Below are 72,089 nucleotides of genomic sequence, written 5' to 3'. Positions count from 1 at the left end.
ACCTGTAACATAACTTCCCAATTTCTATACTCAATGCCCTTACTCACAAAGGGCAGTGCACCAAAAGCTTTCTTCATTGTCCTGTCCACTTGTGACTCCACTTTCAGGGAACCATGCACCTGAACTCTAAGGTTCTTCTGTTTAATACACTCCTTAAGGCCCTACCATTCACCATAAAACTCCTGACTTGTTTTGACGTTCTGAGATGCAAGACCTTACATTTATCTCTATTAACTCCATTTGCCATTTCTTGGTCTACTTCCCCAGTTGATCAAGGTTTCTGATTGGAGTAAATGAAGACTGCAGATACTGGAGATCAGACTCGAAAAGTGTGGCGCTGGAAAAGCACAGCAGGTCAGGCAACATCCTACTCACCTGCCTTTCAAATCCTGCCTGACTTGCTATGCTTTTCCAGCACCACGCATTTCTACTGCAATTGGTGATAACCTTCCTCACTGTCCACGATACTGTATATTTTAGTGTTATCTGCAAACTTACTAATCATGCCTTCTACATTTTCATCCAAATCATTTATATAAATAACAAACAGCAATGGGCCTAGCACCGACCGCTGAGACACTCCACTACTCACAGGCCTTCAGTCTGACAAGCATTCTTGTCGTTTGGATAATTTGCCTCAAACTCTGTCCGAGATCCCCAACATTGCAGGCGTCAGTTAGATTAATCTCACGTTAAGATTAAAATCTGCTGAAGCTACTGACTACATATAAAGGTATGGACCCTGATACCGTCCTGATACAGTGTAGAATTGCTGTGCTGTGGAAGTAGTCACAGTGTTCCTTTCTTATACAGCGACAGCATTTTCTACCATTTTCCACGAAATGAAAACATTCCAATCCGTTCAATTAGCTCTCTGTCAGTGTGCTCTTCATCACCAGCAAAGTGATAGAAGGACCCTCGACTGTGACATCACGTGGCACTTATGCAGCAATAACTGTCAATCCATTCTTAATTCTGGATTCCATTACAGCTATTGATCACATTACAGTCTTGGTCCAAGCATGTTCAAAAAAGGTGAACTCAACAGAGGAGGCGAAGAAACTATACTTGTCTGCTTTCAAAGGAGTGTTAAGAAAGTTGCAGTTAATGGGAATCAGCAGAAACCCTTTGAACTGATGGAAACCACACTTGTGAGAATTTGAGACCAATCATCTAATCCCGCAGTCATCACTTCAGGATTTCCTCACTTGAATGTTCCAATTTTACCAATAGATACTCTTCGTGGACTCTCCAAATGATCAAAGCACATAGTTTATTTGGTTACCATACAAAGTCATAGGCAGGGTGCGGTAGGCATCCAAAAGTCTCTTCACAACACATAGGAAATAATTAGTCTTCTGTGTTTCAATTTATGTTTGCAACAAAGCTCGTATGTTTGAAATCATGCAGTAACTAATAAAAATTCAAAGCTGTGCGCTATTTACAGTATGCACAGAAACAACTTCGAAAGAGTTTATCTGCAGCAGGTGGGAGGTGTTAAGAGCAGAACGCAGAGCTGTAAAATTGAGAACAATTTCATGCAGCAAAGACATTGGAGCGGTGGTGGCAGAAAGGGTAGCCCAATTAGAAGACAGAGTTCATAGCCTGGAGTTGTTCAACTCTTTGTTCATTCCTGAATTCTGTTAATTACCTCAGCAGAAAATAGGCTCTATTCCTCCAAATTTCGTTTGCACCTACGGGAACACTGCTGCAGGTCGAGGCCGAAAATTTTGGCATGGCAGTAAGATGGTGCACTGCGATTGCAAACAATTGGCAAGTAGGGGTAATTCTTGTAGAATGACTGAAGATGTGAAAAACAGTCACCCAGTCTACCTTTGGTTTTCCACTGTGAAGGACACCACATTCTGAGCAGCTTATACAGTGACTACATTGCAAGAGGGAAAAGCCCGGGATCAATAGACCAGTGGGCCTGACATTGGTGGTGGGCAAGTTTACAGAATAGAATCCCTACAGTGTGGAAACAGGCCCTTTGGTAAGTCCACACCAACTGTCCAAAGAGTAACCCACCCAAACCCATTCTTCTATATTTCCCTGACTAATGCACCTAACCTACACATCCCTGAACACTATGGGCAATTTAGCCTGGAAAATTCACCCAAGCTGCATATCTTTAGATTGTGGGAGGAAACCAGAGCACCCGGAGGAAACCCATGCAGACACAACAGAATGTGCAAACTCCACGCATACAGTCGGCCGAGGCTGGAATCAAACCCAGGTCCTTAGCACTGTGAGGCAGCAGAGCCAACTACTGAGCCACCATGCCACCCAATCCAAATTGGTGGAGGAAATCCTGAGGGACAGTATGTACATATATTTGGAACGGCAAGGACTGTTTAGCGATAGTTAGTATGGTCTTGTGCATGGGAAATCATGTCTCACGAATTTGATTGAGAATTTTTGAAGAAATAACAAAGAGGATTGATGAGGGCAGAGTGATAGATATGATCTATACGGACTTCAGTAAGGCGTTTGACATGGGAGACTGGGAAGCAAAGTTAAATCTCATGGAATGCAGGGAGAACTAGCTATTTGAATACAGCACTAGCTCAAAGGTAGAAGACAGAGGGTGGTAGTGGAGGGTTGTTTTTCAGACTGAAGGTCTGTGACCATGGTGTGCCACAAGGATCTGTGCTGGTTCCACTGCTTTTCATCATTTATATAAATGATTTGGATGAGGTATTGCTGGTAAGTTTGCAGATGACACTAAAATTGGAGGTGCAGTCGAGGGCCAAAGAAGGTTACTTCAGATTACAATGGGATGTTGATCAGATGGGCCAATGGGCTGAGAAGTGGTAGATGGAGTGTAATTTAGCTACGTGTGAGGTGCTGCATTTTGGGAAAGCAAATCAGAGAAGACTTACACACTTAATGGTAAGGTCCTGGGGAGTGTTCCTGAACAAAGAGGCCTTGGAGAGCAGGTTCATCGCTTCTTGAAAGTAGAGTCACAGGTAGATAGGATAATGAAGAAGGCGTTTCATATGCTTTCTTTTCTTGGACAGAGCATTGAGTATAGGATTAGGGAGGTCATGTTGCACCTGTACAGGACATTGGTTAGGCCACTTTTGGCATATTGCATGGAATTCTGTTATCCTTACTTTGGAAGGATGTTGCGAAACTTGAAAGGGTTCGAAAAAGATTTACAAGAATGTTTCTGGGGTTGGAAGTGTGAGTTATAGGGAGAGGCTGAATAGACTGGGTTATTTTCCCTGTAGCGTCAGATGCTGAGGGGTGACCTTACAGAGGATTATAAAATCACGAGGGGCATGGATAGGATAAATAGACAAGGTCTTTTCCCTGGGTTTGGAGAGTTCAGAACTAGAGGATATAGATTAAAGGTGAGAGGACAAAGATATAAAAGGGACCTAAGGGATAACTTTTTCACACAGAGGGTAGTGCGCATATGGACTGAACTGTCATAGAAAGTGCTGGAGACTGGTAAAATTACCACATTTAAAAGGCATCTGGATGGGTATATGAATAGGAACGGTTTAGAGGGATATGGACCAACTGCTGGCCAATGTGACCAGATTAGGTAAGGATATCTGGTCAGCATGGATGAGTTGAACAGTAGGTCTGTTTCCATGCTATATATCTCTATGACTCTATTACTCGAAGTAAATCTATTATTCACCTGCAACACGTGTTTAGAATAATGCAGAGTTGGCTCAGTCTGATTTGAACATATCCTCTGAGTGGGTAAATGCATCGCAGATGAAGTATAATGTGGATAATATGAGATCATCACTTTGGGAGAAAACACAGCAAGACTGATTATTATCTAAATGGCAGTTGAGTGGGAAAGGGGGAGATGTGACAAGATCTAGGTGTCCTTGTACACCAGTTGTTAAAAGTAAGCATGCAGGTACAGCGGTTGCTAAAGAAGGCAAATGATACGTTGGCTTTCATAGCAAGTTGATTCGATTACATGAGTAGGGATGTCGAGCTGCAGTTGCAGAAGGGGCCTTTATGAGATCACACCTTGAGTATTTTATGCAGTTTTGGTCTCCTGTCTGAGGAATGAAGTTCTGGCAATGGACAGACTGCAAAGAAAGTTCACTTTGCTGATTTCTGAGATGATAGGACTGGCGAAGAGACACCAGATGAATTACAACTGCATTCACTCAGTTTAGAAAACAGAGAGCGATCTTTTATAAACTTTTCAAAAAATATCTGACTGAACAGCATAAACATGAGGACAATGTTCTGGACGACTGTAATGGTCAGAACCATTGGGTCACCGGTGTATACTATTTAGGACTGTGGTGAGGGGAAATGTCTTCACGCTGAGAGTGGTGAACCTGTTGAATTCTCTGCCACAGAAAGCTATTGAGACCATGTCTTTGAATGCGTAAAGGAAGGAGATCTTGGGGTAAAGAGATAAAAGGATATGGGAAAAAGAAGGAACAGCATGCTGAATTGTATGATCGGCCATGATCATATGGAATGGTGGAGGAAGCTCGAAGAGCTGAATGATCTGCTCTGGCTTTTATTTTCTATTTTGCACGTTATTACAATGTCCTGCGTATGACTATTGCACAGTAATTAAATTGCATTAGTCAAATAAAAAGATTGGCTAAAACGTATATTACGTCTTTACGTCTTAGTCTTATCCATGAATGAATGTACGTGTATATTGAGGGTTAAAGGAGTATAGTTTATGTCCCATCAGCCTAGAAAATAGTAGTCGGGATTCCTTCCTTTCCCTCTCGTTTGTTAAAGTTATTTTTGCTACTTTATTTGTGTTAGAGTAAAAAACGAGTTACTTTCTGTTTATGATGAAACGTGATATGTATTACCGTTGTACAGAATAGCAGGTAGCCAGATAGTTTGCTATTCCTAGTTGTTTTAATTAGATTTATACCTTGTAATGGTTCTTCGAACATTAGTGATATAATTATTGCTGCACTCATTCCAGTTAAGTGAGAATTGCTGCATCTGAGCGGGACACTTTCAACACACCACCACTTCTACACACAGAAGGGCTTGAGCAGCAGATGAATGAAACATCGCCCCCTGTAATTTCCGCTCCAGGTCAGACAACATCCTAACTTTCATATCACTGTTCCCTCACTATTATAACCCCAGACCTTCCTTCTTTTGTGGCCTTGTTAGTGTAGTGGTCATGTCACAGGATGAGTTACCCAAAGTATCCTTATCCTCTGGGAGCTGGTTGAATTCTAGTTTGTAAAGTCTTGAATCAGAAGTTAATCTTAGTGATGTTGACCATGGCTAAATTGTTCAATTTTGTTAACAAGCATCTGGAAGGTTTTTCTTTTGCTCTCTTTACCCAGTTTGGTCCACACGTGATTCCACACACAACATGTTTTCTACACCACTTAGGTCTGAACATGGAATGCTGGCCTTGCCACACTCAACAAGGTGTCAAGAATAAAAAAGGAAATGGCCTTTTCTTCACGTTTTCTGTGACAAATCCAAGAGCTCCCTTCTGTGACAATGTAAACTTCACAACTTTAATGACTTCATGCATTGAGACAATCAGCAAAACTTTCTGGAATAAATTGTTTCTCAAGATGAAAGGGATAACGAGAAGCTGTTAAAAAGGAAATTAAAGCAACATGCAAATTAACCATCCTGGGAATAAGCAACATAAACAAGCTGTTTTCTGGGAGACAGAAGGTAGTGCTGCTTGATAACTTTCAGCCTCGTGACAAATAAGCAATTAAAACTGCCTACGGAATGACTGCTCTGAATGAAATGGGTTAATTGGAGCAAAAGCTGTGTTTTAAACAGACAATTAGCTTCAAATGTAACAAGGAGCAGAGGAGTTACTTCTGATCAGAAGGCTAACTATAGATTGGAGGTCTCTAGAAACGTAACCAATTTGGGGAGGAAAGAATTTAAAGAATATCAATAATGTCACACCATAACTTGACAGTGAGAAAATTGAATAAGAATCTAACACCAAAACAATTCAGTAGTGGAACTTTGAAGCACAATACTGTTCAAGGATCAAACCTTGGACACATCCAGTGACAGATACTGTTGCTGGAATCGTAGCTGAGTTCCAAGATTAGTTGGGTATCAGACAAATTGAGTTGTGAGTTCGACTTAATTATTTGAAGGGTCTTATTTTAAAGTTTAAAATATCTTTTCAGTACTTAATTTTCTGTGAAATTTCTTAATAAGTAGCTAAATCAAAGGTAACTTGCCCACAACAGTTCCAAACTTTTTGGTGTCCTTACTTGAGATGAAATAGGTCAATTGAGATTTCTTGCCACATTCTAAGTGTAATTAGAGATGGGCAGCAAGTGTCGATCTGGTAAGAGAAGTTCATGTGCAAGAATGATAACGTGCATATTATTTTATTGAAAGCAACAACAACTTTCAGAAGACTGAATGCTAAGGAGCATTCGTGTCACTCAATTTCCAGGCAAAGACCATCTCCAACATGAGACAAGCTAATCACCACTCCTTATCATTCAATTCTATTAACATTACTGGAAACCCTATTCTCAACATCCTTCGGGTTACCATTGCCCAGAAACTCAACTGGACTTGCCACACAAATACAAGAGTGGCCACAACAGTAAATCAGGGGCAAGTAATACTTCGCTGGGTAAGTCATCGCCTGACTCCTCATAGGCTGCCCCCTTCTTCGAGGCACAACTCAGGAGTGTAATGGAATGAGTGCAGACACTCATTGGATGTGTGTAGCTCCAACAACACTTGAGAATACTGCATTGACACTGTCAGGGACATAGAAGCCTCCTAATTGGTGCCACATCCACAAGTATGCATTTCCTCCATCACCCACGCTCAGTAGCAACAGTGTGTACAATGTACAAGATTCACTGCAGAAATTGCGCAACGATTCTTAGATAGCACCTTGCAATCCCACGACTACTTCCATCTAGACGGATAACTGAAGCAGATACATAGGAACACCAACAATTGCAAGTTTCCCTCCAAACACTGACTATCCTGATTCTAAATGTATCCCCATTCCTTCATTGTTGGTGGGTAACAAACATTGAATTCCCTCTATTAGGGCATTGTGGGTCAAATACAAGCTATTTTTCGTATATTATGGCTAACTTGCATGGTTCTAACAAAATAAAAACAAAGACCAACGCATTGTATATGTTTGCAGGATGTGATGAAAAATAAGAAGGCATAAGTGATTTGCCTGCATTCAAATGTAATTATGAAGCACAGGAACTGTATTTGATTCTCGGGTAATGCCTTGTTTTGGGGATTCTATAGAAAGGTGAACACCTGTTTAAAATGTTTCAGCATCAGCAAGAAAACAAACAAGTGTGGCCTTTACTAACTGTGTTGCAGAGGTGTAAAACCATTAACCTAACCAAAGCCTGACTGCAATATGTCTCTTGCACGTGATTGACCCTGTACGTTTTGGAAGTTCATTGAGAGGCTTCTATTTAAGGCCTTTTCCACCAATTACGTGGTTGCAGGATGTAACTGTAAGTGAGTTGTTTTTCTATGTTGCTTCAGTGACAGAACACACCGGGCACCAGAATGTGGTTTTGTATTAGTTTCCATCAAAGAATGCTTAATCGTTCTGATACTCAACGTTGACACACCTAACGTGTACAACTTACTTGGTCACGTACGTGGGAGAACATCTTTTGCATTGCAATCGTCCTTCTACTTTTTGATTTCATAAATGAGCAGCAAGGAGTGATCTTTTGGAATTATCTTCATCTTGAAGATCCCGTGATCAAGAGGTTTCACTCTGCAATGTACGATAACAAGAACGTTTTACACTCAAATTCAGACCACAAATTGTTTCATTTACGCGCACCTCAAATAAAGTGTGTTCATTTGCGGACTGCAGTGTACATGCCAAGCATCTTTTTCATGATCAAAATGATGTTATAAATCATCCAACGAAATGCATTTATGCAGCTGATTTTCCTTGCAATCTGCACGGGTAAGTTAACTTATTCTCCCGAGTTTCTACTGTACAAAGCAATAAATAGCGCTTGAACCTTCATCTGAAACTGCTAACAATTTGAGAATCATGCAGTCAGTTATGTTGATGTTGATACGATTTCTTACACTTGAATATACAGGTTTACAACAGAGTTCGGCCAATCGGCCTCTTTTTCCTGTTGAACCATTCAATAAGATGGAATTGTGGCCTCAACTGCAGTTCACTGCCTATGTCTGATACCCCTTGATTCTCCTCTGAATAAAGAATCTATCTTCAACTTAAAAATAAGCAGTTATCCTATCCTTGTTGCACTATGTGGAGGGGAGTTCTAAAGACCAATGACCGTCTGAGAACAAAACAACGTATCTTCACTTCTATCTTGTAGTCCGGGACTCATTATCATAAAAGTTGACATTCTATATCATGTCATACATTGTTCAGTTATACCCTTGTTGATGTCCGTCTGAGCTTTACCACTGTTAGGATTGCACTGTTTTTAAGGTACATTGAGCTCCTTAACATTATTACCACTGAACATTTTTAAACGGAACTTGGGTAGAATTATGTCTTGATAGAAGCAAAGTTCTGTGAATGATGTAAATCAAAAGTAAAACAGAAACGCTAGAAACTTTTTGCCATGTCAGACAGCATCAGCAGTGTTAGAAAACAAAATAATGATATTTGGTCATGGACCTTTCTTCAGAACATCCCTGAACAGATACCCTTGTCCTGGAACATTTGCTCGACGTCGACATCCACAGATTCTATATGACATATGGAGCGTGTAGTTATAATTTCATAAGATATGGAGTACAGTTAAACTTAAATGCGAACCGTTGAGCTGCCCAATATCCCTATCCAAATGTAGTGCTAGAATCATTTTAAGCCATTGAAGGACGATGCCGATGTAGAGAATTGCCAGAATAAATTGCTGCTTGATATCTGCAGGTTTGATTGCATTTGTCTAGAAATTGGAAATCTCTTACATACAAGGAACATTTTCCACTCCTTTTTTTAAATCTTGTAGCGCGTTTGAGCTGTTGGGTCCGATAGCTACATGTGAATATCATACAAAGTGTGCACCCTGATTTTCCAATCCTTGTCATTAAAATTTATGGCTCCCGCAGCATAGAACATAGAACATAGAAGAATACAGCGCAGTACAGGCCCTTCGGCCCTCGATGTTGCGCCGATCAAAGCGCACCTAACCTACACTAACCCACTATCCTCCATATACCTATCCAATGCCCGCTTAAATACCCATAAAGAATGAGAGTCCACCACTGCTACTGGCAGGGCATTCCATGAACTTACGACTCGCTGAGTGAAGAACCTACCCCTAACATCAATCCTATATCTACCCCCCCTTAATTTAAAGCTATGCCCCCTTGTGCTTCACTGATAAACCTGTCTTTGTTTCAAGGCCCACCTCTGTGAATGGCCACATGCAATCTCCTGCTTCAAAAAAATGACCTTTACATTCACTGCATCGATCAACTGCAGCCCACAATTTTATTATTTTTCTTAAGAATTAAAATCTTGTTTATTATATTTGGATTGTACGTTAGAGGTTGAGTTCAAACAGCGGAGTCTACATTCAAGCATATTTTTGCATGATTTGTTTCACCAATTCATTTATACTCTTAAGAAAATACCTCCATCTTGTGGGTGAGTGGAGACATTTTCTTGCACTTTCTGCGAATGAAAATATATCGCCCATCATAAAAGTGATCTAATTACATGTTGTCGAAACAGAAATATGTCACAACTTACTCCATCATATAGTAACATGGCAAACCCACCACAGTCTTGTTTACTTGTTAATTTGTTCGTGGTTCAAGACGTAATCCAGAAATTATTGACTTCTTGGTTCTGATTTTTAATTTACCCCCCAGCTGCTCATATTCCCTCAGACAACCTCTTTGCTCTTTCTACCTTTATCATTAGACCACGACAACTGGATCTTGTACCTCCAACTCCGGATTCCTCTGCAGCCCAGATGAGACCTCCTGAATCCAGGAACCAGGCCGTGCACACAACTTTAAAGATTCTCGATTCTGGCCACAGAGAATATGATTGTTCTGCAGGCCATGCTATCCCGATTACAATTACACTTCCCTTTTCTCCACTACCGCCCAGCACCTCACACCACCTCAATCCCCACTCCCAGAATGGCTCTCTGTACCACGGTGCAACAGCCAGTTTGTTCATTTTTCCTGCAGCCCAACTCTTATGCACATAGGGATAAGAGGTGGATCTTACGTGTTAGACAAGCTCAGGGGCTGGGGCTCTTTCAGTACCACCTCCTGGATACCTTTACCTTCCTGCCTGGTAGTTACACCCTCCTAACATAACCACTGAATGAATTTGAGGTAGTTAATCGAAGCAGTGTGTCCACCTCCTGAGGCACAGAGTTCAGATAATTCCCCCCTCCCTGATGTCTCGCAGCATTTGAAGCTCATACACCAGCTCACCAACTCTGAGCCAGATTTCCTCAAGCATCCAACACTTGTTACCAATGGCATCTCTGTGAACCATAATGGGCTCCACTAGCTTCCATATAATGTATTGGTCTGGACGGAGTACAATATAGGTTTACAAGAATGATACCTTGACTTCAGGGGTGAAGCTGTGAAGAGAGTTTATGCAAATTAAGCCTGTTTTCTCCAGAATGTAGAAGTTTAAGGGGCAATCTTGTCTTCAAGATATTAGTTGGAAAAGGCAGGGCAGCTAAAAGTAAATTGTTTCCACAGTTGGGGATTCCCAAGCTAAAAGACTTAGCCTGACAATTTGGGCCAGACCATTCAGGAGAGATGCTAGGAAGCACTTCTGCGCGCAAACAGTGGTATATTTTTGCAATTGTCCTTCACAAATAGCGTTGATGCTGGCTCAATTCTTCATTTGAAATAGACAGTTTTTAAATCATAAATATTAAGGGATGTTGGCCAAAACAAGAAAGGTGATCATCAGCCATAATCCCATTGAATTGTGGAACAGGCTGGAAGAGCTGCAATGTCTAAACCTGTTGCTATGTTCTTAAATATAATACAATATAAGGTCAGAAGTTGTTATGTTCACTGACGATTGCACGATGTTCAGCATCATTTGCGACTTTTCAGATTCTGATATTCATGTATATGCCTTAAACCTGGACATTATCCAGACGTGGGTGGACATGTGACAAGCATCACTTGCAACACACAAATTTCACACAATAATTATCTCCAACAATAGAGAACCCAACTCTTATCTATTGACATTCAGTGATATTAACATCATCCAAACCCTGATTGCCAACGTTCTGGGAATGCAATTGACTAGAAGTTCTCTGCTCAAGCCATATAAACGTTTTTTCTGCATTATCAGGTCAATGGCCAGGAATCCTGTAGCATATAACTCACCTCCTGACTCACCAAAGCCTGTCAACAATATACAAATGTCAATTATTATATCCGTTGCTCCCGATGTGATCTCCTTCACATTGGGGAGACTGGGCACCTTCTCGCAGAATATTTTAGGGAACATCTCCGGGACACCCGCACAAATCAACCCCACTGCCTGCGGCCCAACATTTCAACTACCCCTCCCACTCTGCTGAGGACATGCAGGTCCTGGGCCTCTTCCACTGCCACCCTCTCACCACCCGATGCCTGGAGTCAGAATGCCTCATCTTCCGCCTCAGAACTCTTCAACCCCAGGCCATCAATGTGCACTTCACCAGTTTCCTCATTTCCCCTTCCCCCACTTACCCCAGTTCCAACCTTCCAGCTCAGCACCATCCTCATGACTGTCCTACCTGCCAATCATCCTTCCCACCTATCTGCTCCACCCATCTCTCTGACCTATCACCTTTATCCCCACCTCCATCCACCTATTGTACTCTTGGCTACCTTCTTCCCAGCCCCACCCCCTCCCATTTATCTCTCCACCCCGGAGTCTCCCTGCTTTAATTCCTGATGAAGGACTTTTGCCCTAAATGTCAATTTTCCTGCTCCTCGGATGCTGTGCTTTTCCAGCACCAGTCTAATCTAAACTCTGATTTCCAGCATCTGCAGTCCTCACTTTTGCCTAGACAATCTACAAAGCACGAGTCAGTATTTGTGTACAACATTTGCTGATTCCCTGGTTGAGTGCAGCTCCACTAACAGTCAAGAGGCTAGATATCATCCAGGATAAGACAAACTATTTGATTGATTCCATACTCACAAATATACTTAGTAGCAGTAGTAAAAATCTCCAATACATGCTGCACAAATTTAACACATCCAGATAGCAGCTTCCAAATTGAAGTCCACTAAAATAGTGCAAGCTCCCCTCCAAACTGGTTGCCATCCTAACTTGGAAATACATCGCCATTCCTCCAGTGACATTTGGTAAAAATTCTGGAACTCCATCTTCAACAGTATTATGAATCTTTCACTAATGGGATGCAGCAGTTCAGGAAGGCCGCTCACTACAAATATCTCAAGAGCAACTAAGAGCAGACAATTAAAACTTTGGCCTTGCCAGCAACATCCACTTCATTTTAATGAAAAGAAAAATAAAATGCCATGATAAGTATTGTTGAATAATCGTTGCTTTTCATATTCAAGATTAATTCTGTCTCTCATAACGTTACAACTATTTCCTTGCCAGAAAGTGTGGACTCAGTGCCTTACTGTTTCCTGGTTCATCTGTACCACCCTTCTTAAATAACAGTACAATAGCTGTTTGTCTGTCCTCTGGCATCTCTCCTACATCTAGAGTGGTTGTAGATATTAACGTCAGTGTATGTGTAATGTCCTTCCTTGCAACCCCATACGATGTCATCCTGAATAGTTTTGAACGACCACCACCACCATCACTGTTATCAGCCAAACACAGATAAATTCCGATACAGTCACTGCTCTGTAAAGAAGAAAAAATCTCTGGTAACTTCGCCCAAAATTGTAAGCATTATTTCTACATTGTGCAACCGTAGAATAACTTTTTGCAATCTGCCCTACTGTATAATTGATATTACAGTTGTCCAACAGGGAACACTAGGATGCCTAAACAGAGATTATGATGCTTTCAAGTTTTGTGGAGACCGTCAAGTGAACCATAGAACAGCAGAAGTCTACTTCACCCAACACTTGATTGCAATTTCCATTGAGGTCAAAGGAACTGAAAAGTGGTCGAAGCGATGTACATTTCAAAATTCCACAGAATACTATCTCTCAAAGTTAAGATGAGTGCAAAGACATCAGGTGGTGTTGAGTACACCTCCACAAGAAATACCACCTTCTCAAATGTGTAAGATTCAGAGGAGTATTCGACAATGATGCACTTCTGCCTCATCGTGTTATCTGTGCTCATGGTATCCCAAAAGCACCTGGCACTGGAAGAAGAACACTACACTTGTGTGAGAGCTTCTGCAGCATCATGACCAGCAATGGATTGGCTGAATACTTTGCTGAGTATCTTCAGTCTTCTGTAAACATAACCTCGGTTTCCAATTCATTTAACCTCTTTCCCACCCCGCTTGAAATTCAATATCTGTTAAATCTCGCCTTCTTGTGAGTTAACCCAGATTTCTGGAGCAACTTCATATTTTGCGAAGACCACGAAGGCTGATTCTTTACTCCCAACCTAGAAACGCCTCCTCAGTTTCCTCATTAGTCGCGTTATCGACTCGGGTCAGCGTCTGGAGGAAGTAATGAAGGGTCACAGTTTTGTTGATAAAGCACAGTTCTGGCAGAGATGGAAAAAACACAGTTCAATTGGTTTCATGAACTGTGAATAGTTATTTTTAGTACAGAAACGGGGGTAATTTATTTGACCTATTTCAATATGAATTCTACCTTTGTGGTGCCACTGTTAGTTGCAAGTGTTATAAAGGAAGCCAAGACGGACATCACGCCGATCTTGCTGGGCGTCCTGGCGTTCATAACTCTGTTCATTATATTCCTGACAATTCAGGTGTTGCGGGGAAAGTCAGGTTTTGATTTTCGTTACACTGAAGGATTCCTTATCATGCAGTGCCCTATTCCGTGTATGTTATCGATGCAGGGATTATTTCCCTCCTAGTTGGCAAAACATATTTGGTAACATGCCATAAATTGCCCCGTTTTCAATGGGAGCCATGATATGAAGGTCCGAGAAATGTTTAACTATTGAGAGGGGCAGTAATGTGGATCCATTTCCGAACACGACTGGGCTGATTTTCTCTCTCTTTGTCAGTTGCACTCAGCTGATAGCCTCAAAATGCTAAGGCTCCAGTTTAAGTCGGCCTTCAGGGCTTGAACGCAAAAATCAAAGACAACAGTTAAGGGCAATACTGAGGGGGTGGGGGGGGGGGATCTAAAATATTGCTTTGCTTTCAGATGCACTGCAGAGAACCGCCATGCTGTATTTGCCTGTTTGAGTATAAGTGAACCGTCGCCTGGCAGATTTTAAAAGAACAGGCGACGCATCATATTTCTCTCACCAACAATTATCCCCAATAACAATCACAAAAAAGCCAGAATGTGGTTGGTAATCATCTCTTTGCAGTTTGTGAAATTTATTTTGAGAATATTTTAATTCATTATGTAGATTGTCCGACCAGAGGGGAGGCCATATTGGATTTGGTACTGGGTAACGAACCAGGACAAGTGATGGGCTTGTTAGTGGGTGAGCATTTTAGTGATGGTGACCACAAGTCTGTGACTTTCGCTTTGGTTATGGAGAGAGATAGGTGCATGCAACAGGGTAGGTTTTACAATTGGGGGAAGGGTAAATACGATGCTGCAAGACAGGATCTGAGGATCATAAGTTGGGAGCGTAGGCTGTCAGGGAAGGATGTCATTGAAATGTGGAACTTTTTCAAGGCACAGATACGACATGTCCATGATATGTATATACCTGTGAGGCAGGAAAGAGATGGTCGTCTGAGGGAACATTGGTTGATGAAGGAGGTTGAATATCTAGTAAAGAGGATGAAGGAGGCTTACATAAGGTTGAGGAAACAAGGTTCAGACAGAGCGTTGGAGGGATACAGGATAGCCAGGAGGGAGCTGAAGAAAGGGATTAGGAGAGCTAAGAGAGGGCATGAAAAATCTTTGGCGGGTAGGATCAAGGATAACCCCAAGCCCTTTTATGCGTATGTGAGAAACATGAGAATGACAAGAACGAGGGTAGGTCCGATCAAGGACAGTAGTGGGAGACTGTGTATTGAGTTGGAAGAGATAGGAGAGGTCTTGAGTGAGTACTTTTCTTCAGTATTTACAAATGACAGGGACCGTATTGTTGAAGAGGAGAGTATGAAACGGACTGGTAAGCTTGAGGAGATACTTGTTAGGAAGGAAGATGTGTTGGGCATTTTGAAAAACTTGAGGATAGACAACTCCCCTAGGCCTGACGGGATATATCCTAGGATTATGTGGGAAGCAAGAGAGGAAATTGTAGAGCCGTTGGCAATGATCTTTTCGTCTTCACTGTCAACGGGGGTGGTACCAGGGGACTGGAGAGTGGCGAATGTTGTGCCCCGTTCAAAAAAGGGAATAGGGATAACCCCGGGAATTACAGGCCAGTTAGTCTTACTTCTGTGGTAGGCAAAGTAATGGAAAGGGTACTGAGGGATAGGATTTATGAGTATCTGGAAAGACACTGCTTGACTAGGGACAGCCAGCACGGGTTTGTGAGGGGTATGTCTTGCCTTACAAGTCTTATTGAATTCTTTGAGGAGGTGACCAAGCATGTGGATGAGGGTAGAGCAGTGGATGTAGTGTACATGGATTTTAGTAAGGCATTTGATAAGGTTCCCCATGGTAGGCTTATGCGGAAAGTCAGAAGGCATGGGATAGTGGGAAATTTGGCCAGTTGGATAGAGAACTGGCTAACCGATCGAAGTCAGAGAGTGGTGGTAGATGGTAAATATTCAACTTGGAGCCCAATTACAAGTGGAGTTCTGCATGGATCAGTTCTGGGTCCTGTGCTGTTTGTAATTTTTATTAATGACTTGGAAGAGGGAGTCGAAGGGTGGGTCAGTAAATTTGCAGATGATACGAAGATTGGTGGAGTTGTGGATAGTGAGGAGGGCTGTTGTTGGCTGCAAAGGGACTTAGATATGATGCAGAGCTGGGCTGAGGAGTGGCAGATGGAGATCAACCCTGTCAAGTGTCAGGTTGTCCATTTTGGAAGGACAAATAAGAATGCGGAATACAGGGTTGACAGTAGGGTTCTTAGTAAGGTGGAGGAGCAGAGGGATCTTGGGGTCTATGTTCATAGCTCTTTGAAAGTTGCCACTCAGGTGGATAGAGCTTGTAAGAAGGCCTATGATGTATTAGCGTTCATTATCAGAGGGGTTGAATTGAAGAGTCGTGAAGTGATGTTGCAGCTGTACATGACCTTGGTAAGGCCACATTTGGAGTACTGTGTGCAGTTCTGGTCGCCTCACTTTAGGAAAGATGTGAAAGCTTTGGAGAGGGTGCAGAGGAGATTTACCAGGATGTAGCCTGGAATGGAGAATAGGTCGTACGAGGATAGGTTGAGAGTGCTAGGCCTTATCTCATTGGAATGGCGAAGGATGAGGGGTGATTTGATAGAGGCTTATAAGATGATCAGGGGAATAGATAGAGTAGACAGTCAGAGACTTTTTCCCCGGGTACAACAGAGTGTTACAAGAGGACATAAATTTAAGGGGAAGGGTGGAAGGTATAGGGGGGATGTCAGGGGTAGGTTCTTTACCCAGAGAGTGGTGGGGGCATGGAATGCGCTGCCTGTGGGAGTGGCAGAGTCAGAATCATTGGTGACCTTTAAGCGGCAATTGGATAGGTACATGGCTTAAGCTAGGACAAATGTTCGGCACAACAACGTGGGCCGAAGGGCCTGTTCTGTGCTGTATTGTTCTGTGTTCTATGTATAAAGTTTACTTTATTACAAGATAGCTTTAATGTGTACACTGTAAAGAGTTGCATTTTCGTGAAAAACGCTAATTCTCGATTTTTGCTTTTTATTTGTGGCTGCAATTCGTCCACAAGGTCAATTGTCGGAACTATTTTACCATCCTGTTTGATGACAAAAGCCTTTAGGTATGTCATCAGATAACAGAAACATGGGACACCTTAAATAATACTGATTCTCTGTATTATTAGGCTGAGCATTAGGCTGGAATTTAAAATCACCCACTCAATCGTATCACATTTAGGCCACGATATCCCCTAGATAAGTCTGCCCCCGTGCTCTATGTCTACATTTCCACCTGCAATCAGATACCTACGGCAAGTCACGAAGTAAGACGTCAATATTTTGGACAATTAAGGAAAATATTTTGTTGATATTTTCAAATGATAATGATGCTACTTCGGTGCAGACCATTGAATTACAACACTTTACTGATTACTTCTGTTAACAAGATGAATGTGGTATCATAGTCAGTGGAAGAATCAAAGTTTATGTATTGATGTTATCTGGTATTTCTTGTTCAGTAGAATTTGAAAGGGGTAGACAGCATTTGACTTTGATGGTCTTTTAAATGGGAGCCGAAATGGGTTTCCTTTTCATGCTTATCTAACTCATCTCATTGCTTTCTTGAGTTATGGCGAACTGGTTTTTATTTCCAATGTATAATAATTGTGTTATTATTTATTCCCACAGATTCCAATAACATATAAGCGATGGCAGAAGTAAGAACTATTAGATATTTTACATATTGAGTGATGTATTATTATGTCATTAATGTACGGTTCCAGTGATTAACCAAAAACATAATTAATCATTGCATTTCCTGATATAACATTGGTCCAGAGAGAATAAATTTGATTTTTCTCAAATTTACCTTAATAGTGGGTATTGAATGCCCCAAAGGCTTCTATAGGAGGAGATGTTTCCTCCATCTCCTAACATAAAAAATATACAATTTGCCTGATATCCATCACAATCATTAGAAGTGTGATATTTTGTTAACACGAGATTGCCGTCTTATCCCATACAAACGCCTTGTTTGGGATTTCGCTCCTTCCTTTTTGATTTACACCTCACAGAAGAGTAGATTACTGATGGAGTATCAGAATTAATTGAACAGCGACTGGGTTAGAAGTCTTGTGGGCATCAGGGGAAGTTTAGCAATTCATGATTTTGTCGCCAGTCAGAGGGCCCGTCTGAATTAATCGGTACTGAGGAAGCACCGACTTCCTTACAGTGTCAATGCGTGGAAGACAATTTAGAGCTCAAAATAAATATTCCAAACTTTCGTTTGAGATAATTGCTTGCGAATTAACCTGGGGATCACTAGGCCTCGGGCTAGGGGAAAGGTTAGAAAGAGAGAAGTTCATAGCAAACTTAGCCAATGGGGGAATTAAAGGTATGCTTTAGGTATCACTCTGCATTGGAAATCAGCTTTCCAACCAATGGTGCTGACTGACACTCAAGTGTGAGCACTCGTTTCAATTGTGGGAATATATGACTTGGTCGATTTAATCCTTTTAGGAACTTCCACGTTGCCATGTTGCTGGAATGGAGTTACTGCATTATGCTCAATTGAACATAAAGCAAGGGAGAAGGAAGGACCGAGTAAATGGAAGTTTAGATCACATAGAATACGCATCAATCAATTTACTGGGTGTGGACAGGCTACCCAGGCCTCGGAGACCTGAATATGAACACGCCAATCCCACGGGCCAAGTGTGAAAAGCCTCTGAGTGAGAAACTGTTTATGGGCAGAAGGATTAAACAATCGGAGCTGAACTCCAAAAATTGGAATTCAGTTCCAGGCGGAGCGTTGATCGGCTCAGAATATCATGTAATCCTGCAAAAGCCCACGTTCTCCCTGGCCTCCAGCACTGGCGTGATATATATATTTTGCTAATCCCTCTGAGGCTATTTTATAAAATATTGATGATTTAACAATCCCTGACATTTTAACAATTGTCCAATTGTACAGTAACACTGTAGATTGAACTGATTTGATAAACAAAAGGCTTTTGTGGTTGCAAAGTTGCATGACTTTTCCAAAAGGCCTGGACTATGTGAATGGTTAATGATACAAATGGGTAATTCAGTTATGCGTAGGCTACTCAGGGAGGCCTTTCAGCTGCATTTTTAATCCTACTGGCCTGCCGAGAAACTAACGTGGTGGGTTCACATTTGTTCTGTACCTGCCAGTTAATTCACTCCTTCAAGACATTGCAGATTGATCTTCGGTGTGAGGAGCTAAAATCAGCACGTGTGCTGTGGGCAGTCCTGTAACCATTTAATTGTTGATACAATGTAGTCTAATTTAGAACCTGCAACTCTTTTCTAATCCTTTTCTTGCCATGCTATCATGAACTCATACTATGACTAGAGCTTTCCATAGCGTTTTCATTATATACATAGTAAACATAAAATAAGGTGAAGAATAGACCACTTGTCTCTGCAAATCTGCCGTTCATTATAAAATGGCTCATTATCCAACAGAATTGCCTGTTCTTTCTTTTCCTCATATCATTTGAATATTTTAGCCCAAGTGTTCTATCTAACTGTTTCTTGAAAATCATACAATATTTTGCCTGACCTGTGCTTTCCGCAGCAGACAATTCCACTACCTCAAAACTCTCTGGGTGAAAAGGTTTATCCTCATCTCAGTCCAAACTGATTCTGGGCTTGCTGCTATTGGGAATGCCCTTACTGCATCAATCCTGTCTAGTCTTGTGAGAATTTTGTAGCTGTGTATGAGATCCACTTCAATTCTTCTCATCTCCATCAAAAGTAATCCTTACCAATTTAACCTCACCTCACACATCAGTGTCGTCATCCCAGCAATTATTCTGGAAAACCGCTGCAGTCCCTCTACGGCAAGAACAACTTTCCTCAAATGAACAGATAATATTACAGGTGCGATGTTACGAAAATCCTATATAATTGAAATAAAACGTCCCTGAACTTGTACTCCAATCCTTTCACTCTGAAGGTCAGCATATCTTTTGCCTTTTCTACCACAGTTCTGTTGCTCCTGATTAAATTGAATTCTCAAAATGCTCCACATCAAATCGCTAATTTTAAAAACAAAATCTTTAGTAATATCCTTGACATATCCATTTGGCCTTGACACGTTTATTTATTCATATCCATGCAAACTGATAGTCTCCACCCCAAGCCACGCAAGAGGTATTTGTTGACGATGCTCAGGATTACCTCACCACCAATTTTCGTAAAAGTTCGTCGGTTTCAAAATTGTTTGACTTTGGGTACTGAATTTGAGCTATAAAGAAACGCTGAATAGGCTTGGGCTTTTTTCAGTGGAGGGTCCGGGTCTGAGGGGGTGACCTTATAGAGGTTTATAAAATGATGAGGACCATGGATAGGGTTAATTGCTAAGGTTTCCCTGCCGCCCCTCCAGCTCCCCCCTCCCTCCTCTAAGGCATTGGAGTCCAAAACTAGACGGATAGGTTTAAGGTGAAACGGTGAAGATTTAAAAGGGACCTGCTGCAATTTTATCTTGCAGAGGGTGATGAATGCATGGAACGAGCTGTCAGATGAAGTTGTGTAGAAGGGTAAATTGCAACATTTAAAAGGCTGGTTACATGAATAGGAAGTGATTAGAGGGATATGGGCCAAATCATAGCAAATGGGACTAGATCAGATTAAGATTTCTGGTCAGCAAGGATGATTTGGAGCAACGGATCTCTTCCCATGCAGTACAACTCTATGACTTCTATGAATTAATGAACAGCCATCTCCGATATTCAATAAACTAATAACTCATCTTTGATCTCAAATGTACTTTCCCACTTTATCCCCATGTCGCTGGGGATGAGACTTGGCATCTGTCAAATCTAGGCCTGCATGTAGTCAATAGCTGAGCACCCTCAGTTTTATGTGCGTAATATTTCCTATGAAATACAACAGTTTGAATGACTAAGTTTACCCTTAACTGAATCGTGTTACAATGATTCCATGCAACATTGTCTTTGCTCCTTCCTCCTTAATCCAAACATCCAACTTGCAAAACACTTGATGAATGAAGGACACACCTATAGGTAGCCCTAGGTTCCCAATGATCCCATGCTGTCTACCAGGCATCGTTAGCATCAGGCCCTAGGATCTTACAATGTCTCCCAGTAATTTGCATTTCAAAGTTAATGGCTTTATTCTTTTTCAGACATTTCCTAGATTCCCACAAGGATTGCTCAAATTTTGTTATTCATTTTATTCATTGCCACCTCTAACAAACACTGTTACAAGTTTTATATTTCATACTATCCTAATACACGAGTTACCAAAAGGTGTCAATTCGTACTAATTGTTCAAATATTCATGACATTCGTTCTAAAATAAGGTTAATTACATATAATTACACCTACTATTAGAATTGTTTAGTTAACGAGTTGTGAGCAGTTCCTTTCTCCTGTGTTAAAACATAGAACATAAAACATAGAACGGTACAGCACAAAAACGGGCCCTTTGCTCAACAATGTCACATGACGTCAAATTAAGCTAATCCCTTCTGCCTGCCCTTGCTTCATAACTCTCCATTCCTTGCTTATCTAAAAGGGTCGAAAACACCCCTGTGGCAACCACATCCACCACCACCCCGGCATTATGTTCCACACTCTTAGTAATCTTTGTGTAAAAAAACTGGCCCTCCACATCTCCTTTGAACTTTCTGCCTCTCACATTATATGCATGCCTCTTATTTTAGACATTTCAAATCTGGGAAAAAAGATTCTGACCATCAACGCTATCAATGAATTGCATAATTTTATAGACGTATATCAGGGAATCCTTTAGCCTTTGCTGCTCCAGAGAAAACAACCCAAGTTTTTCTAGCATCTCCTTATAATTCATTTACTCTAATTCACGCAACATCCTGGAAAACCTCTTCTGTACCCTCCATAAACCTCTACACCCTTTTTGTAATGTGGCGACCAGAATTACAAACTTACTTAAGGGCCTTTCAATATCGGTTATACAGTGTATTAGTCATTATTGGACATAAAAAAGATTAAATTTACTAGTTGTTATAACATTTGCAATATTAGTTGCATTAAGTTATATGGTTCAACCAAATGTTAGAATTTTTTAGCCATCGGGTTATGAGCAGCTTCTCTCCCACCTGACCTTGGAAGATTAGTTAAACACTGCCCCTCTATCTTGCAGCTGGACTGTAACTCATTCTAGTCACATGCTGTCTTCTGAGATTAAATTACCGACCCTACTCTAAGGCAACACCTATTTTATTAATGAGGCTAAAACTCAATCACTGTCACAACTCAATGAATTTATCTGATCTAGGTTTTATCTCTGTCTTGTGGAAATAACTTTACTTTTTAGATGCTTGTTATAAACTTCAGGCTGTCTGCTCCCAGACATCTTTTTCAGACTCTGTCTTACAGGCATCGACAGCTGTTGTTTTTTGTTGAATTCCTTTATATTAATTTGTAAGATTCTTTGTTCAAAATAAATCCTGTTACCTTGGGTTACCTCTTTCTCAATGCTTCCAATATGCTAACAATGACCACACTTTAATGGTGGATAAGGCAAGCTAATTCTGTTATTTCGGTCACATTCATGCCAACAAGCGACCATATTGTGCAATTGCTGACCAGGAGATACCCCAATATTCGCTGATATCCATCTTCTCTGTTCTCCAACTATTCTATTGAGATCTCTAGAAATCTTATATGTTTCAATGAGCAGACCTAATATATGTGTACATGAATTCCCTTTCACGTCAGGAATGAACCCACTCGACGTATTCAATGTAAATATTCGAAGATTGAATTGAATGGAATGGAATTGAATTGAATTGAATTTATTGTCACGTGCGCCAAGGCACAATGAAAAGCGTTATCTTGCGAGTAATACCGGCAGATCACATAGTTAAATAGCATAAATAAGTAAATAGTAGGCAAACAGTGGCGAAACCAAAAAGAAAACACACGTATAGGCGAATGCTAAGCGTTTGTGAATCGATTCAGCATTCTAATAACAGTAGCGTAGAAACTGTTTTGAAACCAGCCAATGGGTGTGTTCAGGATTCTGTGCCTTCTCCTCAATCGTAGCGGTTGTAGAAAAATATTGCCAGGGTGGGATGGATCTTTGAGAATGCTGGGGCCTAGATTAGAGGGATGCTGGAAAAGCAAAGCAGGTCAGGCAGCATCCAAGGAGCAGGAAAGTCGACGTTTTGGGTAAAAGCCCTTTATCAGGAATGGAGGCAGGGAGCCTCCAGGGTAGAGAGATAAATCTCTTTGAGAATGCTGGCTGCCTTTTCTTGACATTGGGCCTGGTAGATGGCTTCTATAGATGGGAGATTGGCATTTGTGATTGTCGCGGCCAAGTTCACCAATCTCTGTAACCGTCTCCGATCTTGAATGGTACAGTTACCATATCTGGTAGCGATATATTCAGTCAGAATGCTCTCGATGGCGCACCTATAAAAGTTGGCAAGGGTATTCACTGTCATGCCAAATTTTCTCAGCTGCCTGAGGAAGAAGAGACGTTGTCGGGCCTTTGTAACCAGTGCATCCACATGAAAAGTCCAAGAAAGCTTGTTGTTGATGACTCCTTCCAGAAGCTAACACTCTCCACTCGTGCTGTTAATGTGTAGGGGGGCATGCGTAACATCCCGCCAAAAATGAATAACGAGTTCCTTGGTTTTGCTGGCATTGAGAGCTAAGGTTGTTCTCAGTGCACCATTTTTCCAGGTCTTCCACCTCATATCTGTAGTCTGTCTCGTCGCCATTTGAGATTCGACTGACTATGGTTTTGTCATCAGCGAACTTGTAAATGGAATTAGTGTGGTATTTGGCGATGCAGTCATGGGTATACAGTGAATACAGTAGGGAGCTGATTATGCACCCCTAGAGGGTTCCAGTGTTGAGTGTTAGTGACGATGAAATATTGTCCCCAATCTTCAATGTTTACTCAGGTTATCACCAGGACCCCAGCTTCGATTCCAGCCTTGAGTGACTACATGGAGTTTGCACATTCTTCCTGTGTTGTGTGAGTTTTCTCTGAGTACTCCGGTTTCCTCCCACAATCCTAGGAAGTGCAGGTCCGCTAAATTGCCATAGTGGTAGGTACATTAGTCAGTGGGAAATGGGTCTGGGTGGGTTACTCTTTGGATGGCTGGTTAGGCTGAAGGGCCTGTTTCCACACGGCAGGAAATCAAATCTTCAGCCATTTTAGTGAGATTGGTGTCTCCCTGTCGTCCTGATGGGTAAGTGAGGAAGGGGCTTAGCTCAGTTAAGTAACTGCAGTTAGTTAAGCCCTTTCTGAATAGATATCTTGAAGTGAGTCAGTAAAAGTCTGCTAAGTCATGTTGTTAACCATAAGCAATCAAGCAGTAATATCAAAAGTACCACATATACTTTAGCAGATAATTTTTACAACTGAAGTTTGACATGATTGGTAGGATAAATTATTTAAGTTGAGAAAGCAAAACATACAAAAGTAAATGCAACCAAACCAAATTTTCTTCAGAAATGGAGAGGAATATGAATCCAGTGGGTTCCATTCCCACTACTTCTTTGAGGTTGCCATGAAAGACTTTCCTTCTCAATCTCTTCCCTCGCCTAAGGCCTGCAGGGCCTCAGGTTAATCACCACCAGTCACTTCTCTTTCGAATGAACGAGCAGACCCTGTGGTCTGGTGAGACTATGGTGATACAACTGCTCACGAAACATGTTATCCCATTCATAAATGTTCTGTACATATAGTTGTTTGTTGTACAGAACTTCAGTATCCCTAAAAAAGAATTTTGCCTTAATCTCATCGAGGCAAATTGCAAGGGTACAAACTTACTTGGAAAATCAACACTGCTATTGTAGGGGATGAGATTGTTTAGCAAGTGGACTCTGGTTGGCAGAGGCATTGCCATCGAGAATGTAACAATTAACGGAAATTGACAGTTAACTGCGAGGCTTTGCTTAAACCTGACAAGTTGATTCTAATTGGTCATGGTATTGTGGTCATTGGATAGCTGTTGTGACGATGCTGATGCTTTAACAAGGTTATATTGTCCTTGTTTTGTTTTCAGCGGGTTCGTAAATGCAGAGACTACGGGAGGTCTAGGTTTGAAGGGTTTTAGGGCCAGTTTGATTGTAGCTAACAGGTACTGCCTCAGGAAAAAAGGCTTTTAAGTTTAGAAAAGAACTTGTACAATGGAAGTTCTCCCAGTTCAGCTTTACACTGGTTTGGTTTGACTTTAGCAGGCAGTTGTGAAGCTGCTGGACCCAAAGACGCAGGTCCATGCTGATCTTTTCTCTCTCTGACCTGTCTCCTGTAAGAATTTGTGTTGGATTCTTTCTTTATGTTGCAAAGGGGTGTTAATCGGGATTATTGCACGTATTTTGAACAGCATCACTAAATTGGGATAATCTGCTGGGTTTTCTGATATGTTAAGTTATTCTACGCTCTGTTCTCTTTTGTTTGTGATTTTTCTTTCAGTAATCTTGCAAATAAATTCTATTTTGTTTTAAGCTAAGTGATTAGGCCAGCTGCATCATTCCTAGAATATCCACTGTACATCTGCTTAAAGCAACTAGCAAATGTAGGTTGGGGGTACTTTCTTGAAATATTTTGAGGGGTCTGGCCTGGTCCATAACTCTATCACTTTTCTTTGTGTTGAACTGGTGTAGTCTCGATGATAATTCTGTCAGTTAGAGTAATCTTCCAATCAAGCAGCAACTTCCTCACGTATGGTATTAATTTTCGTTGTCCCTTGATTTGGCATTCTTATAAATTGTTCTGATGAGTACAAAGTGAAAAGTATCGATAAGATGCATATTTTTCAGTAATGGATTAATAAATCAGTTGAACAAATGAGTTGTGGCGAGAATTGTTTTACTGAGAGTAGAATTCCAGTAAGGTCGGTTCTTTGTTTCCTGGATTCATCTTACATTTGCTTGAATTAAGAAGTTTTACTGAGAAATATACAATGTCGCATAAATGCCGTGACCTACTTTCCAGAGTGCATCCCATTTATCCTACTAGCTTGTGAGGCATCTAAAACTTTAAAACTTAGTTATTTCAACTCTGTTGCATGGAATTGTTCGAATTGGAATTGCATTACTTGCCATCAACATCTCCTTCTATCAGAAGGATCGAAGACAATTAACACTTCAATGCAATTATAAAGCTGCATTGATCATTGAACGGGTGGAACGTAAATGACTGTAATACCAGAAAGTTCCACCATGTCGCGCTGTTCTCTACAGAAAATGATAATCCATAATGTTATTGCTGGTGATGCTAACGTGTTACAGTATTCCATGCATTTAATATTATAGGCATCTGAATGGGAATGTTAACAGACAAACATCACACCATTCAAATTATGAGGAGTATGTTGTAATTACTGTTCGTGCATATGCATATGCTGATAAACCCAACAGTGGATTAGAGAAGATTATGAAGAACAAAGCTATACATTTACTTGAAGAACAAGCAATAACTGAACACAAAATGCATTTGGAAAACTGCTCGTTGCAGTTCACAAGCAGTTTGTGAAAGTACAAGATGATCATTAAGACAAGGGTCATAATATATTAACATAATAATTAACACATCAAGGTTGACTGCGATTTGTGGCACATAGAAATAAAGTAGATGCAGACATAACGAAATAGCAACAAAGGAACATAAATCACTGTTCAGACTTCCAGCTCATCAATGGTTGTCATTAGGATAACATAATGACTGGCTTGTTCGAATCACGCCTGTGTTTTGTTCTCGAAGAGTTAACACTGTCACTGGATTGTGGCTAACTCAGGTTACCAGAGGGCTATCATTGCTTTGCGAATCCAGTAACCGCTGGGCGTTGGTTTAGCTCAGTTGGCTGGGTTGCTGGTTTACAGTATAGTATAATGTTAGTTGCGTGTGCTCAATTCCCATCACGGGGTTGAGATTACCATAGAATGCTTCCCTTTGCCTGAGGTCTGGTGGCCCCAGGTTTTGTTGCTTTTCTCTAACGAGAGAGCAGTCCCTATGTTCTGGTAAGGCTATGGTGACGCAGCACAAACTTAGCTCTGCAGGTGTTTATGTCTTTTCCACTCCAAGTGCACTTAGATCTTACCTTCTCACCCGCCCCTATAGCAGAACAACAGTGTAGGCTTTGATTTGCCATCTCTAAAATACTCAAGACTGCTGCATCAAGACTGAAATATAAGCTGTAAGTGCTGGAGAAACTCAGCATTGTTGTCACCCCAAGACTTAACACTACTCAGCACGTCAGATTCCTGCTGGTTTGGTTTGCCATATGTTTATGTTTTGTAATTGATTAAAGTACCGCTTAGTCAGGAATCAAAGCTGTCAATTTTCTTTAATAGCAGAATATACATTTACCAAAAAAAGATAAAACAAACGAAGTTATAGCATCAAAGCAAAGTTTGAAACTGTTTCCTATCTAAGAGAGACTCATTGCCAGAAAAATGTCTTTGTATGTCAGTTTTCTAACTTTTACTAACAAATGCTTTCCAACTTATTACCCTTGAACTTCGCACAAATCTTGTCCTTTTTGTTCTAAAAGCGTTCCTTTTCTCAAGGATACTGTGTCCTTGAATTCTTTTTAGAGGGGTCATAAACAGGCCGGGCTCTGAAACGGCTGGTTTAGTACAGAGGTGAGAAGTGTATTGAGTGGCCTTTTTGTTTATATGTAAACAGATGAGACTTCAGGCCAAAGCTTTTGTGTTTTAGAAGTGACCTGTAAAATGAAAAGGGAAGTGGTCTGTTGTGAAAACTGGAGTTTGTTCAGTCAGTTCAGTATTGGATTATGTGGAAAGAGGCTGCTAGACTCTATCTCCTTCTGCCCTTCTAACTTCGACCTGTGAGCCTTTGTTTCATTTTTGCTCTGTGTTTAAGGGGTTCATTTATTGGGCCTGTAGTGTATATTTGGAACAGCATAATTAAGGCTAGTTTAGGATAGTCTGAGTTCTGTGGGTATTCTATATTCTGTTCTTTGTGTTTCATTCTATAATTTTGTGAATAAGATTTTGTCTGTTTTAAAACCTGGTAGTCAATCTAGCTAAATTTCTCTAGGTAAGTTTCACTGTACACTTACTGAAACAAATTGTAAAGTTACAATCTGGGCTGCCTGCTTAAGAATGTTTACAGTGGTCTGGCCTAGTCCATAACAACTCTTAAGAACGTTTATAAAATTCTTTGTTGGTTCTGCTAGCAACAATCTCTCACAATTTAGATAGTCTAAACTTTTTAAAAAACTCTAAAACTTAAGGACTTATCCCCAAGTTCTGTTGGGTGGAGACTCCACAGATGAGAACTCATGTCTACTGAAAGGACTGACCACCCCCCCCCCCCCCCCCCCACCCCCCGCCCGCGAATTGAACCAAAAACAACTTGGCTCCACTGTTCTTTGAAAAATAAAGGTTGTCTTCACTGCCTTCTGAATTGAACTCAGTTTTCTATGGAACAAACAGTTTTAGATTACTGTTATTATAGCAAATCTAAGCACCTTACCTTTATGTATTTACCCTACCTGTCATAAACTCAACAAAATGCATATCAACACTACAGGGCATCTCTGGTGTACTCCTTTGCAATGCTGTCCTCGTGGAACTGATATTCCTGGTATTATTCTCTCCTAATGAAAACTGACGGAATGTATCAATTTAACAACTCTGCCTATTGTTTAAACTCATCTTTACGGCTTCCTACACGTTTTACTCAGTTTTCTGTCCTGGTAACTCTGCACCCATGTTTTCATATTGGCACACATAGCAAAGTGTGACCACATCTTTGTTTAAATCTACCCAACAGAATAATATTCATAGAAACCCTACAGTGTGGAAGCAGGCCACCGAGTCCACACCCACCCTCCAACAAGCATCGTACCAGACCCAACCCCCACCCTCTCCTTATAACACTGCATTTCCCGTGGCTCATCTACTTATGTTGCACTTCCCTGGAGACTATGGGCAATTTTGTATGGCCAATTCACCTAAACTGCGCATCTTTAGAATGTGGATGGAAGCCAGAGCACCTGGAGGAAGCCCACAGAGAGAACGTGTATAGACTGCATAGACAGCCACCCAAGGCTGGAAATGAACCTAGGTAGATGGTGCTGCGAGGCAGCAATGCCAACCACTGAGCCACCGTGCCATTCATACTTAAAACTGCATTTTCTTAATAACTTGCTATATGCTACTGGAATTTCTGGAGCCACTCCCAGAAATTCATAACCATATTCAGCTCGTTCTACTACCTCATGGATCACAGCACATTCTCCATTGGACCTATTTGAGGTGGTCTTCATTTACTCTGCATATTGTAATTTAAATAAAATATTAGATGTTGGTTCTGGATCCATAACTTAATCGGCTGTTTGATGCAATTATCTCAATTCAGGATGCATTTGTTGTCTTTCCATTAAAGAATATAACCTGATCACGTTATCCTCAAACTCTTTTCCTTCATATTCTTTATTGTCACGCTTTGTAACTGAATTTGACAAACATCTCCCATTTTCATATGTATTCCCTCTTCCTTTATAATTGGGTGTCCTAAGTTTTAGTCACAACACAGTCAGGAAACAATCCTTAGAAAGCTATTCAATCGCACCGGGTTTTAACCTTCACGGTATACCTCCAATTCATCCTTTGTCTTTCATCAACTTCTTGACAAGACCAATAGTATCAGCAGTCCAGACTGACTTCTTAAAGTGTTTCTCAATATATTTATTACTTCACCTCTCCATCCTGAAAAGTAAAGAAACATTTCCCCTTTTTGAAACAAAATTTTCAGAGTCTCTAATGGTCTGATTCTGTTACTAACAATTGAAAAATAATTTCCTTGACTGTGCCGAATTATCTCTACTATTCTGGTATATGCTAAGGAGCATATTCATTTTGTTGCACAGCGAGAGTTTTAATACACCTTCCATTTACTACTCTACCATTTGCTTGCCTAATATAACATTTGGTCTCCCATTTAATTTCTAAGAACTTACATTCGTTTGTCAAGTTTATTTACAATGTAAGCATATTATTGTGTTTATGACATTTTTAGGACCTAGACTTTATAAATTATTGTGTTGGTATCCTCTGTTCATTTATTTAATGAAACACCTCTTACATGCGCCAATACTCTATTATTCAACTTTCCTTCTGGATTCCTCTGTGAGGCATCATAGGTATCTACCAAATTTACTGTTTCTCTGAATTTCGAGACTTGACATTCAATTAAATACGATTACTTTAACATTCATAATTTCCATGCGACTCACATTTTTGTCTGACTTCTGTGACCAAAACCATTCTCTTACAGCATTTCTTTTTCTTATCAAATTCTACAATAATCTGAATGGTGTTATATTCATAAATTTACATTGAGAAACATCAGCGACAAGCCAATAATTTCTTTTTCTTCCTTTTCCCTTTCCATTGTTCTCTTCTTTTAATTTAAGTTCTTTTATTTCTCTTTGTTCCTCTAAATGCATGGTATTCATTTCTAACCGAATTGCAGCTAATTCTCGCCAAAACACATTTGTTCAGGTCTCTGTTACTTGCAAACATTTGCTATGGCCCAGGTCAGACCCCTTCAAAATATTTTAGGAACGTAGCCTGGACCCTATATTTTTCTTATTTTAAAGGTAGGCGTGAAGTGGGTGTGCCAGGCAGGGTGCAAGTGGCCAAAGCATTCAGTTTTAAATAAAACTGAATTTACGTAAACACGACTGTTGAAACACAAATAAAAGAAAGCTGAGTTTAGACTCACTTAACTATTGGGTAAAAATAAGGACTGCAGATGATGAAAACTAAAGTCTAGATTAGAGTGGTGCTGGAAAAACAAAGCAGGTCAGGCAGCATCCGAGGAACAGGAAAATCGACTTTTCGGGCAAAATCCCTTCATCAGAAATAGAGGTAGGGTGTCTGTAGAGTGGAGAGACAAATGAGGGAGGGATGGGGATGGGCAGAAAGTAGCATAGAGAACAATAGGTGAATAGGGGTGGGGATAGAGGTGATAGATCAGAGAGGAGGGTGGGGGAAGGTGAATGGATGAATAGGGTGGGGATGAAGGTGATAGGTCAGAGGGGAGGGTGGAGTGGATAGATGGAAAGTAGCATAGGCAGGTAGGACAGTTCATGAGGGCGGTGCTGAGCTGGAAGGTTGGAGCTGAGGTGAGGTGGGGGAAGGGGAAATGAGGAAACTGGTGAAATCCACATTGAGGTCATGGGATTGAAGTGTTCCGAGGCAGAGGATAAGGCGTTCTTCCTCCAGGCGTTGGGTGGTGAGGGAGCGGCGGAGGAGGAGGCCCAGGACCTGCATGTCCTCAGCAGAGTGGGAGGGGGAATTGGAATGTTGGGCCACAGGGTGGTGGAGTAAATTGGTGTGGGTGTCCCAGAGATGTTCCTTAAAGCACTCTTCTAGGAGGTATCCAGTCTCCCCAATGTAGAGGAGACTGCACCGGGAGCAACGGATACAATAAATGATATTGGTGGATGTGCAGGTAAAACTTTGATGGATGTGGAAGGCTCCTTTAGGGCCTTCGACGGAGGTGAGCGTGGAGGTGCCGATGCAGGTTTTGCAATTCCTGTAGTGGCGCGCGGCGGTGGGGGGGGGGGGGGGGGGGGGAGTGTTGCCAGGAAGGGAGGGTGGGTTGTTGGGGCACGTGGACCTGACCTGGTAGTGACAGATGGAACGGTCTTTGCGGAAATCGGAAATGGGTGGGGAGGGAAATATATAACTGGTGGTGGGGTCCACTTGGAGGTGGCAGAAATGTCGTCGGATGATGTGGTTTATGCAAAGTTTGATAGGGTGGAAGATGAGGGGTGTTCTGTCCTGGTTACGGTTGGAGGTGTGCGGTTTGAGGGCGGAGGTGTGGGATGTGGACGAGATGCGTTGGAGGGCATCTTTAACCATGTGGGAAGGGAATTTGTGGTCTCTAAAGAAGGAGGCCATCTGGTGTGTTCTATGGTGGAACTGGTCCTCCTGGAAGCAGATACGGCAGAGGTGGAGGAATTGGGAATACGGGATGGCATATATGCAGGAGGTAGGGTGGGAAGAGGTGTAATCCAGGTAGCTGTGGGAGTCGGTGGGTTTGTAAAAGATGTCAGTGTCAAGTCGGTCGTCATTAATGGAGATGGAGAGGTCCAGGAAGGGGAGAGAGGTGTCAGATATGTTCCGGGTGAATTTCAGGTCGGGGTGGAATGACTTATCTATTGGAAACCTTAAGTGACGTGATACACCAACTTAACCAATTAACTGTTCCAATATAACTACATCCATTAAACACACTCATTGGTAAAAAGGTAAAATCAGACACAGATTATTACAAGCAGGAGGAAACAACATCCAGAGAGACTTCAGAGAAAGTCAGTTAGGGTTCCTTTACTGAAGCTTGCCATTCTTCTGGTTCTCAAAACTTCTTTTGAGAGCTGCAGCTGAAAGCAAACCTGCAAAATCCTGAACTGGGAAAACTGGCTACTCCCCTTCTATTGTAAAACTGGTTCAAAAAAAGACCTAGCTCCCTAAACTCTTTGGCACCTCTGCCTTTACAACACGTCTTCAATAAGAAAATCCAAGACAAAGCAACCATTTTAAAGCGATAGCATCGTCACATACTGATTAATTAATTTAAACATTTTATCCTTGTCTCATCGTACTTGTGCGTCTAAAGTGAATTTACCTGCCAACTCTTTAAACTTGGTATTAATTAAAATCAACATAATCCATTGTTACATTTTCTACTCCTGGGAAGGTTTTCACGACATTCAAAGCCATTTTGAACGTCCACTTGTGCAATAAATGTCACCACAACGCTCCTGCTTGATTTCCAGTGTCTCCAAGTGATTGTGCTTTAAAAGACAGCGCAGTGCTTCCATTAAGTCAGTCAATCCTAATCCTGTACGAGCTCCACTTTATTATGATGAGGTTGTTTTTGTTCGAGGCATGTTACATCCTAGAGTCAAACCTGTACTTATACATCATATTTTATTTTTGCTTGCAATTGGTTACCGTATTGCTTAGTCTCTGAAACATATTCACGAAAGGTTGTGCATGTTCTTTACTGGTAACACATATAGTTTGTACAAAAACAAACGAACAAAGCCACACATATAGGAGAGAATTAGAAAGATACTAACACACACAATGTTTCATCTTTCCAATTTGATTCCTAATGCCACCGTGAGAGAGACGCAATCCAGAGAAATATGTCTCCTGGTTCAAGTTTCAAATCATTACTTGACTGGTGCTTTACAGCTCACTCAGTCCGTTTCTTCTTTTTGTGATCTCCCTATGAGTCTGTTTGCGTGAACCTCTCACATTGCTAAACGAAACTTTGTCAATTTTAACCATTGGACTTCGCTTCCCAGCTGGAAAACTCTCTCCTCTAGAAATCACTTCTACATAGGAAATTCTTGCCCTCGCCTAAACTGCTGAAAAGAAAGATTCTCTTGTTCGGAGATTCATTTGTTCTCTGGTAAATTACACTCCCAGTGAATCTCAACTTAAACTCGAATGAAGCTTTATAACCATGAATTAGACATGGGAGTTGCCATTTCAATGCATTTAACATTGCTAAAGAGAAAATAACTTAGGTTGTTACCTAGTGAGAAGATTCAGAGATACGTGGAGTGACAGAATTATTCTGATGAAGGGCTTTTGCCTGAAAAGTCGATTTTCCTGCCTCTCGATGCTGTCTGACCTGCTGTGATTTTCCAGCACCACTCTAATCTTGACTCTGATCTCCACCATCTGCAGCCCTCACTTTCGCCTAGAATTATCCATAAAGTAGTCAACTCCTGTACAGGGGTGCTGGCAAGAGAAGGCTGGTGTGTTAAACTAAACATTAAGGAACCCAGAGAAGAAATGCTGGAAACTGGGTTGGAGAACTCATGTTTAATACGGAGTTAAAGTTATAGTGATTTTGTTTTACACGTTTACAAATGTGAGGTAATGCATTTAGGCAAGTCTAATTCTACAATGAATGGAAGAGCCTTGGGAAAAGTCGATGGGCAGAGAGATCTGGGAGTGCAGGTCCATTGTACACTGAAGGTTGCTGCACAGGTGGATAGAGTGGTCAAGAAGGCATATAGTATGCTTGCCTTTATCGGACGGGGTATTGAGTAGAAGAGCTGGCAAGTCATGTTAAAATTGTACAAGACATTGTTTCGGCCGCACTTAGAATACTGTGTAGAGTTCTGGGTGCCACATTACCAAAAGGATGTGGACGCTTTGGAGATGGTGCAGAGAAGGGTTACGATGACGTTGCTTGGTATGGAAGGTGCTAGCTACGAAGAGAGGTTGAGTAAGTTAGGTTTATTTTCATTAGAAAAAAGGAGATTCGCGGGGACCTGATTGAGGTTTACAAAATCATGAAGGGCTTAGACAGGGTGGATGGAGACAAGCTTTTTCCCAGGGTGAAGGATTCAATAACGAGAGGTCATGCTTTCAAAGTGAGAGGTGGCAAGTTTAAGGGGGATACACGCGGTAAGTAGTTCACACAGAGGGTGCTGGGCGTTTGGAACGCATTGCCAGCAGAGGTAGTAGAGACAGGCGCGGTAGATTCATTTAAGATGCGTCTGGACAGATGCATGAGTAGGTGGGGAGCAGAGGGATACAGATGCTTAGGAATTGACGGACAGGTTTATACAGTACGTTTGGATCAGCTCAGGTTTGGAGGGCCGAACGGCCTGTTCCTTGGCTTTAAATTTTCTTTGCTCTTCTTTGTTCTTTATTGTTTCAGGAAGATGCAACAGACGAAATAGGTATACAAATTGTGAATACTCAAAAAATTGCTGAAAGAACGACAATTGTAGCTGTACCAGTCTGAACAAGAATTCTGACTATAAAATGTGTGGCAATTATTCACTGAAGCTTGAATGTTTATAATGACATTGCTGGGAGAAAGGGATTGGGCATGAATCCATTTCTGATGTTTGTTGCGACTTTTCACTTTGGGATCTGATTTTTCTGGTGTTAAAATCAGTTGCAATCATAACACATATTTTACATAATTTACCCTAAATGAAAAGAAATGTTGATACGTGACTGTCATGTTGAGTTTAAATACCAGTCAGCACAGTTCAGCTATTATCACTATGTAATCTACAACAGATCCTAATTTCTACACCAGTTGTATAAAAATACGAATTGCAAATATTTGCATATAATTAGAATATTTCTCAGAACTACATTTGAGAATAAACGTGTGTGTATTCTTCAAATATTATGGTGCATTTCAACAACTATGTTCAGTTTCTTGTGTATATTCATTAAGTTGCTAATATGACTATGATTGTTGTGGTTATTGTATGGATTACTATGTAGTTCACTGATAGATGATGTTACACAGTGGCAAACTGTCACAACAAAACAGCAAAGCCATTGCTGCCCGGATTTTTTCTGGATAACAGAAGTAAAATGGTGCAGGGTAAACACAATGAGGTTTTCATTTTATTAAAGTAAGTTCCCGTCCCCTGTCAACCAAATAAACCTTATATATTGGTGGTAGCGGCTTGTAGGAAATAGCTTCGATGATGCATACCGCCTGGCACACCAGTGAAATGCAAATGCATCAAGAATCTCGTTGAAGCATAAAGGAAAAGTAATTGTGTCCACGCTGCAAGTATACAGCATTTAAACATTTATGCAAGGAAAAAATGAACTTGAGTCAATTACTAGTTAAAACCATTCCTATTCATAGGTCACAGACGATTTCGCTGACAGGAAAACCTGTTTGCAGGTCAGAATAAACAGTCAGGTAAACTGATGTTAATTGCTAAGCTTTTGCACTGAACTTACTTGGGACAATTTTGAGAACAGTTTTACAGGATTCTTTTGAGGACTTTGAGATCCCGGCATTATCTGCGAAAGTCAATCGTTCCAAAAGTGAGTATGCAATATAACCTACAATGTGAAATTATGGTTGTTCTTTTTTCACACCAGAGGTAGTTTTGAAGCCGTGACCACACTTCTTATGAGATCTGGTGCATTGTAAATATATTAGAATATTTTGGGCAAGTGTGCTGTTTCTAACAACATTTAGAAATCACTCTGGTAGGATGCACTATACCACAATAATGCTCAAGGATAATATTGTACCTCTGCCTCCACAGGCATATACAATATTTGGCAGAAGTATAACCTTACCAATGTGATGTATAACGACAGAAATAAATTTTACAACATATTTTCCATGTGGGGATCGTAAAAATGTCTTACTTTGGTATCGGCTTGCTTTTATTTCAAATGTATCACTTCTTGATTCAAAATTGGGGGATGTAAGTTGTTTTAATGCAACGTTTTAAACATTCTTGGGATAAGATGAAATATGTTCATTACTCGCTGTAATCACTTAAAATTGACAAATGCGAATTTAGTTTTCCAAAAACAAGGAAGGTGCCATCAATTTGGTCCAACTAATACTGGGAGACACCTGCAGACAATCCACCTGTCTTTTACATCTCAATATACCGTTAAAAGAAATTTGGGTCTCTATAGTTGTGCTTTCTATTTTTGATTTTGCTAAATGTGGTTTGGTCAGTTGTATCAGTAAGTGTTTACCCGTCTAACAATGCTCTACTTGTAAGATTAAAAATGGTACTATTTTTCCATTACTTAATCTGCTAGCACTGGAACATTCAAAGAATTGCACATTTGAGACTCGAGTTCTCGATCCACATCTGGATATTCTCCCTTTGATTAATTGCTCAGTTTTATTTCTCTTCAAAATGCGTGTTTCCATTTCACACATTGTCTTCCTTACAGTTCTTTGTTATATGCCGTTCTGAGCAGCTATTTCTGTTATATTTTGAACTACTCCATACTATTTGGGTCATCAGCAAATTTTGAGATTTTGAGCAGTGCACACATTTCTAAATGGAGACTAATTTTTGCTGGATTTGTAAAACATTTAATGCATAAACGAATATCTGACATTATTTTTCTGATGGCCTTTGCCGTTATTTTCTCTGATGAATTAACCCTGCTATATTAGTTGCTCACTCCTCGGAAAGCACAAATTAATTTTTAATTTGAATTCAGAAGTTTGGCCATCGTTCTGTTATTTCATCTTTTGTAAATTTCTAGATCTCAGAGATCCATTTAAGTAGTTTTGCTATGAGCATCTGCTCTCACTGTGCTCAAATGCAACCATTCGCAGGAGACTGAAAAATTGGTCCCAGTAGCAAACAATTTTCCATTTCAAGCTAGTATTGAATAATCACTCCATATCTTCTGCCACATTTCCTTGTTTTAAAAAAGAAATAATGTCAAGTGTAGTCTACGTGGGAAGAGGAGAGCCAACGGTTCTGTTATTGCCACAAACAATCCCTTAAATTTACAAGTAAACACTCCTTCACGTAGTACACAAGTTTTAAGAAGCACTAAGAGAATCAAGAGAACAGAATATATTCAAGTTAGAACTTCAATACGCATTAGCCAGAGTGGTTAAGTAGTTAGGAGAAAGTGAGGACTACAGATGCTGGAGATCAGAGCTGAAAATGTGTTGCGGGAAAAGCGCAGCAGGTCAGGCAGCATCCAAGGAGCAGGAGAATCGACGTTTCGGGCATGAGCTCTCCTTCAGGAATCCTGAAGAAGGGCTCATCCCCGAAACGTCGATTCTCCTGCTCCTTGGATGCTGGTTAAGTAGTTATACCAGCAAATATGCCAGCCGAGGTTTGTTGAATCACTTCCAGATTGGACATCATCCTCCTTGATGTTTTCTATTTAAATTGAATGAACCTTTCCAGAATTTTAAGGAGGATGTCACTTAGAACCACTTGAATGTACTTAAAGCAGAAAGTGGCTAAATGTGGCCAAAGCTGTTTGAATGACTAAATAAAATAAGAATAAATTTAAACTGAATAGGGGAATTTAAGACGCACTCCAGATTCCTACTGCAAATTAGTATGTAAATCCACAAGATGCATCGGAGAAAATTATCAAAAGCAACGAGGACAAAGGTTCCACAACGAGGCCAAAAACAAAAGTAGAACGTGAATTGTTTTACAAATGCAGGTAAACTCCCGGTTTTTGAAAGTTTGCTTTATGCCAGTTTGCTATTTACGAAAGACATAAATTAATACCTGTTTTCACGAACCATAAAACATCCAAAGAGGATTTCCGCTTTTATGAAAAAAGACAAAACAGTTCCCTTATAAATTAATGCTTCTTTGCTTTACACCATTTCAGCTTTTGAAAGGTTTCGTAGGAATGCTCTACTTTTGAATAGCCGGGGATATCTGTATGCATAAAAGTACATTAAAGGAAATTATGAAGTCAACTGATAAGCAAGGGGGAAATCTGCTTGTGGGTGTAGGAGGCTTGCCTGAGGTGTGAATAATTTTTCGATATCTTCAAAAAAGTGGAATTGATTCCTCTATTAGAGAATGGGGAATGACAATTGCTTAGAATGAAATAGAGAATGGAGAATTATTTAATAGATTAGTAGCATTAAAAGTAGAAATGTTTCAGTTCTATGATTCATTCATGGATTGATAGGGAAAGTATGGAATAGGTCTTAGGATGTGACACTGGGAATTTTCGAAATACCTAATGATTTCAAAGTCATGCTACAATCTTTGCAAATCTTTGGTTACAACGTTTCTCACTTAAATGTCAAAGCCTTGGAGATAATGCAGAGAAGATTTGTCTTAATTATCTCAATATGTTTACAATTGTGACGAGGGACATCTGTTATGTGGGAGTCTGGGACAGTTCTCTAAGGATCAAAGAAAATAAGTGCCATATAGTAATGGTGTTCAGAGCTATACTTGACTTTGATAGTTCAGGTAAGAACACACCGTTTCTACTGGCAGAAGTCTCGTAAGCAGATGACACCAACATATGAGAATTAGTAACAGAACCAGAACGAAAATAACAACATTCATTTCCCATCAGTTATTAAGATCTACAGCACCCAAGTACATCAGGATAAGAATTCAAAGGTAAGTTTAAAAATGGAATATATTTACAATTGAAGTGCAAGTTACATGCAGACTATACCAAACGTGGAATGGAGTGGTTGGGGCTGTGGAACGCTACTAATTAGGATGTCCTTTCAAAGAAGAAGAAGTGGCACGTTTTGTTGACTCCGGTATTGTTAGATGATGCCCTGGTTTTTAATTTCCGCGCATGGATCGCTGAAGAATAATCCTGCTGTTCTTGGAATGTGATGTTTAAAATTAGATCACGTAGATGACGTGACTCAGCTGGCATCGGCAGTTAAGCAAAACAGAACAGACAAATTCAGTGTTTCTTACGAAGAATCTGATCATATATTAGTGCGTACGTTAACCAGCTCTATCTACCACAACAGCGTATGTTTATTTAGGTCAAGTGCTGACTATACCAAAGAGAAAATATTGACTCTAGAGTGTGGTGCTGCAGGTCAGGCAGCATTCGAGGAGAATCGACATTTCTGGCATAAGCCCTTCACACAAGATATGAAGAAGACTTTTTTTCTTGACCTGCTGTTCTATTCAATTCAGTTATTCTAGCCAATACAATGCAACTTATTTACATGACGATGTAAGAAGGAATGGAAATTCAACTAATTGCACATTTTGCACACATGCCCTCACATAATCAATCACGCTTCATTTAGTCATTCACAAAGCAAAACTATATTGACTACAGCTTTAGTGCAATATGCGTGTTGTTTAATCCTAAAATGCAACAGCATATGAGAAGTAGCTTTGAATTTCTTGATATCCTTCATTTTATGCAGTTAAAGTCTGCCATTATATTACTTTATTTGCGAAGAAATACATAGTCCTGCATTCAGTTTAAAACCTGACTGCATTTTATGCATTTTTTACTTAGGAGCACAGAACCTGCAGTGTGCTTGTTCTCACCTGCGTCCTTCAAAGTAACTTTCCATAGCTAAAATCCACAGCACCAGACATGTCGAGTACCATCTTACACTGATCAGGTGTACCCCAGAACTCTGTGGGAACCTAGAGAAGTGATTGCTGAGATATTTGTATCATCGATGGTTACAGGTGAGGTGCTGGAAGACTGGAAGTTGGCTAATGTGGTGCCACGGTTTAAGGAAGGTGATAAGGACAAGCCAGGGAACTATACACCAGTGATCCTGACATCGGTGGTGGGAACGTTGTTGGGCGCAGGATATCCGTGTATTTGGAAAGGCAAGGACTGATGAGAGATAGTCAACATGGCTTTATGCATGGAAAATCATGTCGCACAAAATTGATTGAGTTTTTTGTAGAAATAACAAAGAGGATTGATGAGGGCAGAGCAGTAGATGTGATCTATATGGAGTTCAGTAAGGCATTTGAAAAGGTTCCCCATGTGAGATTGTTTATCAAGGTTAGATCTCATGGAATATAGGGAAGCCTAGCCATTTGGATGCAGAACTGGCTGAAAAGTAGAAGACAGAGGGTGGTGGTGGAAGTTTGTTTTTCAGACTGAAGGCCTGTGACCAGTTAGGTGCCACAAGGATCGGTGTTAGGTCCTCTACTACTTGTCATTTACATAAATGATTTGGATGCGAGCATAAGAGGTATAGTTAGTAAGTTTGCATATGACACTAAATTTGGAGGTGTAGTGGACAGCGAAGAAGGTTACCTCAGATTACAACGGGGTCTTGATCAGATGGGCCAATGAGCTGAGGAGTGGCAGATGGAGTTTAGTTTCGATAAAGTTACGTGCTGCATTTTGGGAAAACAAATCTTAGCAGGACTTATACAATTAACGGTAAGGTCTCAGGGGATGTTGCTAAACAAAGAGACCTTGGAGTGCATTTTCATAGCTCCTTGTAAGTAGAGCCACAGTTAGATAGGATAGTGACGAAGGCGTTTGGTATGCTTTCCTTTATTGGTCAGAGTATTGAATACAGGAATTGGGAGATCATGTTGCGGCTGTACATGAGATTGGTTAGGCCACTGTTGGAATATCGCATGCAATTCTGGTCTCCTTCCTATCGGAAAGATGTTGTGAAACTTGAAAGGATTCAGAAAAGATTTACAAGGATGTTGCCAGGGTTGGAGGATTTGAGCTATAACAAGAGTTCGAATAGGCTGGAGCTGTTTTCCTGGAGCGTTGGAGGTTGAGGGGTGCCATTATGGAGGTTTATAAAATCACGAGGGGCATGGATAGTATAAATAGACTAGATTGGGTTGGGATATCTGGTCGGCATGGACAAGTTGGACCAAAAGGTCTGTTTCTGTGCTGTACATCTCTATGACTCTATAAATTATGAAGTAGGAGTTAGATGATGCCAAGTGTGCACTTTTACGTTCAATATTGCACGAGCAGAATTTCTCTGGTATTGACGCATTTGCAGGCAGCGTGTCTCTATCGAAGAAATTATAAAGCAGAATTTCATGTTTTAAAATTGTTTGTTGCCGGTATAAGGAATGTGTAATGGAGTTCATGCATAGTTTGCCATCTGACATCTTCCTGCCTGCCATGCCCGTTAATTTCGTTGACGCCTCACTTCCTGTCAGATGTGGAGCCTGTCAGTTCAGCAGTAAACTACAAAACCACTTTATGAATTTACTAGCAACCCGCGGTTCAACTTATACCGTTTCATGCTGTAAGCCAGGCTATTGTATCACCCTAAAGGCTGATCTTATCTTGTGCTGCAATTTGGAGTAACGATATTTATTATCCTGTTTAAACTCAATTCGTAACAATGCTGACAGAACGGTGGTCAACAGCCCCTTTCTTCCTTATCTTTTCAATTTCCCTGTCAGGTAAGTGAATCGTCATGCTCTTATTATTGTTAATTGTAAGACAGGAACAATAATTAATTATAGAAAGTCGACGATTACGTGCATTTCTGAAAGCATAGCTTAATAAGTTGCTGTATTGGCTAAAACAGACACAGAACTAAATAGCATTTTCAACATTCAATTATTCCATTTGGCATCAATACATTTTAAAACTTCAGCACTGAAAATCACTCAAACAAAAGCACGTCCTTCGATAATATGGTATGAATTTCAAAGGCAGATGTATTTTGCTAACAATTTACATTAGCATCATTCTTTGTGTGCGCCGATGTTGTACAGCTAATTTCATTATGTATCTCCATTATTACAGCTGCACATTTTTATTTTGATTAAAACAATTATAAGCATTTTATGTACATCTCACTGATATCGTTCCTATTTGTTTTGCTAAATAGATACTTTGCTGAGTTACCAAGCTTGAAGTACCAAACAGAATTCAGTAACCAAGTTAGTAGATTAGTGGTCTCCGAAAATCAAAGGCTACCTTCAATCTAATAACTGCAGGCCATTTAGTTCAGGTACTACAATATTCCTACGGTGGATGTCTGAGAGTCGTGAATCCTAACACTTGATAATAATATTTTTATAACTTTTTGAAACCTATTACATTCTCTTTACGCTACTTATGCTAGCAACATATCTAACATATTGACTGCCAATGGCAAGTTAGTTATTTAGTTTCATATTTTTCTCTTTGTTTCTGATTAGCTAGATCTCATTTCTGGGCAATAGACATTAGGGAGGATGTGACTGCATTAGATAGAGTGCAAAAGAAGTTTACGAGAATAGTTCCCAGGATGAGTAAGTTGAGCTATATTGATAGAAAAGGAAAATTGGAGCTGCTTACTTTGGAGTTGTAAAGACTGACAAATATAGTCGATTAGATTACCTACAGTATGGAAACAGGCCATTCGGCCCAACACGTTCACACTGACCTCGGAAGAATAACCCACCTAAACCCTCGCTTTACCACGACTAATGCACCAAAACTATGGGCAATTCATCTTACCTGCACATCTTATGATTGTGTGAGGAAACCCACGCAGACTCAGGGAGAATGCGCAAACTCCGCACAGACAGTCACCCGAGGCAGGGATTGAGGACATGACCCTATCGCTGTGAGGCAGCAGTGCTAGCCACTGAGCCACAGGCTTCCTTCAGCTGAGTATATCGGGAGAAAATATTCTTCCTAAAAGGGACCAGAAGTAAATACATTTGCAGAAGAAGCAAATTTGTATAAAAAATGAACATTCCCCTACAGTGTATAAAAGCAAGTTATTGCAAAAGGTAAACATTTGAAGTAAAAGCAGTGTACTGGAGAAATCAGGTGATCTGGCAGTAGATTCCTTTTTCAGACACCGAAAGTGGCCTGGAAGTGGCAAATCTATTTCTTTCTCTATTGATTCTGCCAGACATGCTGAGCTTCTCCAGCAATTGCTGTTTTATTTTAATCTCACACAGAGAATGCTTAGGATCAGAAATGTCCGGCCTGAACTCGCTGTGTAGGAAGAGCCAAACAAGACATTGAGACAGACATTAAATGATTATTTGAATAGAAACAATGATGAGGGTTACAGCAAAAAAGCAGAACGATAAATCATACTGTTGATTCAAAGAGGCGGTGTATACATGATGGGCTGGATTGCCGTCTACTGCACCGTAATAATTCTGTGCTTTTATGATTTGTTAATCCCCTGTAACCAACAGATATTAAACCAGCCAATTGTTTTATTATTTGAATACCATTATCACTCTTCAAATCTTCTTGTTAAAAATGTCTCATAAACACCAATATTGGCGCTCACATATCATTGCCCTTCAGTGAGGGACAATCCTTGCTGCCATTCCCCATAGCTATTCTGAGTACTGGGTATTCAGTTTGAAACAGTGACCAAAGATCACGAGCAGCACTCCAGATATAGTATCACCAGTGTCAAATACAATCTCAGAATAATTAAATTAGATTCTTATTTTTTTCATCTGGAATGCAGTAAATGGAGATATAATTTACACAAATGATTGTTTCAAAGTATTCCAGAAACTGGAAGGGATAGCCTTACATTTACAAACAATTTTTAAATCCACTTTAGGTTTTAGAAATGGCATAATCGTCTGTATATATTTTGAAGAAATTAATTCTGCAGTTTAGATTAGATTACTTACAGTGTGGAAACAGGCCCTTCGGCCCAACAAGTCCACACCGCCCCGCCGAAGCGCAACCCACCCATACCCCTACATCGACCCCTTACCTAACGCTACGGACAATCTAGCATGGCCAATTCACCTGCCCTGCACATCTTTGGACTGTGGGAGGAAACCGGTGCACCCGGAGGAAACCCACGCAGACACGGGGAGAATGTGCAAACTCCACACAGTCAGTCGCCTGATGCGGGACATTGAACACAGGTCTCTGGCGTTGTGAGGCAGCAGAGCTAACCACTGTGCCACCGTGCCGCCCAAAATAAAGAGTACTGCAATGCGTTGCATTGGCCGGGAATCGAACCCGGGCCTCCCGCGTGGCAGGCGAGAATTCTACCACTGAACCACCAATGCACCTATTGCAGCAATGGCAATTTTGTAAATGTATTAATATGGACATCGAGGACTAATTTGAAAATATTAGATCATTTGAAGTTGATTTGAATTGTTACATGAATCTGTCAGATGTTGGAAATAACGTGATTGTATCATTTATAGTATTTTTCAAATACTGAAATTTAAAAAAAACTATAAGCAATAACTAATGCTCAGAATCTTTTCCTGGGGATGCGTATTTTCTCTGAAGTTAGATATTTATTGCGGGTCATGATCAGCATAAAATCTATCGTTTATTGGTTGAATACTACTGATTCTAACATTTGTTTAATGATTCAGCATGCAGCTGAAACTGTACAGTTTTCATACCCCACCCCTATGGATTTTAAAACTCATAGATCAAGTAAAAAATTTTGATAAAAACTAAAACGAAGCTTTAAATGTGCACAATCATTCAAATAGCTTTACTTGCACCCGCTGAATGCAATATATTTGTAGACAGCTGTCGCTTCCTTTGAGGTGAACAGCCGAAGGAAACACCCATGACAAAGAATAAGATTACAGTTTAAGATTACAATCTTTAAATCTAGGAAGTAAATTATGTAAAGTATCTTAATTTCATGAGGCGATGTAACAAAAATAAGAGAGGCTTGATGTGATTCCACTCAGTATGCACACTGTCACACGCAAATAAATATCAGTTCATTTGTAAATGAAAAAATGCAGCTTATGTTCCAAGAGACAACGCTGCCGAACGTCATTGCCTAACATGATGACGATCTGCCCCTTCACTGAATTAGTTTCTTATGGCAGCATGTTACATAAGACTTGATAAATACTATCGCCCATCAGATGAATCTCATAAATGGAACGTTGATTCAATTCTTTTAAATTTAAGATATCGACAGTTTTAAATGATTCATTCTGTACATTGCAGTTTATTGATGAATTAATACAGGAAACTAATACTGATAATGCATACATTTCTCCTATCTGCCACTGGGTACATTAATTAAACTCATGTTATTACATTTCAATCACATTGAAATTAGACATCTGTAGATAGATAAAGTTTATTGAAGGTAAAGTGCATTGAGTTGATTTAGGACGTATTTGTAGTGAAGCAAGAAAAAAAAATCAATATTTCCTTGCTTGAGATGTCAACACACCAAAGAATTTCCTCGCAGCATTGACCTGCAATCGCAATTGGATAAATCGCTCAAAAGTATTTTTCTTTCGAACAGTAATCTTTGGCTACTGCACCAGCTACACTTTATACGCTGAATACAATTTGGACAAAAAATGTTCATGTAGTCACTGCCGTCAAATGATCTTAGAATAGCATACTCAAAATTTACTTAATAACATTTCAGTCAGAAGTGATACTACGATCACTAAACCAAGTCAGCATGGTTAAATCGAGCATGATGCAACAATTTAGCCAATTATAATGATAATGATTTTTTTCTGCTTCGTGCACAATTAGGTATGGACGCTGGTGATGTAGTTCAAGCTCCCAAAAACATTCATATAACGCAAGGCCAGAGTGTGATTTTGAACTGCTCCTTTCGTTTGCAAGGACTGGGTACCTACAGCTGGAGAAGGGACGACATTCCCATAGACTTTGACTCACCAAGATACAAACAAAGAATTACAAAAGCTGACACTAATGCTTTCAAGTTGAGGAAAGACGCATCCATTCAAATTAAGAATATGTCAGAGTGCGATTCTGGCAGATATTTCTGTGAGATTGAAATAATGGGGAAACAGAAGAGTACAGGCAATGGAACCATGGTTACCGTGGAACGGCGTAAGGAACGGAGCCATAAGGAATTTTGAATTTGTTTTTGGAATTAAAACGTTACCTCATTGTTTCCCCCATGCTATTATCATTCTATTTCTCTGCAACCTCCCTCTGTGTTTGCCTGCGTTGCTCAGTCTTGCCACCCGTGAAAAGTGCACATTTTATCTCTCTCTCCCTCCACACTTTCACCTTGCCTGTACGTTTTTATGTCTCTTCCTACGTTCCTGTCTCAACTCTCGTAACTACTGTTTTATTTACCTTTATGCTTTACGTATGCATTTCTAAATAAATAAATGGTTTTTCTTTCATTTCAACAGATGCTTGTGATAAAGAAAGGCCTTTAAAAGCCTTGCCATTTGACTGGATATGGATTGCAGTGGCAGGAGGAGTCACGTTGCTGGTCACTCTGTCGCTGCTTGTGGTAATCATAATTCTTGCTCGACGAAACAAAGGTATTGATCGTATTGAAAATGGCAAGCAATCATAATGCTTTCTAACTCTTGCCCCATAGTACTAAAATATTACAGTAGTATGAAAGATCTCATGCAATTTTGAAGTGGTTAATATATTTACCATTTTTGAAAGAAACAAGACTAGGTGATACTAATGTTTTTCATGCGTCATGGGAGCAGCTCTGGTCTCCAGGTCATGCAAAGGTATTTTGCCAGTGGAGAACCTGCAAGAAAAAACGATTTACTCTAATGATGCCACGACATAGAAACTATGCGTATCTGGAAAGCTTATGGAGGCAAAGTATGTTTTCTGCAGTAAACTTGAAAGGAGGATATAGATAAATAATCTAAACATAGATTAATAGAATATACTTCCGTTAAATGGTAAAAGATGGGTCTTCTATTTAATTTGGGGAAAAAACAATCCTATCCAGAGAGTAGTTAGAATGTGCAGCTCGCCACAAAAAAAGTGTGATTGAGGTGAGTAGAGTAGATACATTAAAGGAAAACCTGGATAATCATATAAGAAACAAAGAATAGAAAAAATACGTCATGGAGTTAAATGAGGAAGGGTTTGAATTAATCTGGTACGGATAATAAACATCAATATGATGTTGTGGACCAAGTCAGTGCCCCTCAAATGATTTTAGAAATTAGGTAGGATCTTAACGTTTTTATAAGGCAGATGTAAAGTGGAATTTCGGGACTGCTACAGCTGTTCAAACCACTCAGGTTTAAACAAAATAATGTATTTCAACACTACGGATGAAACACAAACAAAATAAAACAAAATTTAGAATTACTTAATTATTTGTAAATCCACTGACTCGAAAATGCAACTTAACAATATTGTTTCAAATCACGCTGCATCCCTTAAACACCCCTTGGCAAATGATAAATTCAAACGGAGGCTCTTACAGGCAGGAGAGATTTCAGACAGAAATTCCAGGGGAGACCTTTGTTGAAGCCTGGAACCTCTTTTCATGGTAATTACTTCACTAGGTCCCCAGCAGTTTTCTGACTGAAAGCAACCAAACTGGGGAAAAAATAGCTGAACTGGGACAACGGACAACTACCCTGTCATTGTTCAAAGTAACCAAATCCAGACAATTCTGCACCTTTGACTTTACGACCCCTCTTGAGAAAAAACAAGAAAAACATAACCTTGTTAAAGGGGCAGCAACGTCACTATGAAGATGTTAGATTGAATGACCAACGTCTTTGCTCTAATTATAACACAACTTTCAGACTTCCAACATGCTCTGCTATCTTTTGTTTTCCAAACAATGGAGGAAAATATATCTGAATAATATGACTTATAATCTGATCCCACTGACATGGTCAAATAACGGGCAAAAGGGAAACTAAGCAGAAACAGAAAATGAGTTATTGTTAGCAGACTTTGCAGTTCAGATCATAACGTTAACCAGCAAATTATAACAAGAAGTGCATGGATCAGCAGAGATACGTGCATATTTAATAAATAGACAATTTGTTTTCATTTGTATTAAACAAAAATAATACTAACCATAATCATATTTTCCAATTTTCTTACAGCATACGCTTTGCTTGTCAGGTTAGTCGCTCAATAACTTGCTTGTCGATATATTTTGATACAAAGTTTTTCTCTGAAGGTTGCTAAGCATTTTCTTATTCTACAGAGAATGTTCCTCATTCGATTCTGCAAAAGAACAGGGTAAGTGCTATCCAGATTTATTTGTTTCATTCAAAACACTGTCAACAATTGCATGAGCATAATGATTTGTATGTGTGCGTGTGCGTTTTGTGTGTGTGTGTGTGTGTGTGTGTGTGTGTGTGTGTCATTGCTTCAAATCTACGATTTCTAGCATATTTGGGTTGAGAAATGTAAGCTTAAACAGAGCATGCAAACATGCACTATTTGTAATGGAAAGGTTTTGTGTGCATCATCGTGTCTGACAAATGTAAACCTGTCTTGGACAATCAATTGCTATTAGTAAGCGAAGTATTAAGATCCAACATGATTCCTTTTTGCTCAGAGCTTTAAGGAACATCTATGCTGTCTTTTTCATTGGAAAACAGGCAACTATCCATGTAGGAAGGTGAGGGATGAGGTGTGGGCGCAGGTTTTCCAATTCCTGCTGTGGCAGGGAAGGGTGCCAGGATGGGAGGGTGGGTTGTTGGGGGACGTGGACCTGACCAGGTCGTCACGGAGGGAACTGTTTTTGCGGAAGGTGGAAAGGGGTGGGGAGGGAAATATATCCTGGTGGTGGGGTCCGTTTGGAGCTTTCCATATCCATCAAAGTTTTACCTGCACATCCACCAATATCATTTATTGTATCCGTTGCTTCCGATGTGGTCTACTGTACATTGAGGAGACTGGACTCCTCCTACCAGAGCGCTTTAGGGAACATCTCCGGGACACCCGCACCAATCAACCACACGCCCTGTGGCCCAACATTTCAACTCCCCCTCCCACTCAACCACATGGAGGTCCTGGGCCTCCTTCACCGCCACTCCCTTAACACCCGACGCCTGGAGGAAGAACACCTCCGAACACTTCAACCCCAGGGCATCAATGTGGACTTCACTAGTTTCGTCATTTCCCCTTCCCCCACATCACCCCAGTTCCAAACTTCCAGCTTAGCACTGTCCCCATGACTTGTCATACCTGCCTATCTTCCTTTCCACCTATCCACTCCACCCTCCTTTCAGACCTATCATCTTCAACCCTACCCCCACTCACCTATTGTACTCTATGCTACTTTCTCCCCACCCCCACCTTCCTCTCACTCATCTCTCCACCCTTCAGGTACTCTGCCTCTATTCCTGATGAAGGGCTTTTGTCCGAAAAGTCGATTTTCCTGCTCCTCGGATGCTGCCTGAACTGCTATGCTTTTCCAGCACAACTCTAATCCAGAATCTGGTTTCCAGCATCTGCAGTCATTGTTTTTACCTAACTATCCATGCAGGTTTGAATTTAATCGCATATCAATTAAACTTTGGGACTTCAAACTGGGTGAAATTTCAATGGGATGTGCCTCAGAACAGGTTCAGCAGAAATTGTAACTGTCACTTAACGAACTCAGAGATATTTCCGTAAATTATTTCATGACATGCTAAGGCCTCAGAGATAAACATTTGCAAGATTGGCCAAGCGTAGTCCATCTGATTGCCACCAGCATTCAAGGTATTGTAAGATGACAGTTCCACTCAGACCCATTTATAGACTTCCTCAATGTCTTTGTAAGAATTTCGAATTATTCAACTCAACAGTAGTTTCGGAGATGCTGAAAAGCAGGCTGTGCTTTAAAGAAGAGGTAGAGAGCGTAAGGTGCAATGAAAATATTTGTAATATTTGTTTTAACGTGATATGAATGCTGAATATTAAAGCACAAAAACTTTACAAAATCGCCATTTCTTTGAGGACGCTCTTTTTAATCAAAATGAGTGTTCACTATTTTTAACAGCAAATTTACGCTCTTAGAATACCTCAGGCATCTGAAGAACAAGTATTCTCAAGTCTCAATTTCTCTAAACATCTTTAAAATACACATACCTTATTGTGCCTGCATTGACTCAACTTTCCCAATCACTTCAATAAGATCATAACAACATCAAAATTAGGACATGAATACACAAATTTAAAGCAGGAGTGGGCCACTTGGCATCTTAAAGGTTCAAGGGCACTTAATTACTCCACATTCTGCCTAGTGTAAAATCTTTGACATCGTTGTTTATCAAGAATCTGTCCAACTGTCTTACAAAAAAGTTTCTGTTTCCACTTCCATTGAAGAAGAGATTTACAATGATTCTCGACACGTAGTGAGAAAAGAAATCTTCCCACATCTGTTTTAAATGGGCGACACTTTAAATAGTGATCCTAGTTCTAGCCTTCCCAGCGAGTGGAAGGATCCATTTCATATCTGTCCCCTCAATACCTCACAGTACTTTTCATTTTGAATCAAATCCCAGTTTTTACTCGACAATGGATAAAAGTCTGTAGATGGCTGAACTTATTCTCATAAGAAAATGAACCGATTTCAGGAGAACTAAATCATGCGACTTAAGCCTGTTACATAATTCAAGTGGTAATTGTCTATTCATTAATGCCTGGAGGGCAGTTAACTGTCAACTTTATTTCACTGTTTCTTGACCTTGTGCAGACACGCCCATAGTGAAGATGGCATATTTCCTTTCCTGACAGACATTGACTAAGAAAAAGGTCTTTTTAAAAAAATGATTATGCCTACATGAGACTAGGTTTTCATTCCAGCTGTTTCATTGACCACATAATTTCCACTTCTTTACATCACCATTGCTTACTTTTCTCTAAAACGTACTCTTCTTTCTTTCACAGAAAATGCACATTAGTATTTTGAATAGTTGCTGTTCGTCTTTCAGTACACAATTTCACTTAAGTTAATCATTTTAACGAACACCATGTGTGATGCATGGCCTTATTGCCCGGACAATAAGCTTTCCTAATGGGGCTCCAGCGTCTTCTGTACTCTAGTGCATTTGTATAAAACCCTATTCCTTCCTAACTGCTGTCTCGCTAACTTTGATGATTTGTTGGTTCAGTTAAATGGATTTGTATGACTGGAGTAATACATTGGGGTGGAAGCTATGTGCTGTGACTTCGTGTAATTTCAGGGTGGCGGGGAGGATTTATTCAACAACAAGAAGAAAACCCTCATAATCTGGAGAGTGCTAGGTGCCAAAATTGCCCACAGTGTCCAGGGATGTGTAGAGTAAACGCATTCGTCTAGGGTAAATGCAGGGGAATGGGTCTGGATGGGTTACTCTTGGGAGGGTTGGTGTGAATTTGTGGAATGAAGGGCCTATTTCCACATTGTAGGGATTCCATGATCCTATGATTCTAATAAATAGGCAGCCCACCCACTATATGTAAAAAAGAGTCAATTGAACTTGTTAGAAGTTCAGTTGACAATACTCTGACTTGGCCAACACGATGATGCAGCTGGCGTTCACTCATGGGTGTACTTCAGCAGCAAAATCTCTTTCAAAGCTTTTATAGTGATGAGCATGGAAAAGTAGTGCTCTATCTTTGAAGCAAACGTTTATTCATCAGGAGTACCTCAGTGTATACATCCACACACTGCACAAGATGAAAATATCCCCCTCATTCCTACCTGCTTTACTTTATTACCGTACCCCCACTCTCTCAAGATGGCAAACCTTCATAATCAAACCCCCAAAGGTATATCACTCCAGAATCCATTGTTGCCTTCCTCGTGAACTTATCTAGCGCCCACTACCTAGCTCTGGTGTTACAGAAATTATTAGAACTGAGCGTTTACTGGAATTGTGGGTCTCTGCCATGCTTTTTAATTCGGGGACGTTTGTGTGTGGGTTACTGAATTGGCCTCCGTAAGTTTAGGGCAATTGTCTTTATATTGTTGATTCATACTATTCTGCATATTTTAAACACCATTAACCTACATGCAGGAAGGGCTTAGCTCAATTGGCTGGATTGTTGGTTTGTCGCATAATATGATTCCAACAGTGTGGGTTCAATCCTTACTACTGGTTTAAGGTTGCCATGACGGACTGTCCTTCTCAACTTCTTACTTCACTGGTGGTCCTCAGGTTGAGTCACCACCACTGATTTCTCTAATACGAGAGCAGACCATACAGCAACACACAGCAGTCAGCCATAACAATAAATGTCTCTCTTTTCCAATAGATCATCAGTGACTCTTTTCATTTGTCACTATGGCAGTCAACAGTTAACTAACTGCTCTGTCACTAATCATTTTTTGACAATCTTCTCTGATTGTAACCATGGAGACTTGACCTAATAGGTAAAGTATATCTTGGATGCGCAGAAGAGTTATTTTGTTAAATGAAATTGGAATTTCTAAATGTCTAGGTTGTTCTTGGCACTAGTAGGAAATAGTGACCATATCGTGGTAAATTTTTCATTTAGAATTAAAATTTCTACAGTGTGGAAACAGGCCCTTCAGCCCAACAAGTCCACATGACCCTCCGAAGAGTAACTCACCCAGACTCTATTCTCCTACCCTGTATTTATTCCTGGCTATTGCACCTACACTAGGCATCCGTGAACACTACAGGCAATTTAGCAGGACCAATTCACCTAACCTGCACATCCTTGGAAGGTGGGAGGAAACCGGAGCACCCAGAGAATGCCCTCGCAGATGAAAACTCCACACAGACAGTCACCCCAGGCAGGAATTGAACCTAGGCCCCTAGTGCTGTGCGGCAACAGTGCCAACCATTGAGCCAGAATGCCATCACAGTGGTTTTAGGTTCAACTTCAAATGGGCTCAAAATCTAAATAATTAGATTCTGAATTCTGAAGGTATGAAAGGGAAGTTGGCTGTAATGGATGAGAAAAGTACATTTAATGTTCTGACAGTAGATTGGCAGTGGCAAATACTTAAAGAATTAGTGTTGCTTTCAAAAGGCATACATTCATTTAAAGCAAAAATAATCAACACGAAATATGACAATCAATGGGAGATATAAATAATTTTAAATAAAAATAAGAGACTTATAAAGTTTACAAAAATGTGCTGTAGGCCTAACCATTGGAAGCATTTCAAATTTAGCTAAGGCGAACTAAGGAATTGATAAAGAAAGAAGCAATCAAATATTAACTTAAATTATCAAAAAAAAGCAAAGCAAGGCTTCTAAATGTATATAACGTCGAAGCAATTAATAAAGGCGAATGTGAGTCAATTACAGGCAGAGTTAGGAGAATGAAGGAAGCAGCAAGTTAATATGCATACAGGTGATGTGGAATAAAGTGCAGGAGAAACGTAGCAGATTTAACAACATCTGTGGAAGAAAAGTAGAGTTAATGGCTCAAGCCCAACGATGTCTCCTTTCGATATTTGAATCCACGAAGAAGTATTGGCATGTTTAAGACATACAGTGCTCCCCAGACAGCTGTTCTTGCCGCATCCTGAGACCCTCATTCAGTGCCATGTGCCACCATATGTACATGGACATCTCGAAATTTCTGCATCACGTCCGCCTCATGCTTCCTCAATGCTGTCATGGTTTCCATTCTGCCCAAGTCTTCATAGCATTCGATGCATAAATAAAGGGAAAAGGAAGAAAAAGTATTTTTGTGTTAAAGAGCACAAGCTTCAGCAATGCATGGATTTCGATGATTCTATGAATCCCACCTTCCACCTTCTGATTCCATCCCTTCTTCTAAGCTTCTAAGCGTCTTGTTGCATATTTATTATACATGAGTTTTGAAGCTGAGTTATTCGGTGTAAAGCATTAGCACTATTTCTCTCTCCACAGACGCTGCTAAACCTGCTGGCTACCTCCAGCATCTTGTGTTCTAATTACAACAGAAATTATAATAGGAAATAGAGAAATTGCATGGAAATTTTAAAAAATAATTTTGTGTCATCTTCATAGAGGAAGATACAGAAATATTGCCCTGAAATATTTAAGCATGAGCACAGAAGTGAACTAATATCTATTAGTATGGGTGGAAAATCAGAGTAGTACTACTGATTGTGAATGAAATCCGACAAATATCTGGGACTAATGAATTTAACCTAGAATGTTCAAAGTGACAGTTAAGATCCTAATAGATACAATGTTGATTATCTTCCAAAATTTTATCAATTCCACAACGTCGCTGCAGTTTTGAAACTTTCAATTGGAATCCCATTGTTTAAGAAAGACGAACGGAGAAAGTCGGGATCTCCAGATCTGTAAGCATGACGTCAGTAGGAAGGAAAATATTAAAATCGATTGTGAGTGATGTAACTGCTGGATATGTCGGAAATAATTGTGAGATTGAACAGAATAAATGTGAATTTATGAAGCACGATTCAAGTTTGACAGATAACAATTTTTTTTTGTTTGGATGTTTTATCAAAATTGATAATGACAGCCAGGGAACGTGGTGTGTTTGAATTTTCCAAATCTTCAATAAAATCCCAGAAGTAGGTTAGAAAACAAATTTATAATGCATTGGATGAGGCAATATACTAAAATGTATTTAGGATTAACAAATGTAAATTAAAGAGTAACGTCAATGGTGCATTATTAGACTGATAGGTTGTGACAAGTGAGTAACAGAAATGTCAATGCTTTGGTCCCAGCTGTACAAAGTTATTTAAGTATTTGGATATGGGGACTAAGTGCAATATCTCAAAGTTTGCAGACGATACAAAATATGGTGATATTGCGAATTTTGAGGAGATTGCAAAAATGTTTCAACTGAGGTTATATCGACAGACTGAATCATTGGGCAAAAGTATGGCAGATGGGAATTAATGGGGTAAGAGAGGTTATGGTGTTTGGTGGGAGGAACAGAGAAGCACATGATTTTTAAAATGGTTAGCCATTCTAAGAGGTTGATGACCAAAGGGACATTACATGTCTTTATGACAAGTCGCTGAATGTTGGCTTGCAGCGGCAGCAAGCAATTCGGATAGAAAATGAGATGTAAGACTTCATTACAAGTGGATTTGAGAACAGCAGAAAGGAACGTTTGCTTCAACTGCATAGAACGCTGGCAACACCACACGTGGATTATTGTTTTAATCTGGTCCTTTTGCCTCAGGGAAGACATACTTTCTATGAGTGGATTTCAAAGAAGTTTCATCAGACTGGTGAACATGAGAAACTTCTTCAAGGGATTGACTAGGTGGATGCAGAAAACATTCTCTCCTGCTGTAAAGTCTAGAAGCAAGGGTCATACTTTCAGAGTAAAAGGAAAGTGATTTAGAACTGAGTAGAGGAGGAATATTCAGAGATTGGTGAATCTTTAGAATTTCTTGCCTCAGACAGATGTGGAAGCTTAGTCGATAAGCAAGTTCGAGATAATAAAAATTGAAAGAACTGTGGATGCTGTAAATCAGAAACAAACTGAAATTATTGGGAAAGCTCAGCAAATCTGGCAGCATCTGTGAAGAGAAATCAGAGTTAATGATGTCAGGTCAGGTACCCTTCCACAGAAATTCCCCAGTTGAGGAAGGGTCATTTGACCCAAAACGTTAACTTTGATTTCTCTTCACGGATGCTGCCAGATCTGCTGAGCAAGTTCAAGATAGTGATTGATAGTTTTCTAGGAACTCATGGCATCAACAGTTTCGTGAATGAATGGGAATATAGTGTTGAGGGAAACGCTGTAAAATCAGGGAGGATGTTGGAGGGCTGAATGGTCTACTCCTTCTCCTATGTTCCTAATGTTTTCATTAAAGTCAATCAAGTCCTGCCACACCCAATTTCTGTAGGCAATCTGCATAAATTATATAGGACATAGAACAATAAAGTACAAAAACTGGTCTTTCAAACCATCATGTGCGTGCTGATCATGATGCCATTGTAAATTACTCTCATCTGGCTGCACGTTCTCTGATCCATCTATCTCCTGCCTATTCACGTGAGTGTCTAACTGCCAGTTAACCATTGTTGTGGTTTCCATATCTACTGCGCCATCTGACAGTATGCTATTTGCACACACCACGCCCTACGAAAAAGAAACTTGCCTTGTATTTCTTATTCAAACGTTAAACTTGTCAACTTAAACATATGGCCTTTAGCATTTGACAGGACCACGTTGGAAAAAGACTCAGACTGCCCGCCTTCTCATACTTTCATGTTCTTCTATCAGGTCTCCTCTCAGCCTTCAACACATAGCAGAAACAGTCTAATTTTGTCCAATCTCTCCTTATAGCTAATAAACCCCAATCCAGGTAACATTCAGGTAAATCTCTTTAACATTATCTCCAAAGCCTTTCCATCCTTCATATATGGTGACCAGAACTGCACACTGTACTCCAAATGTGGCTGAACAAAGGTTTTATACAGTTGCAAAATGACTTGCCGATATTTATACTCAAGGCCCCAACTGACAAAGGCAAACATGCCATATGCAGTCTTTATCACCTTATCAATTTGCGTTGCAACTTTTGGGGAACTATGGATTTGCACCACAAGATCCCAGTGTATATCATCGTTATAAGAGTCATGCTATTTATTATGCAATGTCTGTTGTCATTTGACCCATCAAAATGCATTGCCTCACACTTGTGCGGAGAAACATCCATCCACCATTCCTCCATCCATCTTTCCAACTGATCTACATCCGGCTATATCGTCTGAGAAACTTTTTCACTGCCTACAACTCCACGAATTTTCGTGTCACCTGCACACTTACTAGTTAGACCACTCATATTTTCATCCAAAACGACTGCCACAAGCCTCCAGTCAGAAATAACCCCCCTCCCCACCTCCCACCCCACCCACACACACACAATTATATTTGGTTATATTTGGTCTTCTATAACGAAGTCAATTTTGTATCCAATATGCTAACTCACGGTGGATCCGAAATGACTAGCCTACCATGACGGACCTTAAATACTTTAGTAAAACCCATGAAGACAACTTCCACTGACCTCCCTTGATCAACTACTTTCATCACTCCCTCAAAAATCAAACAGATTTGTGAGACAAGGCCACACCCGACCTCCACTCTCCACCACCCCACACAGACACACACATACACACACAAGTCATGCTGACTATCCCTAATAAGTGCATTCTTTTCCAAATGCATGTAAATCCTGTCCCTTGGAATTTTCTCCAATACTTTTATTAGCACTGATGCAAAGATCACCAGCCTTAATTTCCCAGATTATCCCTGTTAATCTGCTTAAACAAAGGAAGGATATCTGCTATTCTTCAATCTTCTGGGATCTCACCTGAGGCTAAAGAGCATACAAAGATCTCTACCGACACCACACCAATCTCCTTCTTTGCCTCCCTCAGTCTCGTGGGATAAATGCCTTCAAGTCCAACCTCAATGTTTTTCAGGGCACCAAATAGCTTCTTCTTTATATTGTCATGCCCTAGAAATCAACATACCTAAGCCTAATGTCACAATCTTCAATTTCCTTCTCCCTGGTGAATATGATGTGAAGTACTCATTAAGGACTTTACCCACTTTCTCTGGCTCAACGGATGAATTGCTTCTTTGATCTTGAGTGGATGTAATCTTTCCCTTGCTCCAAATATACGTATAAAATGTCTTGGAATTCTCATTAACTCTACCTGCCAAGGGCATTTCGTGGCCCCTTTTAACCCCCATAATTCCTTGTTTAAGTTCTTTCCTGTTTCCTTTAAGTTCTTGCCTGATTTCAGTTCCCTGAAATTTGCATTTGTTTCTTTTTTTATTTTTGACTAAACTTTCAATACCTCTTGTTACCCCAGGTTCCCGAATCTTGCCACCCTGATCGTTCATGCTCACAAAAATGTACTGGCCCTGAAATTTGATTGACTGGCTTTTCAATAAAACTCCCACATGTCTGATATGGACTTGCCCACAAACAACCATTCCTAATCTAATTTCTCTATTTCCTGCTTAACTCTTGCAATTAATATTGTGTTAATTTAGCAGTTTCACCAAGGACCCGTCTTATCCTTATCCATAACTATATTAAGGCTTATTGAATTATGGACACTGTTCCCAAAATGCTCCACAACTGAAACTTTGATCACCCGGCCAGGCTGAACTGGTTAATATCTCTCCTCAGACTTACTTGTCAGGATTGATCCTGCAGTTTAACTACATAACATTGCATATGCCTACTACTGGTTAAGCATTTGCCTTGGTGCCATCAAGCCACTAAATTGTCATGAAGTGACCATATAATGGGCCCAACTATTTACCAGGCAAGAAAGGTCCTCCACTTCACACTTTCCTGTTACATTATGCACTTCTTTGTCTCCCAGACCATCTTTGCGGACAGCATTAAATCACACCCAATGTCTTTGTTGAATATTTCCAGTAAGACAAGTGCAATTGTGCCAAAAACCTACAGAAATAAGTCATAACAAAAAAGAACTAGATAATAATTTGCTTACTAGGCGATTCTCTTTTTTTTTCTTGTCAGTCACATTTTACAACATGATGATAAAACAAGTTAACAGACACAACACACATGGATATTGAAATTGTTTAGCAGTTTAACACTAAAGTAAGTGCAATCTTCGTCCTGTCACATTCAACAATAAAGCATCTTCGATATTAACCAGTTACGGTCCATACACAAAAAAAAACGTTGGCATAAAAAGAAAGAAAATTCACATACATAGGAGATCCATTCAGATTCAAATCCTATTCACATACTGTCCGGCTAGAACATTTTACAGCTTCTGATGTGTTTCGCTGATTGTAACGCCTTGTGTACATTTCTGAGGTTCTGTAATACTTTCTTTCCTCTCTAAAGTTTATTGTAAATGGTGATAAGGTCAATTGGCCATGGATGAAAGCATATGTGAGCATTGCCATTAACAGGCAGGCTAATTCTACTAAGACCATACATCATAACTTAAAAGCTTATAACCAGAATCTTGGTCATAAGTGCTGACAAAAATATGCTTTATAAATGAAAAGTTTTTTCATACCAAAGTATCCTATATATGTCAAAGCATATTCCATAAATAATTTGTTAACTTCATTTCTCCTTTGGCCAAAGCAGAATTACCACAGAGGAACAAAATGCGAAATCCTGCCCAGCATCAGGTAAATTAATATTTGCCTACTTTGTTACATGTTCTCATGGATGATTTAGTGTGCAACTTTATAGATATTTATGCGCCATGGAATTAATTAAACCAAATTACTTATTAAAAAGTCATCAGTTAACACCACCGGACAAACGATGATATGGTGTACAAAAATATCTGAACCAAAAGTCATCAAAGCAAAATGCACTAAAGCGGATTGAAACAGAAAACAGTTTCAGGTGGTTCACCTGTTTTTCTTCCAAATGTATAGTAGTAAAGATTGCCACTTGAATAGTTCTTATTTTATAAAAGTCTCAATTTTCATGATGGGTTGGTACTTTCAGAGGGAGAGGGAAAATTTACATTTGAACAAGTGTTAGAGAATTTGTCATTCGTTTTACCTTTTTCAATTTGCATTTCAACTTGAAGCAATACTCCGAATATTTCAGTACTTCTAAGTCATGAATTTCAAAGCTCCTCAGAGCGCTAATGGTTCTGCTTGTAGAATGTGACAAAAAAAAAGCAATTCAGTCATTGCTTCCGTTTGCAAATATTATAAAGGTCAATGATAAACTGTGTGGTTATCCTTTAGTGTACACAGTAACTTTAAGTGGGACACTGCAACCTATAAACATTTGCAGCAGCAGATACTTCAGAAGTTATTTCATCATCAGAATATTAAGCACAACATGCTTAACAGCTCCGATCACGCAAATATGATATAGGATACAAAATGTCAAATGGAAATAACCCTACTGCCCCCATTTAATGGAATAATTTATTTTGCCACTCTGTAGAAACTGCTTAATAATCATATTAAGATTAAAGTTCCATATTCGGCCTTGCAAATCCTAACCCCCCACTATGGACTTTGCAATATATTTTAACATAAAAATTGTGCTGAATTAGACAGTCTCTGCTGTTTGGATGGAGCATTATGTTTTCTAGAGAGCTTCGCACCTGCCACCTACTCGCCAAAACTCTAGGGTGGTTGATGTAGGAAATTCTTGGGGTGTCTTGCATGCCTTTGGGCCTATTCAGGCAGTTAGGTAACCAGGAACAAGTAGAAGGAACAACATCAATCGGGAAGCATGGCATTCACTCCTCCCTTCTCTGTGGACTGCCAAGCTTGCTCTGTGTTCTTTGAGTGGGGGGGGAGGGGGGGGGGGCGGGGGAGGGGGGGATTGCCTGGAAGCGGCAGTCGTTGCTGTGACTGCAGGTCTACCAGGAAGTTTTATTGGCTTGCAACTGTACTCATGTAGGAATTGTGCACCTTTACCCAATTCTATATAAAATCGGGGGACAATTGAATTCGAAACATCTTCACCAATTTATACATCTCGGAGAGTATATGGTCGATTGCACTACCGGAAAGGTTCTTTTGAAGAAACTCAAGAAGCTGATTAGGTTTTTCTTTGCAATTGATTTCCAAACTGAAAAAGTCACATCCGTTATGTTTATAAAATAACGATCATCCTTTTGGATGTCTCCAAAAAGCAATACTAGGTGTATGAATGTCACTGAGATCAGTCTTTGTTGCATAATTGCAAATGCAATATCGCATTCATTCAACACGAATTACTTTCCTGTTGCTTACTTCTTCTTTTCCTCATTTATTCCAATCAGCACTGGGATTGCTTCGTTAATCTTCTTTTACTTCATACAACACCCTACACTTGCTCGTTCTTTCCTTGCTGCTCAAACGCATACATTCTGGACACCAACTCAAGTGTCAACTGTGATTTTAAGGAATTGTTGACCTTAATACATGTTTTGCAACGGCTTAATTTTATACACCACAATTTCAGGTAGATACAAATGTTAACTCTATAACTGAAGGGAAGGATAGAAATGTTGAGTTACAAATGCTCACTACACAAATTAAATGAGTGAAAGAATACCTTATTTTGGTAACAAGACTAACGAATATAATATTCATGATTTTTCTTCAAAGCGTGATGCTGCTTACCTTCACTGCCATGGCAATGAACCCAAACCAAAGAAGAAACGCCCACATCCTCCAAGGAGAAACGTGGAGTAGATCTCCTTGCAATTAATTTAGTGTCAGACATCTAGCTCAACCATCTAACCTTATTGAAAGAAATTGTAAGATAAAAAATGAGCATATTACTTCCAACTTTTGGGTTTTGTGCGCAAACTAGTTGTTGACCATTTATGTACATGTTGAATGAAAACTTAACTATGTGACATCCCTTCTTTTACAATTTAACTTTCTTCAGTCTTTGGTATACTGTTACCAATAAGCAACTTATTGTCAATAATAATTGATGCGAATGAAAAGTTTCATTCCACAAAAATACTTCCCAATAACAGAATATTTGGAAAGATTACTACATATATGTGATTTATTTATTCAATTTATTCCATTTATTATTTGCATTTTCTCTGTGCCATATGAGTTTGCCTTATCAATCTCATGATACAAGTGCTTCCTTCTTAGATTTCTATCTCGGCCATGTACAGTCATATTTTCAAACCTGGCCACGTCAACGAGTTTCAATCATATAGTATGGCTTCCTCACTGTAAAAATAACATTTGGCTATGTATGGTTTATTGTGTCATTGCACAAATGCCTAGCGGATAACATTTAGCATTAGGCCCAAATATATACTATGGATTATCTGCAGGTTTTCAAACCTGACAGCTGGTGAATTGAGAAGTCATTTCAAAACCCAAGCTTTCACTAGCTAGTCTAGAAGATGAGTGATAATGCCGTCCCAAACTGGGAAAAAATACACAATAGAATGTATATGCCAATAAGTTGCTTCTAACTAACAACTGAAAATATGACGTAAAGTAAAACATACAGTTGAAATTATGCATATCTACCTCTGTATTGAGTTTAAAGTTTTAGACTCTTCAGTAGTACATGAACAATCTACAAGTAAAAGAAGACATTACAAAACTGGAATATTAAACTTAACTATGCATTGAGGTAGATATGTATGCATGTCACGACGGAGCAAAATATACCAGATTGCTGTTATATGTTCTGTTATTTTCAAATTATTTATTGTGCAAAACATTGCATGAATAAGTTTACAATAATGTTGTTTTCATATTTCAATGCTTTTCTTTATGGTGATCAAATGCCACAGGTGATTTATTAGTAACCCGTATGGCTTATGAATAAATATTTTATTCTGCAACAAATGAGTGCTTAAAATTAAATACGAGACTGAAATACAAGTTTAAATGTATGAAGCCAATCTGCGCTTTCACAATGTGTAAAATTCAAACTTTGTCCAATTGAAGCCTAAATCAGGCCATTATTTATGTAATTTTTCTATGTCTCATTGTATTTACTGCTACATAGTTAAATAAATGCAACATTAATTATATTAATTAATTAATTTCTGCAGAGCAGCTCATCAAATGGTCAGCATCTCAGAGAAAGTCTCAAGTCTGAATGGGAATGAAAGTAAATGCGAAGTGTTAGGAGCAGCGATGGAGGGAAGGGTAAAGGAATCAAGCATAGTTTTATAGAGTGATATCAGGAAATAGCACTCCATGCTATTGAATATAAGGAAATTAGTGATCCTCTCATTTCATTAGTGGAGGCAAAAAGCACCCCATGTGGTTGAGTTTTTGGACATTTGATGTTCCTTTGTGTATCGGTTGACGTCAAAATAATGGTCTCATTCGAAAAACATGGTTTGTTGCAAGACAGGGGTAGTAGGTGTATATTGTTGTGCTATGGCCATATGACTCTTTCACATCATCCATTTTCTTGGGAAAACAACTGGAAGTTAAGTCTTTTAAAATGGCTTTTTAAAAGGAAGAGGAAGCAAAGTGTTTGAACTATATAATTATTATCTTAGGATTGGGGCATTATCATTGAATAAATAGCTATCTGTGACTTCTCTAAGAGATCAGCATTGAACTGAGCATGACGTTATTATGTGTTTGGGTATCATTTCATCTGTGAGAGATTATGCGAATACAACTTCAGTTTGAAGAGGTGGTATGAGCTTTTTTCCTGTGTCACTCATTCTATGTGCAAAAATTTGGTTCTGGAAAAGCAATATCTGCCATAATTTAGAAAGTTGTCTCTCACCAGGTATGTAGGAGGACTTCTGTTGCACTGCATTTGTAGGGTTGACATCTGTTTTGGAGCTTTTGAGACCACATGTACCAATGCAATGAACTTTTGCACAGAACTGGTGTCGTCACTTTATTAATCATCACATAGATTTCTAACTTTTTATGATTTATGTAGGCAGTTTCCAATTCTATTTTGATCACATCTTACGTCAAAGCTCTGGGCGTCCTGAGGATATCTTGGAAAGGTTTAGCTCTACTTATACCATATTTTCGAAGATGTGACAAACTTTGATCCTGCATAAATTCTCAAATGAGCTGAATCTTATTCTCTTGGTCAACACTAGTATACGGCATATTTTCAAGAAATGACTGCTACATTTGGCGACTTTTATCGTTCCTTGGGATCCCAAAGACACCAGGATTGAAAATTATTGGGATGTGGAAGTTGCCCAGGTCTCATTGCCCCAAACCATATGCTGGAGATGCACGTGTTAAATCAATTTGAAATATTTCCATAACTGTATAATTAGTAAATAAACTTTGTGCCTTTCTAGTCTGATTGTTTGTCACTGTACACCCAAGGTATTCGAATTTTCCGACTACCTCCGTGATGTGTTTCTGAATCTGATCACAGGCATATGCACAAATCCTTGTCACAATAGTGAGGAAGAAAAACATTATACAAGCATGAGACAGATAATACCTTACACTTTCGAGCTGGCCTTCTACGTTGGGCAGCGGGATATGCATAATCAGCAGACAAAAAAGTCTTTCATCAAGTATACTACACTTCTGTCTTGGCTTTGAGTTTTGGAAGGTTTACTAGTTTTGTGTGTGATTATGTGCGTAGGTGCACATTTTCATTATCGCAGTGTAACAGAAAAAAAATGAAAAGCAGTGCAGGGACTAAAGTGCAGACATGTTTCACCCCATCTTCGACTTGAACACGGTTAAATGTATCATGAAATTGAATGGTGCCTATGATTAAGGAGGATAATTCAATTAGATCCTGTGTGATATGACCAACGTTTGAAGGTTATTTGTTTTGTGAGCAACTACAATATATGTTACTGCGAAAGAAGTTTAAGTGTCATCAAAACTTTGCAGCACAATCTTTTGTCTCTCATATTAGCATCAGAGCTGAGTACCTATCTTGCCTATCCCACTTATGGTGACAAATCATTTTGTGAAATCCACAAAAGGAAGGTATAGTTTTGTTGTTGCTCTGCACTTCTCTTGAACTGAGTTAATAAGAATAGTGTGCCTCCCGTGGATACACTTCTGCAAAAGACATATTGTGCCTCTAAATATATTTTCCTACTTAGTAGATGGAATCACTTGTAGTTACTGTGCCAAAGACTTCGTCAGTGACGCTCCCCAGTCTTTTTCCATGCAGGCTTCCCCGTCCTGTCATCTCAATTATTATGAATTTCTTTACTGAAATACTGTCCGAACTTAAGATCAGTTTGAGAATAATTTGGGCTCAGAGAAAAAAAGATTCTGCAAAATATCAACATAGAGCTGATTTGTTTTTAAATTTCTACTAAGCACGTCATGATTTAGACTTATAATCAGGAGGAGAAAGTGAGGACTGCAGATGCTGGATATCAGAGTCGAGAGTGCGGTGTTGGAAAAACACAGTAGGACAGGCAGATTCCGAGGAACAGGAGAATTGAAGTTTCGGGCATAAACCCTGGTAAAACGTCGATTCTCCTGCTCCTTGGATGCTGCTTTCCCTGCTGTGCTTTTCCCACAGCACACTCTTATTTTATAATTGCCTTATTATGCAACAGCTTATTCGTTTGTATAAATATTGATTAAGAATCTATTGATTTACGTTTGGCTGCTCAATGCTCACAATTTAATTAATTTCTGTCCATCACTACCATATCCAATCAAGAACTATGCCTGTAACAAAACTTATATCAAATACTATCTTACCAATCTGCGAATTCACCCATTTTGAACTTCGTATTTGTTCACAACGTTGTATAAATACAAAGGAATTGATTCCTGGCATCTGTCAATAAATTTTTTTTTATAATTAGTCCCTATATTTGCAAATGTCCTTCTCCAAGTATTTGGTCGTTCTTGCATATAATTTATTTTCCCCCAAATGTCATTGAAATTCTCAAAGTTTCATAGGTTAGAATGCTGAAGCCAAAACAATGAATTTCAAACATGACAAAGAATGCTGATAGTGGAATGCAAAAGGCTGAGGAAAAAAAGTAAATGAAACATCCTGAAGCGTAAAGTTGAAATACTGAAGCAAATTTAACTCAAAATTAGTTTTTGTAAACTGTATATTGCTTTTGTAAAATTCCTTGGAATGTGGTATTCCAGCAAAAACTCCATTCAACTGTAAGTTCCAGTCATTGATGAAATATGATTCAATGTGCTCTTTAGTAGAATAGAGCTATGATATAAGCAAAATGCTAATTCAATAAGGTTATCTAATTTAAAAAGTCACAAGTCAGCTCCATGTTTGAAGATCAAAAGATAAATGTTTTTCATTTAATATCATTTCACACTGGCTTTGTCTGAAAAAGAAACAGCGTCAGTTCAATACTTAGAAATTATATTTCTTAATCCGCCTTGGAGTTTGCAATTGGCGGTGGAAAACATTATTTGAACAACAGCCTTATGTGCAAGTACTGTGGTTTCTGCTTGTTGTAAGTCAGTGACACCCACGTGCATTGCAGCCTATGTTGAATTTCCACGCCAGAGTAACGGGTGCTTTTGATATAACTGTGTTGTGAAATATTTTGTTGAAAAGTACATGAACATTGACTATAGCCTTTAATCAATTATGTGCATAAACACGGTCGGTGTGGTGGTTAAAAGCTTTTAGTTTTTGAGTCACATCCGAGCGTTTGCAATAAATAAAGGCAGAGTACAAAACTGCTGGCAACTTTAATGCCCGTTAAACTCAAAACAACAAAAATATTTAAAGCATTCAGTTTAAATTAAACTACTGGTTTGAAAGGATATTTGAAAGTTGGGAGAAATTTCATCGTCCCAATGTATATCAGAAGCTGCAATATTTCTATGTGGAGCACACATGAATCAGAGCACGTTTCATGGTACTCTGTGAGAAAAAAATAATCTCAATTCACCTAAACAGCTCTTTCCGTGTTTCACTTATTGGCTTTAAGGAGAATATGACCTCAGAGGTATCAGGAAGGGAGGAAGGAGAGAAACGAAGGAATGATGTAAATTCAGAGCTAGTGTTGATGGCGTTCAGTCAGATTAGCTATTTCAAGAAGTGACTCAGCATAGGCAGTTGATCAGATTGTACCCCTCACACTTGTTGGAGGCAGACATAGAGGACACAGGGAAAAAAGGCTGGAGAACTTGACCTGAAATAGTGGAAAAGATTCCATCATCATTCCAGGATGATTTTGGAATGGTGAACATTTTTAACAGACTAGAACATTATGCGACAATTGTCCACCACGTGTTTTTCATTCAATATAATTGAGATTTAGGGAAGATGGGATTAGGCTCAAAACAAGGTGAACAGAACGGCTGAAAGAAAGTAGAAGTTATATTCAGTATCAGAACTTTAACAGTGTGAGGAAGGGCACGGTTGATAAAATCAGCCACTCTATTGCTGTACAGATGTTATGGCAAATGGCAGTCTAATGGTGTAGGGAGCTCATGGGCTTCATTCTCACTATAATGGGGCATCATGTGATGGCATAATGGCTCAGTGGTTAGTGCCAGGGACCAGGGTTGGATTCTAAATCTGTGGGGTTGTATATTCTCCCTGTTTCTGTCAGGTACTCTGGTTGTCTTTCACAGTCCAATGATTTATAGCATAGGTGGATTGACCATACCAAATTGCCCCATAGTGTCCAGGATGAGCGTGGCTAGATTAGTCATAGTAAATGCGGAGTTAAAGAAAGTGGGTGAGGGGCTGAGTTTGGGTGGGATGCTTTTCAGAGTGTCAGTGCAGACTCGATAGGCCAAATCGGGTTTTATGACAATCCAATCAACTGCCTCTGTTAAATCACTTCTTTCAATAGCCAATGTGTTTGAATCTTTTCCAAACTTCTCCAGATCCCTCTACTCTATTGGATCTATACTGCTAACCATATAGCTTCCTTCCCTGATCCACGTTTTAAATAATCTATAAATGGTTTTGTTTCTTTTTGATTTGGCCTGCTCTGATTTAAATACTATGAAAGTAACCTTATCCTAAAAGAAACAAAAACCTTGACAGTCATTCTCCAACATTCACTACAGTTCTGTCTTTTGTCACCTGTAAAAACGTTACTTTCGTGCATGAAACAGAGCACAAATCTAATCAGAGAAACTTTAATTCCTTCCAGTCCATGTGAAAGGATATCACTATTCTTTACATTCTATAAATCTCAACCTCCTCTGAAAATTTCCTATCTACACAGTTACAAATCCACTAAATGTATGACCTTCACTTTTGGTAGCATCTGAAATAAGACTCCTTACACCACCTTCCTCCCAACCCACCCTCCCCCTCGTGTCTGTCTCTCACACACACACACACACACACACACTCTGACACATAACTAATGGAAAATGTCAAAGGGTCCCTACATGATTTCTCTTGGATCCCTCGTTCAAAAACACAGAACTATTTTTCAGATGAATGAGGATGGCATCCAGGTGAAGTTTACCATTATACCTAACTTTTTCTAAGCAGCAAAACTGCTGCTTAGTGTTCAAAACACTGCAGCCCCTTTAGAAACCATATGCCACAGCAACAGCTTAAGGGCTGACCCAAATATTCACAGCCTTGGTTTCATTTTGACCCCACTTGTGCACTTATAAATGCCTAACTACAATGTTAAGACAAAAATATTTCCTCACTTGTAAATTGTCTAACCTTTCAGCCTTAAGATTTAATTATTCTATTCCTGTCAGGCATCTCATATTCGCCCTTCCTTTCTAAAATGTTTTCTTTGGAATGTGGGAATCTTACGAAAAGAAATATTATTGCATTTTTGTAATTGATCTTCGACAGAATCACATGTTCAACCACTTCAGAGCATAGATAATAATTAACCACATTGTTACAGATTGGAATCTCATGTAGGCAACATCAGGTAAAGGTGACGAATTTGATTCCTTAAAGGACGTTAGTAAACCAAATTGTTTTTAGCAACAATTAACAATAATTTCGTGTTTGCCATTACTGAAAATAACTCCGTACTCATCCTACACGCCTTTGAGTTGGAAGAAGAGATACTGACAATTTCGATGCAATTATTTTTGACTAGCTGAAACCTTGGCCTGACTTATGGAACCATATAGTACAGCGGAGGCCCATCAGTGCATTGAATCTGCAACACCAAATATATACTATTATCTACAGTATTCCCACTTTTCTGCCTCAAATCACTTCCCAGACAGTACATTCCAGACCCCCATCATGCTCTGGATGAAAAAGCTTTTGTTGAACTATCATTAAACTTCTTGTGTTTCACTTTAAAATTATGTCCTTTGTTATTGACACTTAGGCCAAGGCAAACTGCTGTATTGTATTTACCCTGTCCATGCCCCGCATAATCTTACAGAGATCAACTGTTACCCGAAAAATGACTTCATCCTTCACCCATGTGTTCTTCGTTTGTGTGACAGACTAATGCCAGGGAGTTGATTCGGAACTTAATTAAACAATCTCTTCTTTATTTAACTATTTGAGTATCAATATAAAACACATATTCGTTGTAACATTTACTTCCTACTTCATCGTACTTAACGTCAACTTTAATTCACTTCGTTTGACTTCAGTATACTTTACTTTAACTTAATTCACATTTAACTGTAACACTAACTTTAAGTCTATAAGTTTGGCTTGAAACATGTACCACTCTGATTCGAGTGAAATGGCTAACTTTCCAGCACAGTGCAGACCTTAACTTCAGGGTCCATTCGTCGTGGATGTGAGTCTCGAGTGTTCTCCTCAGAAAAAAAAACCTTTCTACTGTTAACTTTATCCCAGAAACCTCTTTGACACTCAGCCAATGAAATCACTCACACCTGATCACAATGTTCAATCACAGCCAATGGAGTTTACTGGTAAACAACTCCCAGCTGCTCCTACCAAGACATAAGCAGTTGCATACCATGCTCCTTATAAGGTAAAAGTGGAGGCAGTATGTTTAGCAGCCTATTATGACAAATCCCTTATTTGGTGAACACAGGAAACTGCAGATCACAGTTTCCAGGACAGATCACATCAGGGCTTAAACTAGCTGGATCAAAGTTTCCATCATGCTTGATTGTAGCTCGTAACCAGTCTCGTGGCCATTTCTGCTGTTGGCCACCAGACCGCACAAGTTTCCAAAGAAAATTATCTAAGCTTGTCCGGCCTCTCTTCATAGGTCTACTCCTTCCAGTTCATTACTTCCTTCGTGCAGCGTGGTGACCAGAATTGCACACAAATACTCCAGCTTTAGTCTAACCAAAGTTCTGTAAATCTCCAACTTGACCTTCATGCTTTTCTAATATATGACATAATTCATAAAGTTAAGTACTCCATATGTTTTTTTATACAACTATTAACCAATCCGTCTATATTGGGGACGTGTGCACAAGCTTGGTAACTTTTTTTTTGCTTTGATTGCCATAGGGCATTCTCATGGTAATCTTCTGTGGGACACTGGAGTTCTGTGTACGTTCATTGCCGCTTCATCTTGTCTGGTGGCATTGGAACTCAAGCCAGGACCCAACAGTCAATATTCAGCACAGGAGGTGATGTGAAGTCCATATAGCGTGTCTGTCCCTAGCTCGGAGACAGTTCAAAGAGTAGCAATAGCGCTTGTCATGGCAGGAAATGAGCATATTGCCAAGACAATGGGGACAATATTAGATGGTGTCAAATAAAGGAACAGAGGGGGTGGAAGTCTACAGAGGGACAAATGATCTTTTGAAGCTGTTTCAGTTCTAGTAATATCAATTTATTGAGTGCTGTACCATTTATATAATTTATTCAGTAATTCATTCTATAATCCAAGATGGTGCCAGAACGTGATGACATTATCTACTTCTCACTGTACCTAGATACGTGACAATATTAAATAAATCTAAATCTTAGTCAGTGTCTCGCCATTAATTGAATGCTCCCTTGTTAATTTCTTCTTCCACAGTGTACCACCTCACATTTTACAGGGCTAAATTCCATCCTCACTAGATTTTTCAGGTATGATCTCCCTCTGAGAAAACCATCTTGACTGTGCCTGATCAAACCTCACTTCTCCAAATAGAGATTAATTTTCTTATTCACTACCTTTTCCAATTTTTCTTCACCGACGATTCTAGACTCACTGGTCTATAGTTCACTGGGCTATCTTTGCTACTTCTCTTGTAAAATAGAATCACATTAGTTTTCTTCAGTCATCTGGCACTTTCTCTGTTGCAAGAGACTATTTGAAAGTTTGAATAAAGGTTCTTGTAATTTCCTCCCTCTACTCCCACAGATGCCTAGGCTCCAATTCATCTGGACTTGGAAATTCGATCACCTTTTAATCTGCCAAAACCTCAAATTCCTCTTCAATTTTTATATCAATCTCCTCAAGAACGTTATAATTTTTCTTTATTAATTCTGTACATGCGTCTTCCTTCTCCTGAGTGAAGAGAAATGTAAAGTATTCATTTAGCACACGCCCAAAGTACTGCAGTTTCACACATAGATTGCCCCTATGGTTCACAATAGTCCCCACTCTTACTCCAGTTATTCTCTTCTCCTTGATATACTTGTAGAATATCTTGGGTTTTTTGCCTAAACATGCCTGCCAGCCTTTTATCATAACCGTTTTGGACCTCTAGTTGCTTTCCTGAGTTACTCCTTGCATTTTCTACACTCCGCTAGAGTATCCATTGTCTTTCTCGTTTGTGCTTTTTTATGTCTTTATTTACCTGGGAGTTGAAACCCAAATCACTCATGTTGACACCACTCTCCCCAAATGAAGCTGAATCCTCCCCATCTATCAGCCCCATGACACCTCAACTGTTTACTCATTTCAGCTGGAAGCGACTACCCCCCTGACTCCATGACTACTCCTTTGAACCTCAACTGTTTTTGGTCCAAGAATACTCATTCATTTCACGATAACCCCCTATTGGATTTTCCCTCTTTGACCAGACTAGATTCTCCTAGAGTACCAAAAAATTCAAAATCCCTGACATGCTCCCACATAATTGACTATTCCTGCTGAACCAATACATATCCCTGACGTGCCTATATCCCGCATCCTACCATAACCCAATAACCTCTGACTCTCTGAACCACCAATGCTCGGCTATAAGCCTCAATCAGAACTGGCCACTTCCCCAACCAGACATGCTTGCACCCTTACCACCTTACAGCTCACTCCGACATTAGTCCACGATCAATTGCATTAACCCTCCTACTGACCCTTCCCAACTTGCCCATGTCCTCACCTCACCCAACAATCAAATTCACCTCATATTAATCTTACCTACCCATGATGAACTTTAATTCATCGATGTACCACGTATATCCTACCCACTTACCAAATCCCCAATTTCCCAATCCAGTCACCTTCTCTACCTGACCAACCACCTACTTACGAACCTACCCCACGTAGTCTAACCCAACCACTAACTTCCTTCCATACACTAAAACGCTACCCATTTCACGCACCCTGCAAATCATCTACCTATATAATTTACCCATTTACAAATTACCCACTTATTTAATCCATGTACTCAACATTGCTCTCTACACATTTCTAAGAACTACCCACCTATCACACACAATCATGTAATCTTAGCGGGTTTTGAGAAGGTTTGTAGCTCAGGTTGCGGTTTTGGATGTAGGTTTGCTCGCTGAGCAGGATGGTTCATTTCCAGACGTTTCATTATCCTACTAGGTAACATCTTCAGTGGGTCTCAGGCGAAACAATTCTGAAAATTCGTGCTTTCTATGTGTATGTTTGGGTTGCTTTGGGTTGGTGATGTCATTTCCTGTGGTGATGTCTTTTCCTGTGGTGAAGTCACTTCCTGCTCCTTTTCTCGGGGGTGGTAGATGGGGTCTAACTCAATGTGTTTGTTGATAGAGTTCCAATTGGAATGCCATGATTCTAGGAATTCTCGTGCATGTGTTTGTTTGGCTTGTCCTAGGATGGATGTGT

At 39.8% G+C, this 72,089-nt stretch overlaps 1 protein-coding gene and 1 non-coding gene across 3 annotated transcripts; one reads left to right on the top strand and one right to left on the bottom strand.

The window, feature by feature from the left end:
- The first annotated feature begins 41,337 nt into the window (after window positions 1–41,337).
- On the top strand, window positions 41,338–63,425 carry LOC140455349 (uncharacterized). Of its 2 annotated transcripts, none has more exons than XM_072550132.1 (7): window positions 41,338–41,537; window positions 45,598–45,921; window positions 46,233–46,367; window positions 47,925–47,943; window positions 48,029–48,063; window positions 58,856–58,899; window positions 60,838–63,425. In XM_072550132.1, exons 1-7 carry the CDS (start codon window positions 41,477–41,479, stop codon window positions 60,922–60,924), a joined length of 705 nt encoding a protein of 234 aa, XP_072406233.1. In that variant the 5' UTR covers window positions 41,338–41,476; the 3' UTR covers window positions 60,925–63,425. The 2 variants fall into 2 exon arrangements, with proteins under 2 accessions (XP_072406233.1, XP_072406234.1); XM_072550133.1 differs by lacking the exon at window positions 41,338–41,537 and adding an exon at window positions 41,999–42,094.
- On the bottom strand, window positions 44,059–44,129 carry trnag-gcc (transfer RNA glycine (anticodon GCC)). The gene has a single exon. It is a non-coding gene; the product is annotated as a tRNA-Gly (tRNA).
- Window positions 63,426–72,089: the final 8,664 nt, after the last annotated feature.

The sequence above is a fragment of the Chiloscyllium punctatum genome, chromosome 30 (assembly GCF_047496795.1).
Source record: "Chiloscyllium punctatum isolate Juve2018m chromosome 30, sChiPun1.3, whole genome shotgun sequence".
NCBI classification, from domain to species: domain Eukaryota; kingdom Metazoa; phylum Chordata; class Chondrichthyes; order Orectolobiformes; family Hemiscylliidae; genus Chiloscyllium; species Chiloscyllium punctatum.
Note: the sequence above shows the minus strand (reverse complement) of the source record. Positions and strands in the feature narration are given on the sequence as shown.

Coding starts and splice junctions, on each gene's coding strand:
- LOC140455349 (XM_072550132.1), top strand. CDS start 41,477: ATGCTGACAGAACGGTGGTCAACAGCCCCTTTCTTCCTTATCTTTTCA. Junction 45,922..46,232: donor CATGGTTACCGTGGAACGGC/GTAAGGAACGGA, acceptor TCATTTCAACAG/ATGCTTGTGATAAAGAAAGG. Junction 48,064..58,855: donor CGATTCTGCAAAAGAACAGG/GTAAGTGCTATC, acceptor TGGCCAAAGCAG/AATTACCACAGAGGAACAAA.